Genomic DNA, 66,832 nt, shown 5'->3' with positions numbered 1-66,832 from the left:
AAGTTCCACCAACTTCAGATATTCGCCGACTCTCCCAATCAAGGTCGGGGCGCCTGACTCAGCAATACGCCCCGATCTTCGAGCTCGGGACGCTCTACCGAGCACACCTCGAAACCCGGAGAGCCAAGCTACTCTCAGCACCCGTCATGCCGACCTCGTTAAACACATGATGTGGCCTTCCTACGAGTTTGGCCTTGCCAACAACTGCACCCATGTGCGCGCCTACGCCCACCTACGTGGTCGTACATTACAATACTATCATGCCACGTCTCCATAACCGGCCTTTAACAGTCAGACGGCACCTTAACTACTTCGGCCATACCCTGCTGTGACTGTCAACACCCTACCGTTTTCAAGAACGGGCAGTACTACACTCCACTAACCAGCCTAAGCTGCGCACCATCCGGCTCAGAGCCACGCCCCCTCATGATGAGGGCCGACAGTGCCTCTGCCACCTGGGCCACTCCACCAGGAATATAAATAGCTCGGTCAGGTAACTTCTAGGGGAGCTTTTTTTTTATTGGACCAAATTACTCTAACTTGATCGTCGAAGGGCCCTCACCAGAAACACCGGTGAGGCTTTGTGCATATCCACGGCTGTCGCATAGGAGGTGGCTCTTGTCTTCTCCTTTCAACCAATGGCGGCTTCCTCGACTCCACCGGCGTGGTCACCCTCGGGTCAAATTTGAATCACAACATTTCTGGCGCTAGAGGAAGGGCCTGCGCTGTGACCACAAGGATAATGAGCCAGGGGGCTCCGAATGCGTCAAGCAGCCGGCTGCTCTCTTCAAAGTCCACCTCCTACATCGCACGTGCCGGTAGACCAAACTTCTGAAATCCAGCCAGAGCAGTTTTATTTGCTTGCCCAGCAAGTCCAAACCCTAGCTGTGGTTATTCAAACCCTTCATCCGGCTGGAGTTTCATCAATCGCTGAACTCGATAGAAAAGTTGAGGAAATGGGGCGACAAATCCAGATGCTTTGGAATCAGGTTGCGGAACTCTGTGACGAGCGCTATCGATCGAGGAGCAGGTCCCCTCGGAAGTCCAGAAGACATGTCTCCCACTGAAGTTTTGAGAAGTATACTCCCCTTACGTCCTTCTGGGCCAAGATCCTCACGGAAATTGAGGGTTGCGGCTACCTCCAATCTCCCCCAAAGATGCGACCATTCAAGTCACGAAAGCGTTTAGGCAAATACTGCTGCTTCCATAGGGATCACGGCTACGACACGGAGGATTGTTATCAGCTCCATGATAAGATCAAAGTGATCGTCCGCCAAGGCCTCCTAAGCCGGTTTATTGGCGGATCAACCGACAGAGCGGAGCTCAATGGACAGACTTCGGGACCATCTGACGGATCCGACGACGAACGCCCCGGCGTGGGTATTATCAATACGCCGTCTATGAGTCTTACGCGTTGACGCCGCCTTGGACCCAAGGGGCCGAGGAGAGGCCACACTCACTGGCCTGAAGCTGATGACCCCAGATGTAAATTACTCCCCCAAGAAAGGACCTTAGCCTCCCTCAGGTCAGGACTTTCTTCCTCCAGACTGTAATCAAATGAAGTTATCCTCTGGAATTTTTCCAAGGCGTCTCTGAAGTGTCCTAGGAAGCTCGGCACACGTTTGATGCCCTGGCAGCATGAGTTATATACCGATAACTTTATAAAGTCGCCCCTGGAGCTTGCCCCGAGGCGCCCTGCAGGACTTAGTGAGAGCCCGAGGGTCTCGCAACTGCAGGTTCTATTTATAAAGTCACCCCTGAAGCTTGCCTCGGGGCACCCTGCAGGACTTAGTGAGAGCCCGAGGGCCTTGCAACTATAGGTTCTATTTATAAAGTCGCCCCTGGAGCTTGCCTTAGGGCACCCTGCAAGACTTAGCGAGAGCTCGAGGATCTTGCGACTGCAGATTCCATCTACAAAGTCATCCCTCGAGCTCGGCTCGGAATGCCCTGCGGCGTCAATGGGTAGCCAAGGAAGAGCACCTCGGTCCGCAGGATTCTACAAATACGGCCCTGATCTGAGTGGGAAGCATCTACAAAGTCATCCCTCGAGCTCGGCTCGGGATGCCATGCGGCGTCAACGAGCAAGGAAGAGTACCCTTGTCCGCAGGATTCTACAAATACACCCCTGATTTGAGTAGGGGGCATCTACAAAGTCATCCCTTGAGCTCGGCTCGAATTGCCCTACGGCGTCAACGGGGAACCAAGGAAGAGCACCCCATCCGCGAAATTTCACGAGCACACCTCCTATCTTAATAGGAGGGCAATTGCGGGGTTTGTTTAAACCTCGTCGTTCTCGAGTGGATTTCTGTTCTCGGGTAGATGTTTATCCCCGAGCTCATTAGTATTCTCGAGTTGGCTTCAGCCCTCGAGTGGATTTCTGCTCTCGGATAGATATTTATCCCCGAGCTCATTATTATTCCCGAGTTGGCATTATCCATCGGGTGGATTTCTAATCTCGAGTTGGCTTCGGCCCTCGAGTGTATTTCTATTCTTGGGTAGATATTTATCCCCGAGCTCATTATTATTCTCGAGTTGGCTTCGGCCCTCGAGTGGATTTCTGCTCTCAGGTAGATATTTATCCCCGAGCTCATTATTATTTTCGAGTTGGCATTGTCCCTCGGGTGGATTTATAATCTCGAGTTGGCTTCGGCTCTCGAATGGATTTCTATTCTTCGGTAGATGTTTATTCCCGAGCTCATTATTATTCTCGAGTTGGCTTCGACCCTCAAGTGAATTTCTGCTCTTGGGTAGATGTTCATCCCCGAGCTCATTATTATTCCCGAGTTGGCATTGTCCCTCGGATGGATTTCTAATCTCGAGTTGGCTTCGGCCCTCGGGTGGATTTCTAATCTCGAGTTGGCTTCGGCCCTCGAGTGGATTTCTATTCTCGGGTAGATGCTTATCCCCGAGTTTATTATTATTCCTAAGCTGGCATTGTCCTCACATGGATTTCTAATCTTGAGTCGGCTTTGGCCCTCAAGTGGATTTCTATTCTCGGGTGGATGCTTATCCCCAAGCTCACCTGTGCTCCTGAGCTGACGTTGGCCCTCAAACAGGCTTCTGTCCTTAAACTGGTCTCCGGTTAGTTTCTTCCTTCTCTGATTTTGCTTCCCTGGGTAAGGCTTAAAGCAGCCCGCACTATCAAATAAAGAGCTACGAGCTCGCTCTATATGAGGCTTATTTTCGAATCGGGGGAATGTACCGAGCCCGAAGACTTCAACAAGTGTTAAAGCAGCTCCTGCTATATGAGATGGGCTCGGATCTAGGCTATGCAATTCGAATTTTGATGTCCGAACATGGAGCGGAACAAACTCAAATAGTTATTGATAGTATATTGAAAAAGAAGAAATTTTATTGATGGTAAAGGGCGAAGGCCGAATACAAGGGTGCCCAACCTTGTGGTTGGAAGAATTACAAAGGGCCCAAACGGCCAACTTTACAAAAACAAAAACAAAAATCAATCAACATGGACGACTTCCACATTGATGTCGGTCACGGCCTCTGACTCGGTTGCGACCTCGGGAGTGCCGTCTCCACCTGCTTCAGAAGCGGCCTCAGCTCCAACGCCGGCGTCAGGAATGGCTATTGATTCCATCCCGTCGGCAGCTTCGGGAGCGATCTCCGACCTAGCCTCAACGTTGGCTTCTACAGCATTCCCGTCCGCCTCGGCAGCTCCATCCAGGTCTGGTTCAAGGCCGCTGAGATCAACTTTGGGGCAGAACTGCTGCACTTGGAAATGACAATTGTCGAAACCTTGAACCATAGCAGCAGCGGCCCCTTCTGCCAGTTCAGCGAGGTACTCCTCCGACTAACGGAATTTCTTGACGGCCTCATGGGTGAACGATTCCACCAGGTTCTCGAGTCGCTCGACCTTCAGCTCCCGCTCTTCCGCCTCGCCCTAAAGGCCAACCAGAGCGGCTTCGAGCTCAAAGATACGGCTTGTAGAGGAGGAGCGAGCTTGGGAATGCTCGACCTCCATATCTCGAACCTGAGCAAGCCTATCCTTTATTACGTCTTCCGAAGCATGCACCTTCTTCTTGGTCTTCCGAAGCCACTGTACGGCGGCTGCAGCTTTCTCCTCAGCCTCGCGTCGCTGCTGCTCAACGGTGGCTGCCCGATCTTCGGCCTCCTACTGACGTTGCATAGCAGTTGCTGCTCGGGCTTCGGCCTCTTGCTCTTGGAGCTCGGTGCACTTCGTCCTCAGCCTGAGTGCCCTTAGCTCCTCCCGGTCGGCGAGTATGCTGGACATCAACACGTCAACCATGTGAAGAGACTGGCACGAAAAGACAAGAGTGTCAACAAAAACTGAGCATTCAGAAAGAAAATGAACAAGGAACAGAAGGACGACGTCACTCACCCGTACGCTCGCTGAGTAAACGTGGTGGACGAGGTCGCCAAGGTCCTCCTCCATCAGTGCACGGTCGCGCGAAAGCATGATTCTGCGCACGAGCCTGCAAGGTACATTTTTGAATTTGAGGGCCGAATCGCCCTCAGATGTGCGACATTGACGCCGCGGTTGTTCCCCGCCGGACTCGGAAAATATCGGCTCGACTCTCGCCAAGGCCGGAACCTCGGAAAAGGTCACAGCCTTGGTGCATAATGAGGCCATGTGGGGGACCGAAGTCCCGGGCCTATACACCCCAGCTCAGAATCTAGTCCGGACCACTGGGTTATCACGGCGACCTCCGACTTGACCAGCAGGTGCAATCGCTGCTCGGTCGGGAAGATTCCCCCCCGGTCATCAACCGGGGTACCTCGGTGTTCGTCCTTTCCTGTCCACCTAAAAATATGCTAGACAGATCGTTGTTAGAACCGACGGACAAAGTTTAAATTTAATTTACTCTTACCTGTTCTACTTGAAGAATAGCGGTCGTAAGAGGTCGATCCACAGGAAGGCGATTGGAGTTGCATAAAAATTAAAACGTTCACTCGGATTCAAAATCGACTTTTGAATGATGGAAGAAAAACATTATTTTGAGGATGTTGATGGATTCTCTAGTCTACCGGAGAATGTTTTATTTTATTGAAATTAACTAAAAGATAGGTATTTAAATTCAAAAAGCATTTATTTAATTAATCAAAGAAGAGTTTTGGCATAAATTAAAATGGATAAAACTAAGAGGATTGAAGCAAACATAGATTTCATAAAAGAAGATTTAATGTATTGCATAAAAGAAATTAAAATTTCAGCATAAATAAAATCTCAAAAGAAAAACTCTCCATCAAAATAAAATTCTCTAAATTTAAAACTTAAAACATTGCTCTCAATTAAAATTTAGACTAAAAACAACATATTGCTCTTAATTAAACTTAAAATAAGAACAACATGATACTCAAAACAGAATTACTAAACACAAATTAAAAATATAACCTCTAAAAGAAAAACAACTAAAACAATAAAAAAAAAAAGCAAAAGACATGTAATGCTCTGTTTTCAAATCTGAAAATAGAGCATTACTCTTCCGAATCGTCTTGGACCGAACCCCTGTTTCTTGGCACCAATCCCGCACCAAGCCGAGCTCCTCCCTCCTCTGTTCTTTGGAACAGCCCCAACCGAGCACGTCTTCTCCTCCCTTCTCTCTGTTTCTTGGCCTCCACCCAGCTCTCTTTCTCCTTCGACTCCCCTCCTCTCCTTGCCGACCTCCTTCCTTCTTATAGTTGGACGAAGGCTGGGAGAAGCGGATCCGGGCGCTGAAATCGAGCGCGGGAGGCTAGGGATGCTGCGAGATCGACGGGATGACGACATGGAAGCGGAAGGTGGGCGCAGTCTTGCTTCTTTGGGCCACAGATGCGGGATCGCCGGTGATTGCGGAAGGAAGGGGAGGACGGACGCGGGATGCTGTCGCGGAAGGAAGGAGGCTCGTGTGGATGCTGGGAATCCGTTGCTGTGGCGTTGATGGGAGGCGGATCATCCGGGATCGTACGCGGAAGAGGAAGGATGCTGGGGCTTCCTTCTTTGGGTGCCGGATTGGAAGCTGGATCGACGGGGAGGAGGATCCGTGGATGATGAGCGCGGAGGAGGAGGCTGGGATCTTCCTTGCTTTGAGGGAGATGAATGCGGTGATCACGGCTTGAAATCAGAAGGGAGGAGACGCACGTGGGCGATGCTGGGATTTGCTTCCTATTTCCTTCTTCTGGCGTTGTTGGGATCTCGGCTTGCAAATGGGATTCGCTGGGAGGAGCTTGGACGCGGCTGCTTGCTGGCACGACGCGGATGGAAGGTGGGGACGCAGATCCGGGCTGCACTTGAAACAGGCGGAAGAGATGGGACGGATGCCACGGCTGGGATCACGGAAGAGGAAGGGTGCTGGCTGCGTTCGATCGAGCGCTTGGATCTCGCCATGGGTCATGTGCCGGTTTCTGTAATGGAATTGAATTTTGGAAGAAGATCTGGGCCTTTCTTTGCCCTCCTGAGAGGGAGCTAGGAGACACCAAGTTCCGTCCAATTAGTCATATGGATAATAATAAAAAATAGTATGATATGAAATTTGGCTTGTAGACGGATGGACTTAGTTCGTCACGGGTCTTCTATTCTGACTGGAGGTCAATTTCAAGTCTTTCAAGTCATGGGTCACCTAGCACCTCATAGTTATGATATGGCCAAATTAGATTTTCCCAAAATTCTTTCCCAAAAGCACAGAAAAATTGGACCCGATTCGGACCCGACTCTGACTCGGACCCGACCCGATCTTCAACCGGGTCGGTCTGGGAAGGGATCTTTTTTTAGTCAAATTTGTACTCAATGTGCATTTTATCTCTAATTTATGAAAATCTGTGCCAAACCCAAATATAATATTAATCTAGTGAATTTATCATTATCGGTTAGCAATAATACTAATTTAGGTGACATGTAGGTCGCACTTTTGTGCTCTCATCACACCCCCAACCAGCTTATTGCTAGTCTCTAGCAATTTAGTGCGAAAATGATAAAATGAGAGTGCAAAAGTGTAATTTATTATTTAAAAATAGTAAGATAAATACTCATTTTCATAGAGCATTACGATTGCACTTAGCACATGCAACAAGCCTTTAAACCCCTAGGTTACCCTAGTGGACGAGTGTTGTCTCGTGAGGGTTTGCAGTGAAGTTACCCACAAACTTCAATCCCAAAATAAAATTTGTTTTATGAAATGAAAGTCTAATTTCAAGTACATAACTGATAAGAATTTCAAAGGCACACAAGGTTTTAATTACTAAGTTGCCCAATTTCTAGGTTAGTATGCAATTGAAGTTGAAGTTATTAAGTTTTCCGTTAGGAAGTTGTAAGACTTATTTATACTTGAGTGCTCAGTGAAGTTTGGACCATGCACAAGCTAAGGTTTTGGATCTCCAGAATATCGCTAATATTAGTAGTTTCCAAGAATTGGTCGGACAAGACCTATTTGCTGATTCAAAATCATCTTTTCTGCAGGATTTCGAGAGCTGTGGATGTTTACTTTAATACCTCATGGGCTTTATCTGTAATATTCCAGTTTACTCGAATTTTTACAACGACGGCTTTCACACTATTGTCTTTCTTAAGGTCAATATACATTTTTTTTTTCATTTTTACACTAATTTTTTTGTTTTTTTTTATTTTGAATTTTTTTTTTTTGCATTAAAGAGAAATGATAATGTATATATTGTGCACTTTTACTCTTGTGATGATTCCTCCATGTAGCGAGCAATTAGTCGACAATTCTCACACCAGTTGGCATGAGGTGTCGGGCATCAAGACTCCCCTACGGACCTATGCTCGGGTTTCTTATCACAAGCCCGCTGACCTTTGACAATAGGTAGCCCTTTTCGATGTACCTGACTAAATCCACCATCTTTTTTTTTTTTTTGGATCAGAAAAAGATGGTTCATCAGGATTCGAGGTTGCTACCATATTCTCAACACAATGTCGAACCTATACCTTAGAAAATGCAGGCCAGATGTGTTGTGCAATTCAAAGCACTAATTAGCTTACAACTCACTAAAAGGAACTTAATAAAAAGAACTCACTTTGCACTACTTCCAACTAGTCATTGGGCTTTTAGATTTTATATACCTTGTGTGTTGTGTATATATATATATATATATATATATATATATATATATATATATTTCAAAAATTTTAACTAAAACTTTTTTTTTATAAAATTTCAAATTCAAATGCGTAAAAATACCCCCAAACCTAAATCTAACATTGTCCTCAATGTTAAAGAAAATTTAATGCAGTAAGAGGACAGAGGAGAGGTTACCTGATATGGGTGGGTAAATTGAAAGTTGGGGCAAAATCTCCCAAACCTGCATGTTAGTAATTTATTGATTTTTTTTTTATAATATTTATGTGTTGGGTTGCCTCCCAAAGAGCGCTAAGTTTTATGTCTTCAGCCAGACAAAATGTAAATCTCCTTTTTTTTTCAACCATTATCTAAGAATGGTTTTGGAAGAGTCCGATGAAGAACAGTCGGCTGATGACGATCTATGCTCATAAGGGGAACAGAACTAAGAGGCGCATGCTTGACCCCTTCCTCGGAATGGGCAAGGTAAGCTTCTAAAGGGTCCTTATTATAAGTTTGTAAGAAAGTCTCCTGAACCAGACTTTCAATCATGTCAACTTCATTGATTTCTTTGTCATCTGGTGGTTGTTTACTTATGTTGAAGACATTAAGCTCGACTTTCATGTTGCCAAAAGATAACTTCAGCATCCCATTTCGACAGTTGATCACAGCATTTGCTGTGGCTAAGAAAGGTCTACCTAAAATTATAGGTGTGTGACTGTCTGGATGTATTGCAGGTTCAGTCTCAAGGATAACGAAGTCCACAGGATAGTAAAACTCATTTACTTTCACTATTACATCCTCTACAATCCCCTTGGGGTACTTCACTGTCCTATCTGCTAAGGAAAGGGTAATATTTGTAGGCTTTAATTCTCCCAAACCTAATTTTTGGTACACATAGTAGGAAAGTAGGTTTACGCTGGCTCCTAAATCTAATAGAGCTCTTTGGATGATCGTCTCTCCTATTTTTATTTCAATAGTTGGGCAACCAGGGTCTTTGAATTTTGGGGCAATCTGTTGTTGAATGAGAGATGAGGCTTGTGCAGCCATAACAGCTTGCCTAGGAATACTTGTTTTTCTTTTGACCGTGGTGAGGTCTTTCAAGAATTTTGTATAGGAGGAAATTTGTCTTATGGCATCGAGAAAAGGTATATTTATTTGAACAGTTTTAAAGACTTCCATGATTTCATCAAAGTTAGATTGTTTCTTGGAGTCCTGAAGTCTACTGGGAAAGGGAACATTGGGTTTGTGTGTTTCTATGGGTTCTTCCCTTTTTTCCGGTTTGTCCTGTTCTTGACCCCTCTTCTGAATAGGGTTCTTATCGGATTCAGTTTTATTTTCTTTTTCATTTTCAGAAAGTTGGACTTTATTGTCCACTTGCTTGCCAGACCTTAAAGTGGTAATTGCCTGGACTTCATAGTTCGGATTTCCATTAGAATTGATTTGATACTGACCTATCTGACCTTGATTTTGTTGTCTACTAGGGTTAGGCACTGGTTGACTAGGTAGTTCACCTTTCTTCCTATCCCCTAGAGAGTTAGCTATTTGGCTCAGACTAACCTCAAGTTTTGCAATTGCTTGCGCATGGAATTGGTTAGTCTGGGCTTGGGCTGTATTGGTCTGTTGTTGTTGCTTGATAAAATCTTGTTGTTGTTTCATCATATTAGCCATCATGGTTTCTAATTGTGAAGGTTGCTGTGGGATAGGGGCATTATAAGGCGGTACAGATGGAACCAAAGGTTGGTTCATTTGTGGTGGACCTATCCTGGGGAAGTTGTTCTGATAACCTGGTGGACCACCTTGATGCTGAATAGGTTCATTTTGCTTGTATGAGAAATTTGGGTGGGCCCTATTATCAGGGTGGTAAACTGGGCTGAACGAGTTGGGAGTGGGCTTCTTAAAGGCACTATATGAATTTAAAGTATTTGCTTGCTCGGCCTTTATGTTAGGCAGACTAGGGCAGCACTCCACTAGATGCTCAGGACTGTTACACAAAACACACAAACTATATGATTCGTGATCCACTTTCATGACGGAATTTGACTCTTTGTATGAACTCGAACTAGTGGAAACAGTGAAAGCATCAAACTTTTTACTCAAGTTGTTCATTCCAGCCACCAGATTGGACATGACATTTTTGAGTTCTGGGTCTGCTTTCATTTCATAATTACCTGGTTTTCTAGACCCAAACTCATCTCTAATTACTTCCTCACCATAGCTACTCCAATTTTGGGCGTTTTCAGCTAAGTCAACAAGAAATTCATAGGCTTGATCCGGGGTTTGGTTCATGAACCTACCCTTGTGCATGGACTCAATCATGTTTCTATGTGCTGGAGGTAGTCCTTTATAAAAGAAGTGGACCAGATCAGCCTTATCAAGCCCATGGTGTGGGCATTTGACCAACAAGTCATGGAATCTTTCTCAAAGTTGGAAAAATTCCTCCTCAGATTTTCCTCTAAAAGTTCTTATGGCATCCTTAATTTTTTCAGTCTTTACCATAGGATAGAACTTAGCCATGAACTTCTTAGATAGTTGTTCCCATGATGTGATGGAATTTGAAGCAAGGGAATATAGCCATGCAGCGGCACGATCCTCTAAAGTCATGGGAAACAATCTTAATTTAATATCCTCTTCATCTAAGTTTTGATTTCTAAACGTTTGACAGATTGTCAAAAATTTGTTTAGATGAATGTAGGGTTGTTCACTCTCGAACCCATGAAACTTGGGTAACATGTTTATTGTTGCAGCCCGAATTTCGAATTGGGCTGCGTTATTAATTGGTAATACTATGCAAGTAGGGGGACTAGCGGATGCGGGTGCAAACAATTCATTCAGGGTTCTAATATGTTCACCCATTGTAGAGATCGACGGTTGGTTTACAGTTCGCAGGTTGTGATGAAAAGTTCTATCAATCTCAGGATCAAATGGAGTTAACTTATCCCTTAATGACCTTCTACCATGCATACATTATCACAACTTAATTAGACTCGACTCCTAAAATTAACGAAATCCTAAGAGAAGAGAAGGGCTAGACACAGATGACCACAATCAACACCACACAACAATTTGACCCTATTAGTCTTAGAACTAAGAGAGGTTTAGTAGCTTCTTAAATCTAGTTGCACAGAGACTTTTCAGGTTAAAAAAATTTCTGAAATTCTCTCTAGATTAGACAGCTCCTAATCTCCCTTTCAGATTAAGCTTGAGCTTACCAGTTAAGTGATCCAGTAACCAGTGACCAGGAAAGTCCCGGGGTGTGCGGTGGTGCCAGAAGGGATACACCGATACCACAATACCCATAACAGTTCTCACTGTTGTAAAACTTTCCTAGACATCACCAATTGCTAAATCCTCACTGGAGTGGCTTTCAGCCGCTTCTTTCCAAGAGCCTAATTGAGCTCGAAAACCCTAAGGCCAACGTCTAATTTGATTTTAATTTAATTTGGCTTAGGATAAATATGCAAGGTGGTGATTTTTGGGCTAAGGACAGGTAATGACTTTCCGACCTTATTTTTTTAATGGGTTTTGCCCTTAATTACTTTATGCAAATGCTTAATACTAAATGCAGCAAATAATCAATATTTTTTTAAAGTTTATGCAATGTCATTAGGTTGTACTGATTAAATGAGCAAGCAATTTTTTTTTATTTTTTTTATTTTTCTTATTTTTTTTAATTTTATGTTGTTTTTTTTTAATTTTTAATATAGGAATAACTTGAATGTAAACTAAAACTAATCCTTATGCATCAGTCAATCTCCGAATGCCCGTTGAATAAGCTCTGGAGATTACTCCGTGAGGAGCCCCAATAAAGGTATGATAACCTCGGAAAGTTGCACCTTATCAATTACTAGCAAAAATAATCTAGATATTTTTTTAGTTTTTTTTATTTATTATTTTTTTGATTTTTTTTAATTTTTTAATTTTTTATTTTTTAAATTTCAAATTTTGAATTTCAGAATTCAAATTTGAATTTAAATTTTTGAATTTTTGAATTTTGAAATATTTTTTTTTCAATTTTTTTTGATTTTTTTTTTATTTTTCCGAATTTCAAATTTCAGAATTTAATAACTACGAAATTATTAACTAAAAATAATCAAAATAATAAAAATAAAAACTTACTACCGGAGTGCGTTCACTCCGGGTATCCAAAATCCGATTTGATCTTCGTGATCGTTCTTGCTTCTCGATTTGCCTCCCCGGCAACGGCGCCAAAATTCTGTTCGTCCTTTCCTGTCCACCTAAAAATATGCTAGACATATCGTTGTTAGAACCGACGGACAAAGTTTAAATTTAATTTACTCTTACCTGTTCTACTTGAAGAATAGCGGTCGTAAGAGGTCGATCCACAGGAAGGCGATTGGAGTTGCATAAAAATTAAAACGTTCACTCGAATTCAAAATCGACTTTTGAATGATGGAAGAAAAACATTATTTTGAGGATGTTGATGGATTCTCTAGTCTACCGGAGAATGTTTTATTTTATTGAAATTTACTAAAAGATAGGTATTTAAATTCAAAAAGCATTTATTTAATTAATCAAAGAAGAGTTTGGCATAAATTAAAATGGATAAAACTAAGAGGATTGAAGCAAACATAGATTTCATAAAAGAAGATTTAATGTATTGCATAAAAGAAATTAAAATTTCAGCATAAATAAAATCTCAAAAGAAAAACTCTCCATCAAAATAAAATTCTCTAAATTTAAAACTTAAAACATTGCTCTCAATTAAAATTTAGACTAAAAACAACACATTGCTCTTAATTAAACTTAAAATAAGAACAACATGATACTCAAAACAGAATTACTAAACACAAATTAAAAATATAACCTCTAAAAGAAAAACAACTAAAATAATAAAAAAAAAAAAACAAAAGAAATGTAATGCTCTGTTTTCAATTCTGAAAACAGAGCATTACTCTTCCGAATCGTCTTGGACCGAACCCCTGTTTCTTGGCACCAATCCCGCACCAAGCCGAGCTCCTCCCTCCTCTGTTCTTTGGAACAGCCCCAACCGAGCACGTCTTCTCCTCCCTTCTCTCTGTTTCTTGGCCTCCACCCAGCTCTCTTTCTCCTTCGACTCCCCTCCTCTCCTTGCCGACCTCCTTCCTTCTTATAGTTGGACGAAGGCTGGGAGAAGCGGATCCGGGCGCTGAAATCGAGCGCGGGAGGCTAGGGATGCTGCGAGATCGACGGGATGACGGCATGGAAGCGGAAGGTGGGCGCGGTCTTGCTTCTTTGGGCCACGGATGCGGGATCGCCGGTGATTGCGGAAGGAAGGGGAGGACGGACGCGGGATGCTGTCGCGGAAGGAAGGAGGCTCGCGTGGATGCTGGGAATCCGTTGCTGTGGCGTTGATGGGAGGCGGATCATCCAGGATCGTACGCGGAAGAGGAAGGATGCTGGGGCTTCCTTCTTTGGGTGCCGGATTGGAAGCTGGATCAACGAGGAGGAGGATCCGTGGATGATGAGCGCGGAGGAGGAGGCTGGGATCTTCCTTGCTTTGAGGGAGATGAATGCGGTGATCACGGCTTGAAATCAGAAGGGAGGAGACGCACGTGGGCGATGCTGGGATTTGCTTCCTATTTCCTTCTTCTGGCGTTGCTGGGATCTCGGCTTGCAAATGGGATTCGCTGGGAGGAGCTTGGACGCGGCTGCTTGCTGGCACGACGCGGATGGAAGGTGGGGACGCAGATCCGGGCTGCACTTGAAACGGGCGAAAGAGATGGGACGGATGCCACGGCTGGAATCACGGAAGAGGAAGGGTGCTGGCTGCGTTCGATCGAGCGCTTGGATCTCGCCATGGGTCATGTGCCGGTTTCTGTAATGGAATTGAATTTTGGAAGAAGATCTGGGCCTTTCTTTGCCCTCCTGAGAGGGAGCTGGGAGACACCAAGTTCCGTCCAATTAGTCATATGGATAATAATAAAAAATAGTATGATATGAAATTTGGCTTGTAGACGGATGGACTTAGTTCGTCACGGGTCTTCTATTCTGACTGGAGGTCAATTTCAAGTCTTTCAAGTCATGGGTCACCTAGCACCTCATAGTTATGATATGGCCAAATTAGATTTTCCCAAAATTCTTTCCCAAAAGCACAGAAAAATTGGACCCGATTCGGACCCGACTCTGACTCGGACCCGACCCGATCTTCAACCGGGTCGGATCTGGGAAGGGATCCTTTTTTAGTCAAATTTGTACTCAATGTGCATTTTATCTCTAATTTATGAAAATCTGTGCCAAACCCAAATATAATATTAATCTAGTGAATTTATCATTATCGGTTAGCAATAATACTAATTTAGGTGACATGTAGGTCGCACTTTTGTGCTCTCATCACTCGGCCTCTTCTGCAGGCCCCCGACTAGGTTCAACCAAAACAGGGGCGGCAACCTCGGGCTCTCTCTGCTCGGTCTCGAGGCCGGGGGCAACTCTTGCTTTCTTTGGCCTCCCCTCAAACCGGACACCTTCGGGGGCGGCCCTCTTCTTCCTATACACGGCCATCAGTGTCTTGGTATTAAAAATCATCCCTGCAATGTCTGGAGACAAAAAGCCTTATCAAAATCCCAACATAAAAAGAAAAATAGGAAAAACCAAATTACTCTTTCCCTCGAGACGAGCCGGGCTCAGGCCAAGATTTACTAAGGGCTCCTCACTAAGCAGGTCAGGAAGCCAAGGAGTTTCTTTCAGTCCGAGCAAAATATCTAAGGTCTTTTGCTCGGACTACGACAATTGTAGGAGCTTATTATTCACCGAAGCTAGCGGAAAAACCCAGGTCGGATTAAATCCCCATGACCGCTCGGAGGAGATAAAGAAAAAATTATTCTTCCATCCATGGATGGAAGTGGGAAGTTTTGAAACTTCCAAATGAAATTTGAAATAATTCTTTTAAAACTTTGTAGGTTACAAATCTTTTTATTAACCCCTCTTTAAAACTTTAAAAACCCATTCAAATTCCAACAGTATCTTACGAAGGTATACATGCAAATATCTCGTGTATCCTCGATTGATGCAGCCTCGGATGCTTCAATTGTTAATTTGAGTATTGAGCAAAAGGTTACGATTTTGGAAAGATATTTATGCAAAATTTGATATTTTGAAAGGTATTCATACAAAAAAAAATTATTTAATATATTATGTAGTTATTGAACTTCCAATGGGAACAAGAAATTAACAACTAATCTTGTCGTACTATAAGATGGTGGCTGATTACTTGTGTTTGGAAGCACTCATCCCATCCCATTGCGTCCTTCTCTTCTTTTCAATATCTTCTTTACAGCAATTGCTTTATTTAGTCATGTTTTTGTTCTTTAAGAAAAATAAATTTTCTGGAAAGATATACATTTGTTTGCTGATTGTAATAGATAAAATCCAAACATGTAAGAAATGATGTTGTTTGTATATCAAATATTTCTGCTTTCGTTTGCATGGTTAATTGGCATTGTTAGAGAAACAATACCTACATAACAACTAATAAGCAGAACAGAACACATATCAGACTTTTCATTTTATTTGCCTAATATAATTGGAATTACATGCTTTAAAGAAGGGGAATAGTCTTATGAAGAGAAAGAAGAAAAGCAGAATTTAAAATGCCTTATAGAGCCTTCCATTGGAAGTGGAAGCTAATAGGACAAAGTAGATAAACATATTGTGAGGAAGGCAGTATTAATTATTTCCCACCAGTCTCATAAAAATTACTTTGCCAACTCATTGCACCCTATTGTAGCTCAAATTTACGTGGCCACTGCATGACCCAGCTGAAGAAAACGAATGTTAAAAAAAAATTTGCAAGGTAAACCTATTTTGAACCAAATCCTAGGATGTGGTACCATCGTGGGATGAGCCGCCGCCACATCATCTATCTTGGAGACGGGCAGCTCTCATTCATCTCTGCAATGCATTGTGTATCTTGCTGACAAATACCTGGACATGTTGCTGGAATAAATTAGAGCCATATATCCCCGAGATGGATGATATGACAACTATATATCGCCGGTGGTGCCGGTGGTGCAAGACTCTATGGTACAAAAGTCGTACCTCAAAGGATTCGAACTCAATGCATTTAAAGTAGCAAATTCACTAGCTAACTTCAAGACCCAACTGAAGGAAACGAATGTCAAAAAAAGATTTGCCAGGTAAACCTATTTTGAATCGAATCCTCTAGTGTGACTTTTGCACCGTAGGGTATGTGGTACCATCATGGGATAGCCACCACATCATCTATCTCGGAGATAGACAGTCCTCATTCATCTCCGAGATGCATTGTGTGTCGTGCTGAAAAATATCGGCACATGTTGCTGGAATAAATTAGAGCTGCCTATCTCCGAGATGGATGATATGGCAACTATATATCACCGGTGGTACACGACTCTATGGTGCAAAAGTCGCACCTCAAAAGGATTCGAACTCAATGCATTTAAAGCAACAAATTCACTGGCTAACTTGAAGTCTCATATCATAGGTTTTTCTAACTCTGTTTATAATCAAATGTAAGTCCAGTCTACATGCTTTCAGCTTCCAGGCCCATCACAGGGATGGTAAAATTGTCCTTGCATTCACAGCTGCTTCAGCTGTAAGCTCCTCCTCCTCCCCCTTATGCGGAGGATGATGCGATGCCATTGTAGGATCTGCCTCTGAGCAACATCACACACCTATATATTCATTCGCCATGACATTTTATAAGCCACCATAGCTAGAACAAGGCAGTTGCCATCTTTTCTTTTCTTTCTTTCTTTTTTTTTTCACGGTTCAGTTGAGTTTCTGTGCTAGAATAATCCACGGTTTCAAGAAATTGGTCCCTGCACATAGCCCATAGACATTCTTAATTAGGATGCCATTTATGGCTAATTTCATTATCACAATGCCACATATATGAATTCATGAATACACAACTTCACCTTCAGGAAACTTTATTAGCACTTCTGCATGGCATTTCTATATTAATCTATGCTGGAAGATGGATAATGGCTATGTCTCATATGAAATTCGATGAGCTAATGTTACATGGATCCTCCATGAATGAAGCCTATTAATTCAAACAGACTATTATGTTTCGTCATCAAATTGATGATCAGTCATTTCATTCAAGAATTACTTTTTATATTTCAAATGAAGGTCCCAAAACATATAAATCCTCATAATAAATGATATTGCTTGGTTTTTTTTTAATTACAATATGACATTAAAAATTGTACATCTGAAAATTAATATCGTGCAACCAATTAAATTTTCACAGCTCGGATCTAAAATTAGATGGGATTTTTTTGCATAAATACCCTTCTAAAAATTCAAATTTTGCATGAATACCTTTTTAAAATTTATCTCTATTTCTGTAACCTCATAAAACATTATTTTTACACAAATGCCCCTAATATAATGGTTCTTCTAACATCGTTAATAAAAAACTATATTTATTTTAATTAAAAATAAAATAAAATTTTAAAATTACTTTTTTGTTCTCCATCGTAATCATCTTATAAATGTTTCTTTTTGCACGTCTACTCATTAAGGGTATTTTAGTTATTTTAATTTGAAACTATGAATTTTGTAATGGTATTAGATAGCGTAGGTGCATATACAAAAATAAGAATAAAAAAAAAGTAGAATAGCAAAATAAGTATTTTACGAGGGTATATATGTAAATATCAATTTTAAGAAAGTATTCACATAAAATTGGATATTTAAAATGGTATTTATGCAAAAAAAACTTAAATATGTTTGAAACATACCAATAACTGAACCTATAAAATATATATAAGCCTTGCTGAGCTTGAAATATAAGAAAGTGAATTTCATATACAATTTGCAATCTTGTACTGTTGATTGTTGTACCTCTATATTTAGTAGTCGCATCAAGTCAACCTTTTAGCTGATAGAGTTGTAGGTATAGAACATGTTCAAATTAACTACAAGTACCTAAGCCCAAACACTCTGAAATCAAAGAATGCCAATATTGAGACTGCTGTCTGAATAGTAATGCTGCATTCTTCCACTAAAATATGCACATATTATCGCCAGTATAAATAAAAATAGAAATGATAATGAAAGCTCGGAAGTAAAGCACTCCTCTTGTGAAGAATATATTTGAGCGGTTTATGCAAACTTACACAAAAGAAGAGCAAAAACATTCTGAAAACAAATTTAAGGAACAAAGAAGAAACAAAAACACATACACAAAAAAAAGGGTTTGGATTTGATTGCATAGGCTGCAATAAGGTTTAAACAAAAAAATTTGCAAATGTAATAGAAGAGCTATTACTTTTATCTTCTGAAAACAAGAGTCGCTCATAATATGCATTTTAAAAACCTAAGTTATTCCCTACTTCAGTTGGCAATGCTTCCTCTCATGAAAACATCACCACTAGAAACTACATATGGTGTCATTAATTTGCAACACATAAAAAATTTCTTAATTAATCATGAATAATTCATAAATAAATCTAAGGATATTGTATAATTCAAGATTAATCGAACGAATCGGGACAGATTCATCTTTGGAAAATGATTCAGAGAATTATCTGATAAAAAAAAAAATGAGAATACTGCAAGAATTTTTTTATTTATAATTCAGAGAATATTATAACCTGTGCTTCCAAGTCAGGCTGCACCACTGGTTCGTGCTAAACCGGCCAATGAATCGAACTGACCGCTGCCGGTCCGGTTCAACCATCTGTCCCGGAGTAGCTTCAATCTCCAAACCGCCATTTGCCCCCCTTCAAATAATGCCCGTCTCCGCGTAATTGCCCGTTGAATCACCGACTCTGCTCCTCTCCCTTTCTTGGCGTTCTCGGGGGGGGACGAAGGCGTCCTCTCTTTTCGTTCGGGCGGCTTTGATGGGCGAAGGCGTCGTCTCTTGTTCGTTCTGGTAGCTTTGATAGATGAAGGCGTCGTCTCTTCTTCGGCCGCTTTGATCGCCGCCGGGAACTCCGTTCTTGGCCAGCCGCGCTCTCTTTTTCTTCCTCGAGAGCTCCAGCCGCAGGGAATCTGATAAGGTATCTAGGGTTTTATTCGTTCTAGCGGAATTTCTCTATTCCTTGATTTGAGATTTTCTTTCAAGAATTCCAAAGGGATAAGATTCCTCCTTGAGAAGGATTTCGTTAAGATTTAACCTTCTTTGTCATCCTGCACTGGAATTTAGTTTTCTTGTGCTTTCTTTTTCTTTTCTTCGTTTGATGACTTATTGATCCTCGAACTGAGGTCAATGAATTTCTACTGACGTGTTGGTATCTCGAATTGGTTTAATGCTGCTGACTGACGATATTGTAATCTTATAGCTAGTATCTTTCTAATTATTTCTTTTGGGGTTTCTTGAAATTTTTCATGATTTCCAATCTTCGGACACGTGTCTTCAGTTACTTCAGTCCTACAAGGCATTGTCATTGTCATCTTAAAGTAAGTATCTTTCTGGGGATTTCTTTTGGGTTTTCTTGAAATTCCGACGATTTCCTAACTTTAATAGAAATGTGAGCAATTACTTGAGTCCTACAAGCCTTTGATCTTCCACATTAAAGCTAATATTTTTCTGATGGTTTCTTTTTTGTAAATTTTTTTTTATATGATTTCCTAATGTTAGCACAGATATTTGCACTTCTGCAGCTACACATTGTTATTGTCATCTTAAAGGAAGTATATTTCTGGGGATTTCGTTTGGGTTTTCTTGAAATTCCTACGATTTCCTAATTTTAACAGAAATGTTAGCAATTACTTGAGCCCTATAAGTCATCGATCTTGCCATCTTCAAGCTAATATTTTTCTGATATTTTTTTAAGAATTTGTACGACTTCCTAACTTTAATACGGATATTTGCACTTACTGCAGTCCTATAAGTAATTGATGTTGCCATCATAAAGCCAGTACCTTTCTGACAATGTCTTTTCTGGAAATTTCTATGAAATCTATGTCGTCAAGGATCCAAAAGAAATTCTAATGTTTCTCAATTAAAATCTCACAATTCCTGTTTCATTCTTGGTGCTTGTATGGTTGAAAAGTTGGCATATCATCAACTCATTTCTCAACTTGTAAATAGCCTTTAGACATTAAATATTCCATATCCAATTCAAATGATCCTTTCTGATCAGGATTATCAGGTGGGTATGTAGATAACCTAATTTGGCCAATAATTGTAGCATGTTCATCGCTTCATGATCAAGTGCTTGCTCGACAGTTGCTATGTGCTGATAAGAGGTTTTTCATAGGGTTTAAAGTTCAAGTTCAGTGAGTGAATCTGTGATTAAATCATTTTCGTATCATGTTTACATTGTTTTTTTTTTTTTAGAGTTAATCTGTTATTAAATCATTTTCTTATCATGTGTGCATTGTGTTGTCTTCTATCCTGTTTTTACCCCCAATACCTTCCATTTTCACTTTGTTGGATATTACGTTGGTTAATGCTTCAAAAATGCTTCACGATTCTTCAATAACAGATTGTTGTACTTTGGGTCCTGATTCATAGCAATATATTTTCTAAACAAACAAATAAATCTATAAATGCAATTAATGGAAAATCTTAAGAGGAATAATATATATATATATATCATTCGGCATCCAAATAATTCTATTTTAATGTAAAATAAATATATTCTAGCACAAAATAAATCTATGCATTTAATAAATTTATATCATAGAATTTCAAATCCTACAGATCTACTAATATTAAATTAAAAATAAAGATAGAAGAAAGTAGCCTGATTGAAGGCACGTCGAAGCGCGTAAACGCTGTCCCAAAGAAGTATTTGCCCCCACATACAGGTCTCCCGATAATCCTCCTCTGAGATACGGCGACCCTACAACTTCTTCTTCAGCACATCTCGGAAGAAGTCAAAGCGAATCCGATCGGACTTGCAGATCCAGTGAGAACGAAAGAAAAGGCTAAAATAAAATATAAAAGAGCAAGAATAAAAATCATAAGTGGCTAAGAGGAGGAAGAACTTTTCTCCAGAAATTTTTCAATATTTTTCTCTAATTTTTCGTGTTTCGAAAGAGATGAAATTGAGGGGTATATATAGGGGTATGTGATCAGGGGCAAAATGGTAATTTTGCGGACGCGTTCGCGACTTCAGCGGATGCATTCGTGGTAATCATGCTGCCAGCGAAACACCAACAGGCGTATCGCTAATTTTAAACGCGCAAACCCGCAGACGTTTTCTTGTTCTCAAACGCGCACGTGCATGACCGGCCAATTAGAGCTACAAGGCGCGTGCTCCCCAGCTCAAATCCAAATAACCCGATTTTAAACGCGTAAACCCGCTGGCGTTTTCTTTTTCTCAAACCGAAAGGTACCTACACCTATTACATAATATAAGATATCCAGCATTTAAGTTTTTCCCAATAATCCCCCACAAAACTTAAATAATTTTAAAATCAAAATAAAATACTGGATATCTTATATTATGTAATAGGTGTAGGTACCTTTCGGTTTGAACCTTCACTTAGTGACAATTGATTACATCTGTGGAGCCAAGGTGGACTTAACTTTGAACCTCGGTCCATGGTTCAAAATAAATCAATAGCACACATAATATAGCCCGATCTGGGCCATGCGCAGGTATCTATCATGTGCTTTTTAGGAAATTGCCCATTTTCCATAATCGCGGCCTCACGACTGCACATATAGGTGAGTCCTAAAAAGGAAGCTAGCAAGGAAGCTCGTGCCTCTTGGGTCTCGGACTCATTAAGAGTTATACAAACAAACTCATCCTACCGCTTGCTTTTATGAGCACTAGCGCCATATGGATGAGGAAAACATGAAATAGTGCTCCTCTTAGTCACACTCCGATTTGTTTCTACCTATTGAACTTTTTAAGATTGGGTTCCCACTGTGGTGATCTATCTTTATGGGCTAAGCTCCATCCCTCTCGACGACTCTAGAACCACTGTTTTAGATAAACCTTTTGTAAGCTGATCAACCAAATTATTTTCTGATTTTACAAAATTCATAGCAATAACGTTATTTTTCAATTTATATCTTAATGATTTATGACGCACTTTTAAGTGCCTATTCATTTTTACATTGGCATTTTCTTGGTTGCACTTATCTATTGCAGATTTACAGTCACAATGTAAGGAGACAGGTGGTAAAGGTGACTCATATATAAGAAGGTCTATTAGTAGATCTCTGAGTCACTCAGCCTCAGTGCTAGTGGTGTCTAAAGCTATCAGTTCAGACTTCATGAGACTCCTAGATATTAAGATTTGTTTGGTGGATTTCCAAAACACAGCAGCACCTCCTAGAAGAAAGACATATCCTGTGGTGGATTTAACATTTAGGGTATCGTTGATCCAGTTGGTATCATTATAGCCTTCTAGAACAGCAGAAAACCCGCTAAAGTATAAACTATAGGACTTGGTACCCTTAAGATGTCTAAGGATCATCTCTAATGCTGTCCAGTGATCTCTATTTGGATTAACATTATATACTAAGTCTATTTATAGCATATGCTATGTCTGGCCTGGTATAGTTTGCTAGGAATCCTAGTGAGCCTATGATTTGAGCATATAGGCTTTGAAGGATAGGAATTCCTAAGTTCTTCTTAAGATGTGTAGAGGGATCAAAGGGAGTAGAAACAGGCTGACAATCGGAATAATTAAATTTATTATCTTGTCAACATAATGACTTTGGGATAACTCAATTCTATTTGCACTTCTAATTATTTTGGTATTTAAAGTTAAGTCAGCTTGTCCCAAGTCTTTTATATCAAACTTATGACTTAAGAATTGTTTTACTTCATCAATTATCTGAAGATCTGTTCCAAAGATCAGTATATCATCTACATAGAGGCACAAGATCACAAATTTGTATCCAACTCTCTTATGATATACACATTCGCCTGTGCTATTGATTTCAAATCCAAATTTCAAGTGTCATTGCTTGGGTGCTTGTTTAAGATCATAAAGAGATCTGACTAATTTACAAACTTTATTTTCTTGGCCTGGGATTACAAATCCCTCTGGCTGGTCCATATAGATTTCTTCATTTAAGTCTCCATTTAGAAAAGCTGTCTTGACATCCATCTGATGAATTACTAATCTATGGATGGAGGCTAATGCTATAAGGATCATAATAGTTGTAATTCTAGCTACAGGTGCATAGACATTAAAAAAATCTACCCCAAATCTCGAGTAAAACCCTTGGCAACTAATCTAGCCTTAAATTTATCTACAGAGCCAACAGACTTAAGTTTTTTCTCAAAGATCCATTTGCAACCTTTAGTTTTACAGCCAGAAGGAAGATTAGTCAATTCCCAAATATGATTTTGGATGATTGACTGCATCTTATTGTCCACAGCTTCTCTCCAAAAAGGTGAATCCAAGAATTTCATTGCATCTTCAAAGGTAGTTGGAGAGTCTTCTATAAAAAAGGTATAGAAGTCATCTCCAAATATTTTTTCTACCCTGGATCTTTTACTCCTCCTAAGTTCTGCTTCTACTTCTATTTCACTTGTTCTTATTCTACTAGAGCTAGAAGCTATACCGCTATCTACTCTAGTCCTAAGTGGAAAGGTGTCTTCAAAATAAGTTGCATCTTTGGCTTCTATGATGGTGTTGTTACTAATATCACTTTCTTCTGAATTAATCACCAGAAATTTATTGGCATTATTATTGGCTGCATATCCTATGAATATAGCATCCACTGTTTTAGGTCCTATTTTCTTTCTTTTAAAATCAGGTATTTTCACTTTTGCCAAGCACCCCCACACTTTCAAATAGCTAAGATTAGGTCCCCCACACTTTCAAATAGCTAAGATTAGGTTTTCTATGTTTCCAAACTTCATATGGGGTTAGATCATTATTTTTAGAGAAAATCCTATTGAGGATATAACAGGCTGAAACTAGAGCCTCCCCCCATAAATTCTCTGGTACTCCTGAGCTTATAAGCATGGAGTTAACCATATCTATTAAAGTCCTATTCTTCCTTTCTGCTACTCCATTTGATTGGGGAGAATAGGGTGCTGTCACTTCATGAATGATTGCATGATTTTCACAAAATTGAGTTATATCATTAGATGTATATTCACCTCCCCGATCTGATCTAAGAATTTTAATTTTCTTTTCCTGTTGGTTCTCAGCTTCGATCTTAAAAATCTTAAATTTGCTGAGCACCTCATCCTTGGTTTTAATTAGGTAGATGTAATAAAATTTGGATAGATCATCTATGAAGGTCACAAAGTATCTGTTACCTCCCCTAGAAGTTCTACCCGAGTCACAAACATCACTATGGATCAACTCTAATAGATCCGAATCCCTATTAACAGGTTTACAAGGCTTCCTAGGGAGTTTTGCTTCTACACAAATTTGACATTTCTCATGGTTCTTAAGATCACTTTTTGGTATTAGATTTAGGTTCATAAGTTGCTTAATTGAATTATAATTTACATGACCTAATCTACCATGCCAAATAGAAGGAGGTTCTATATTCATAATCAAAAGATTTTCATTCATTGAGGGAGATATTACATTCAACTTAAACAATCCTTCACTTAGAAACCTTTTTCCAATAAACATTACACAATGAGAAATTACAACCTTATTGGACTCAAGAACAAGACGAAAGCCTTGCTGGACTAGCAGGGAACCACTAATGAGGTTTCTCCTAACAACTGGAACATGTTGGACGCCGTGCAGGAACAGAACTTTTCCAGAGGTAAGCTTCAAGTCCACACGTCCTACTCCTAGCACACGCGCCTCCGAGCTGTTTGCCATGATCACAGCTCCTCCACTTGAGATCTGGTAAGAAGAAAACCGGGAGCGATCCGAACAAATATGAATACCAGCTCCGGTATTAATCCACCAATCAAGTGCTTGTAAAGTCATGTTAACTTCAGGAGTGAAGAAAACAGATCTGAAAGCTATCTCAGAGGAGCCAGCGCCGGAAGTCACCATGTTGACTTGAGCACTGGTTGTGTGTAGACCCTTCTTCTTAGATTGAAGAGGTGCAGTCTTCTTATAGAAGTACTGGGGAGACAAATGGTTGGTCCGACCACACACATAACAGAAACGAGCACCACCTTCCTCTTTCTTCTTCTCCTGCTCCTGAGATTGAATAGGTTTTCCATTGTAGTGGTGGTTAGGGTTTCTAGGGTAGTAAGATTTCTTTTTGAAGTTCTTACGGAAGGGTCGGTTCTGATTTTTCTTAGGAGGGGCCTCTACATTATATGCATTATTCTTGGGTCCAGTAGAGGTATTACTCCTTAGCCTGTGCTGCTTCTCAATCCTAATGGAGTTCATGACTTGGGTTAGGGTGAGAACTCCTTGGGTATGGCTCAGGGTCTTAGCAAAATCAGACGAGGAAGTAGGTAGTTTTCAAAATCATGGATTTGGTCATTCATAGGCTTTGAGTCCATCATCCTAAAATTATTGAAGTCGGAGGCCTTGAACCTTTTTACCCAGCATCATCAAGACCATATTTGCTATTTAGGGTGTCTCAGAGTTCTTTGACACTCTTGGCTGTATAATAGATATCATACAGCCTCTCAGAAAGAGCACCTAGGATTCTATGGATACAATGATAATCTATCTCATCAGGTGTTCTAGAGGATGTGCTAGTGGAGATAGAAGATTCAGTGTTGGAAGAGGTTGAGTTTTGGTGAGTAGCATATCGTGAAGTAGTTGGGTTAGACTCGTTATCAACTTCAGTAGTACTTTCACCTATGGCTGAGATCAACCTCAATGTGGTGAGCCAGAACCGCACTTGGTTCTGCCACCTCCTAAAGTTATGGCCATCAAATTTTTCAGGTTTGGCACTAAGGTGGTCACTAGTATTTGAGGCCATAGGATCAGGGTTACAGAATAGAGACAAAAATCTGAATGAAGGCAAAAAGTCTATGTCAAAAGATTGCACTAATATTTATATTAAACTTTAGATGTCTAATTGATATATTCAAAAAACTAATAGCCAGATCAGCTCCAGATCGGTGGTGGAGTATTAGGCTCACTTAAGTACCAGCCTTTCTTAGGCACGTATGCCTTTTTGACAAGTTTTTTTTTGACACTATTAGTTAGTGGATATAGTCACTAGAAATCACACAAATTCAATTTTTAGAAAAACCTAAGTGCAAACTTAAATTTGTTATTATGGATTAACTAAGTTTTGAATTTTCTATTTGAATTTTCCGAATTAGTAACAATTAATTATTAAATTTAATGCTAGCAAAACAATTATTGTAATTGAAACGTAATTTATCAATTCAATGAATTGTATATATTAGAATTGATTTATTTTCTTATTAGAATAATTGATTACTAATTTAGTACCAGCAAATCAATTTATTGTAATTGAGATCTAAAATATCAATTCAATGAATTATAAAATTTATTACCTTATTAAAATAATTGATTGATATCTAATAAGTCAATTCAATGAATTAAATTATTATGTATTAACCAATTTTCGAATTTTTCATTTGAATGGGATCTGTGAGGAGCCCAAATGGAGCTATAATAAACCTCTTGGAGGTTAAGCAAATTATTACCTTTTTAGAATAATTGATTATTAATTTTTATGATAACGAAATAATTATTTTAATTAAAATCTAATATGTCACAATTGTAATAAATGATTTAATGAATTATATATTACTAACAAAAAAAAAACAAATACTTCTTTGGAATGTTAGCAATATATTATCTAAATAAACAAATAAATCTATAAATGCAATTAATGGAAAATCTTAAAAGGAATAATATATATCATTCGGCATCCAAATAATTCTATTTTAATGTAAAATAAATCTATTCTAGCACATAATAAATCTATGCATTTAATAAATTTATATCATAAAATTTCAAATCCTACAAATCTACTAATATTAAATTAAAAATAAAGGTAGAAGAAAGTAGCTTGATTGAAGGCAGATCGAAGCGCGTAAACGCTGTCTCAAAGAAGTATTTGCCCCCATGTACGGATTTTTCGGCAATCTTCCTCTGAGATACGACGATCCTACAACTTCTTCTTCGGCACGTCTCGGAAGAAGTCAAAGCGAATCCGATCGGACTTGCAGATCCAGCAAAGAACGAAAGAAAAGGCTAAAATAAAATATAAAAGAGTAAGAATAAAAATCACAAGTGGCTAAGAGGAGGAAGAACTTTTCTCCAGAATTTTTTTCAATATTTTTCTCTAATTTTTCGTGTTTCGAAAAAGATAAAATTGAGGGGTATATATAGGGGTATGTGATCAAGGGCAAAATGGTAATTCAGCGGATGCATCCGCGACTTCAGCGGACGCGTCCGTGGTAATCATGCTGCCAGCGCTGATTTTAAACGCCCAAACCCGCTGGCGTTTCCTTGTTCTCAAACGTGCACGCGCATGACCGGCCAATTAGAACCACGAGGCGCGTGGTCCCCAACTCAAATCCAAATAACCTGATTTTAAATGTGTAAACCCGCTGACGTTTCCTTTTTCTCAAACGCGCACACGGCCCGAGATTTGGCCGCATGCGCATTTAAGTTTGTCCCAACAATACATACACTGTTTTATGTTGGGCTCATGAGAGATGTCCTTTATTTGAGATAAAAGGGGCTAAAAAAAAAAAACTATGTTCTAAGGTGCTCTAATGGTGCACCATAGCTCAAAGGTGGAGTAGCTCACTATAAGACAAGAGGAGCAAGAGATTTTCTTCTTAACCTTTTATCAATGGAAAGCTATGGTTGCTTGATAACATGGTCAGAAAGCATGTAGTAAGATAAAGTTTTTATCTCGGTAGAGTGCCGGTTCGTAACGGTATCATGCACCAATATGATATTTTTAAAAATTCTCATCTTTGTTGTTCAGGTAATATAAATTGATATTTCAAGGTATTGGCTAAGATGAGATATTTCTATTTAGTACTGTAAGTGGATTGGTTTGACCCATTTCTAAACTAAACCCAATCCAAAAACAGCTTGATCCTACCAAAATGGGGATACTTGGATTTAAAAATGACCTGTTTTGTATATAAACTGAATTTGGATTGCTGAGTATCCAAAAACATACTGAATCTAGTAATTTTATTCACTATTAATAAGAACTTTTATATAGTTAATTATCACTTCATATTGTTGACTATAATTTATATATGGTTGCCACTCAAATCATATGTGCAGTGGGTTGTTAGTAATTTATAAATATTATTTGATTATTTTTTATCAAGTTTATGATATAATCAAGCAATATACTACTGATTTATTCTTAAACTGATTTGATTTGAAATATCTGATGGATTGAAAAAATAAATCCTTCATCTGAGCCGATCCAACCCAAGTGTGGATGGATCAAGCTTTGGTACAATTTCTTAACCCAAGTCAAATATAGATTGCATTTGGATTTGAGCGGATGACAATTTTTTATCTAACCTGGCAGATCAGGGGTATCAATGTTCTTCATTCATTAGAATTGAGAATACGTACAAAACCCTCCTAGCATATATTAGGGGGATTTTTTGTATTATATGGCTTGTGCTCTTGGATTCCCATGGCATACCAAATAGGTTACTCGTGGATACCTACAGATTTTTAAACACCGACATACCAAATGCGGTTATCTTATATCACTGGGGATCAAATTACCCCAGGATGAGGATCACCGGTGATCTTAATCATCGTGGTAATCCCATTTGGGTCACCAAACATGCCCATAGGGAAATCTTTCACATTATATAAAAACATGTTTATATAGAAATTGGTGGTGGAAAAATAGGTCCCATAGGAGATCAGTGAAAGGTTATTTGTTGACAAATATGGATATTCATTTGCTTGAAAGAGGTTAGTGTGAGTTAGACAAATGATATATTTGGTTAAGGAGCAATTTGTTAAGTAGCCTAAGAATTCTAAGATTGGAAAAGAGATTAATAATAAAACTCATAATTAAATGAATGACAAAATATTTTGAAAATTAAAGTGCCTGATGAGTTAATGGCTTACTTGGACTTGACAATGGATAGGGCATAGGTGCAATCAATCGATGCCTATAATGCATGGAGGAGGGCATTGACATTTGGTCTACTACAATAGGTAAATGCATAGGGGACCATGACCACACATGAGCTGAAGTGGTACCTTGCCTCAATGCATGAGAAATTGAGTTTAAGATGATCTATTTATATAAGTTTGATGGACAACAATTGTTTATTAAGATGGGTCTGTAGGAAAGAGATTTGGTTTCTTGTCAATCTCATGTTCTGAAGCTGGTCCAGCTAAACTATTTGATGTACTACATTACTTGTTTCTCTAGGAATGATAGTGCAAGGACAAAATCAATCTGCCTCTTCATGTATCTCCTTTTCCCGAAAATCACTGGGAGTAGGCCTTCCAACATTTGAGAAGAAATTGATGTGTCTAAGTGTGTTTGGTGGACCTTCAAGTCCTGACCCATCCCACAAAAACCTAGAGGATTCTAACGTTTGTTTATTCTCAGCATATGACATAACAAATGTAAAATTCAAGTGTATGCAATCAACGACATCTCTATTTTCCTTCATTTTCTTGCAGCTAGCTTGATAACACAATCTAACCTTTCCTTTCTTCTCTCTCAACTTGAAACATGAAATAGAGCCATCCCATGAAAATCTAATATATAGTATATTTTCTTCAGGGGTTCATCAAAGTTCTTTTATTAGAGACTAGTGGAAGGTTGCTAAACACTTTCTTATCCTTCTAACACTAAGTGAGACCATAAGATCGTGTTGTTCCAGCAGATGCAAATTTGGTATGTGTATTCAGATTCGACATTGAAGACCAACATGTAGCTTTGAAGTCTAAGTTGCTGCATATTTGCAAGTTATTGATTGGATAGAAAAGATCCACTTTGAAAAGGATTCATATTTGCAAGTTATTGATTTGTGGCTTCTATCAATTTTTTCCATGACAGTCGCCATCCTAACCTGTTATTCCAGTAGGTTCCATGGTTTTTCACATACAATTTTCATATGAGCATGACTTAGTCATTGTTGCTAGATGACATAGGGCACAATGTTGGATGTGATGGAAGATATTGTGTATCCCTTAAGTTATGTTTGATGTCTCATGGAGAATGGCCTGATCTTTTAGAAAGCGGGTAATTTTGACTTAGTTACAAATTTGTTGGTTGTAGGGTTCATTTGAGTTTGAATTTTTGTTTTGCAGTTATGGTTTCAAGGTAAGGGACACAACAGAAGTATTTGGTGTCACAATGGAAGCATGACATGAGGTGTATTTCAGTAGCAAGGCATATTAAATCAGTGAAGAGGCATGATATGAGGTATTTCACTAGTTTAATAGCCAAAAGAGCATAACTCGAAGCTTTTTTATGATACTTTGAACCAAGGTCCGCCGTGCCGGTCCGGATCGGCGTACCGGTGGCCGGCCGGACCGGTACGGTACCGGTCCGGACCGGTACGGTACCGGTCCGGACCACTTTCTTTCCCATCAAAAAAAAAAAAAAAAACCCACAGCGAGGCGCTGTGGTCCCCCCCCCAAAAAAAAACACCGTACCGGTGCGAACCGGCCGGTTCGCACCGGTACGAGGCCGGTCCCAAGCGGTACCGGCCGGTACCGACCGGTACGGTCTCCGTACCGGCCGGTTCACAAAAGAAAACCGGAAATACCGGTTTTCATCCCTGTCCGGTACCGGTCAGGGACCGGACCGGTACGTACCGGCCCGTACCGGCCGGTACGGGCCGGTACGGCATTCCTTGCTTTGAACGCCTTTCCATCTCAAGTGGTTTTAATAAGCTTGCTGATGCAAATAGCTATTTTTGAGTCAATAGTAATGCAATACTAGCTCTGATAGGTCCCACCATTATTGTATATGGATGGAAGGGTTATATTTGTTTCATGGAAGCAGATAGAGAAGTTAAGCGAGCCATGTGCTTCATTTACTATGCAGTATTTTGAAGCAACTTACAAAAACTGATTTACGTAACTACATCTTACTTTATAGTAACATAGTTCATAATATGTATTTGTAGATTCACTCTCCAAAAATGATGAAGCACATCAGTCAGTTTCTACTGAATAACCATTAATTTTTAAATACAATTGCTTTTGTTTTTGTCTTTTGAATGAGTAAAGCACCCTTTTTTTTATGCTTAGTGATAGTTGCTCATATAACTTGTATCTGAATCAAGCAGCTGGTTTGGAACATTAATCTTGGAGCTAGTTCTAAGAATTCTTTTTTTTTATAAAAGTTTTGAATGATTTTTATAATCTTCCGACATGATACAATATGTTTTTCTGGATAATTAGTATGGTTGTGTGCTCTTGCCTCAAGGTAACCCAATATCTGAGTTGCATCTTCAATGTTGGTAAATGATTATAATCGCTTTTCCATTTTCCCAACATCCATGATCATTTTTCTTTTATCATTCTGAAATGGTGCCCAGCCAATTCTGAAATGGTTATTGGACTGATTGTAAAATCATGGTTTCACAATATTCTATTCTAGGGTAACAAAATCTACCATCAACAACATCTGATACATGTTGTTCTTTGAATATGATGCCAACCATGGCGTGTCTTGCCAGTTAAAGTGATGGGGGTTCACGGTCCAAAGCCCCTCACCATGCCCCTTTCCTCGCGCTCCTTGCGTGCGCCTTCAAAAATCGCTGATGATGGACCAATTGTAGGCAATGCCGGTGGAATAACTCAATACAAAGATCAATAATGAAAGCACACTGAATTCTATTCTACTCAATTGAAGAACAAATAAAAAGAACAATGAAAACAAAAAAAATCTAGCAAGGGATTGAAGAGATCCTTTCCTAACCCAATCTAGTGGAGATTGTTACATCTACCACTAGCCCAAGTCCTAGAACACAAGATCTAAGGACCGAAATCGGCACAAGCGCCACCCAAGCCTTATGGCTGACTCTCTAACAAGAGAACACAACTTTGGAATAACTCTGGGATGCCTCTCAATGGCCCTTTATAACTCTATTTATAGGCTAAGACCCTAGACAAAACTAAGTAATCATCCTTAAGATAAACATGGCAAATTGTCTTTCCATGGATCCAAGGCTTTTCCACCATCGATTGGCATAAGATCAATGGCTGAAAATCACGAAGAGGTCCTCCCGCAACTGATGTTGACTTGGTCCTTGGCTGTTGAAGGGTGGAGAATGGAGGGTTGAGATTGCTTGGGTTGCGAGGGCTGGGCGCACGGGACGCGTGTCCCGGTTAACCGGGTCGCGCATGAAAGAGTAGATGCCCTATAAGCCAATCATTTGATGGGTTTCTCTTTGTAATCCTCCAAATCATGTACTTTGACACTCGATATATATCAATAAAGGCATTGTGTTTCATCATTTGCTGCTTATCTATTTTATTATTGGATGATGAACCCTATAAATTAGGATATTGGTTTTAGGGTTATGATGAGATCATACCAGTGAGACCTAAAATCCTAAAATCCTAATTTAGAATATTTCCGGTCAAATTGGTATATTGAGTCGGGGATCAATATTACCGGAAAGACTGGCACATCTTATGTATGCTCGATGTAGAGGGTGATTGATCTCACAATCACTTGTGTGAGACACTAATACAAAGATGTGGGTGCTCATTAGAGGAATGAGTTCACTGAAATGACCAGCCATGAGAACATCTTATGGATTCTTACTTAATTATCAAAAGATGGTTCTCATAGTGGGAGTTGTGCAAGTGATCCTTAGACCTGAGATCACCATGATACCTTGTGCACTTGAAGCTATGTTTTGGTTTACCTTCATTCACGACATTGCGTAGTGTACGGGGTATTCTGGATATGGTGGATTTTGTACGAAGGTTGTGAGTAGGTCAACAAGGAATCAGTCACTTCTAGTCAGGGGCGGCCCAATGCATTTAGGGGCCTAAGGCGAACTAACCAAAAGAGGCCTTTTTTTTAAATAATAAAAATAATTAATAAGTGCAAAATTTTAAGGAAGTATTTCAATTACTCCATAACATCTACTCATTGTCATAGAGCTAGCTAAAATGGTGTATTTGTTTTTGCGTTTCCTACCATTATAGTGTATTTTTTTCCTCAATTTACACTCACGTCTTTCAGTCAGCCTACCTCCTTATATTTTAGTTTAAGAACACAACAGCTGAACCTTTAACCTTAAAGGCTGACTTGCAACCGACTTAATTTAATTCAACAGCCTGAGAATTCTATATATGAGTGGCACTGAAGCGCCAAAAACCAAAGACTTCTCTTTGGAATAAAAGCAAACATATCATGTACAATACAAGTCCAGACAACTAAAAATTAGAATACTCAAACCCCAAAACTAAAAAATGTACACCATCTCAACACAGTGCATTTATTAAAAAGAAAAAGGAACAAAAAATTTTTTTTGAGAGAAAGCGAGCTCACCAAACGGTCCAAACCTACTGTTGATGACATAGATCTCATGAAGGGTGACGTAGTGCATGACCTCCTTCCTCTTCTGCAGCTCCACTTCAGCCCTTTGGGCACCTCACAAATTTCGTATGGGGTCCAACGGCATCATGCAACCTCCCTTTTGCTTTCAAGAAGCACAGTGTTTCTTTCTTTCTTTCTTTCTCCTTTTGCTCTGCTCTTTGGCTTTAGTGGGGAGAGTTTGGAATGGGTTTTGCTCACACAGAAGAAGCCTTTCTTGACTGCAAGTGGAGGGGGGAGGGGCCCGCGGTCAGTGGTACTCCTTGTAAGTTGTAACCCCAGTGGCCGGCCGGAGACGACCTCGCCCGCTCGCCCTTGTTGGTCACGACGAAGGCGAAGACGGTGAAGCAGAACTGCAGAAAAGGATGACGATAAGGAGCAGAGGAAGAAGATGCAGAAGAGCTGAAGAGTATGTTTATATCCAGAGAATAACTGAGGTAGAGGCATAGTGCTAGAGCCCAGAGGAGCCAGGCTGCCAGAGGCGTAGCGTAGGTTTATAGCTTTTCGCTGTGGGTGATGGGATTGGGACGGGCGGACGGCGACTCTAGACACCCTCATCTTCCCACGTCTTGTCGACGTAGCTGCTGCTCTGGCTCAGTGATTGCAATTTACTGTAGATACAGACTCTAGGTGGGGGCCTTCCTTTGGGCCGGGGCCTTAGGCGACCGCCTAGGTCGCCTAAGGCTTGGGCCGGCCCTACTTCTAGTAAGAGAAGGTAACATCCTACTTACTCTAATCTTATGATGATTCAAGAAGCTTTTGATCAAAGCAAAATGAATATTAGAAAGAGTTTCTAATGTTTCATTGTTTGAATTATCATATAAAAGATTGAGAGAGACATGAATAAGTGATTGAGTTTGATATTGATCCATACTCATGCACTTATTCAGGATGTAGTATGACTGAGGGATTGAATTACTCGGTAACTTGCCACTGAAGGGTATGTTTGGATTTGTCCAATACATTCCTCATCTTTCGGGTAGACATGATACGTTGCTAGACGTCAATCATGTCTTGTGGGTTGATCGGATCAAAGAGTTTGATTAGATCAAAGCATCAGAAAGGTTCTGATTGCTAAGTCAGGTTTAGCACTAAATTGAACCTAAATTGGATTAGAGGTATTCTAATCAGGTTAGGTCAACTTGCACCTGCACCTACTGCTGGCTAAGATAAGGAACCCAATGGGTCACACACAAGGGAATTGATCAAGGGTCTAATTGGATTAGATCATGTTTGCAAGATGAACATGCTAGCACGTGTTGCAAACCCTGGCTCCTGATTCAAATTAAATTCGAATCTGATTCTTAGGTTAGGTTGATCTAATATGATTAGATCATGACCTAATATGGGTTAGCCAAGAGTTGGAACCCATTTGGCTTTAATTAGACCTGATTTGATTAGGTTTAATGTTTTTTTTTAAGTTGGTTAAACCCAATTGGATTGGGTTTGATAGGGCCTTCACTTCTGGACCATTGGATCACTCCCTGGATGAAGGATCTGGTCCACTGGTTGGCGCCTTCATCTGGACCATTGGATGGTTTCCTGGATGAAGGATCTGGTCCACTGGTTGGCGCCTTCATCTGGACCATTGGATGGATTTCTGGATGAAGGATCTGGACCATTGGTCAGCGCCTGAATCTGGACCACTGGATGTCTCTCTGGATGAAAGATCCGGACCGTTGCTCAGCGCCTGAATCTGGACCATCGGTGATGGCATCTTGCTTCTGGACCATTGGATGGCACCCTGGATGATGATGCCTTGATCTGGACCATTAGATGGTGCCTAGATCTGGACCATTGGCTTTGGTTCACTGCATTTGGGCCCTTGGATCATCAGGATTTAAGAGGGAGACATAAGAAAGAAGTTGATACACCCTTCTCCTTAGCACCCCATCATGATGGGATGCCTCTCTTGGCACATGCCTCATCATGATGAGGTGTGTGGATGGGATGCATCCCTTTATGATGCATCCCTCCATCTCTTATAAATAAGGAGGTGCCTTGGGGTTCTAAAGATCATCAAAGAAAAAGTCTCTCCTTCTCTCTCCCTTATCCCTTCTTTCTTACAAGCCTCTCTCTTTTGTCCTAACCCAAGACAAGAGGGTCTTCTTTAGGACAAAAAGGCTAGTGAATGTTTTAGAGGTAGAAAGGAAGAAGGAAGTGAAGGAAAATTAGCCAATTAAATCCTTTGGAAGGATTGAACAATTAGAATCAAGTTTTGGTGGAGCTAGAGTCTTGAACCCATTCCTGTGTGGATCAACATCGGAGGGTGAACATTTGGGCACCTTAGGACATCTTCAGACATATTGGATATAGCGTGATAGGTATTCTTCTATACCAAGATTATATTTTCTACATTATTTGGTTATACTATTAAGGCGATCTTGGCTTATTAGGGTTTCATATAATGGGTTTTATAAGAAAATTTTATAATTCCGTATCTTCCGCTGCGCCCTAGGGCACTGGGAAACCCAACAGTGGTATTAGAGCCACCCTTAATCAGTTTAACCAAATGATAATACATTTTATTATCTTGATGCTATGAGATAGCTAGGTTGTTTGTACGCATGATTAGTTTATGCCATGTGATAGTGCTATATTCATGTTGTAGCATAGTATAATTGCTAGTGCTAAATTATAGAATGTGCAATGAGACCAATATAGTAGTATGAAAACTTTGGGCTGACCCATTCTGGAACAATCGACTCAGTTGGTGTCTAGGAAGGAAGCCACAGGTGGTTACTTAATTAGGACCTCACTCTCTGAGTGAGGGGTGCCTCCCACCTGCTTTTCTGGCCAATTATTTGATTGTCCTTTATGGTTGAGCTTAATGTTAGTAAGATACTACTATTTGAAAGCCCTCACTAAATTCATAATTAAGTCGTAGTGTTAATTGCTTTAAGCTGAGCCATTCTGAATCAATTGACTAAGTTGGTGTCTAGGAAAGAGGCTACAGGTGGTTATTTAATTAGGACCTTACTAAGTAAGGAGAGCTTCCCATCTGCTTACCTGGCCAACTATTTGATTGACCTCCATGGAAAAACTAATTGCTGATATAACACTATAAAGGTCCTTCCTTCATGCTTAGATATTATTATGTCAATATCTACGCTAGCTTGTTGTGATTCCCACAAGGCTAGTATTAGGGATTGATATTGTAATATCTTGGTGCATATGATGCATATGGCATATTTTAATATGTTGCCTTGTTGTGATTCCCACAAGGGCAGCATTATTCAAATATGACTGTATAAAAATGAAGGGTTTGACTTAACTAGACACAATAGTTTGTTGTGATTCCCACAAGACTATATGTGTGCTAGAGGACAGAATAAAGTTGGAAATTGCATGGGATGCAATTGGAAAGAGTTTCCTACCTTTGAACTTATAAGGGCTTGTTGTGATTCCCACAAGGTCTTTTATAAGGAATTTGGATCTCAACCCCACTAAGAAAATTAGTATTTTCTCGTTCATCATACTTGAGGGTTATGATATTCGATAAAAATAGTGGGAGTAACAATTAGATAAAAGTCCTTGTCTGATTGAATACATGTCATCATGATTGGTCTACTTATATTAGTGTTCTTTGTAATTATAGATTAATTATACAAAAATGGCATCTTCACTCTCACTTAGAGGTATCTTAGATACAAACAAATTGACTGGTCCCAACTATGTGGACTGGTTGAGGAATTTAAAGATTGTTTTCACACAAGAAAAACTTTCCTACATTCTTGAAACCCCTGACCTAGGGTCAGCAGGGGAAGATGCAACTGAGGAGGAATTGGCCACATATCGTATGTGGAAAAATGACAGTTTGACTGTCAAATGTATCATGCTTGCTTCTATGAATAATGAATTGCAGAGGCAGCATGATAGCATGGATACTCACTCCATACTCCTTAACTTGAAGGAGTTATATGGTGAGCAGAGCAGAACTGCTAGATATGAGATATCTAAGCAGTTGTTCCGTGCTAGAATGATCGAGGGATCGTCTGTGCAAGACCACTGTTTAAAGGTTATAGACTTGATCACTCGATTGAGTCAACTTGGCTTTGCTATGGACAGTGAGCTCAGTCAGGATTTGATCCTGCAATCACTACCCGACTTATTCTCGCAGTTTGTTGTGAATTATCACATGAACAAACTGAATTCCTCCCTGCCTGAGCTTCTAAATATGCTGAAAACAGCAGAGTCTCACATCAAGAAGGACAAGGGTCCGATCCTTCTTGTTGGTGAGAGCTCAAAGAAGAAAACGGGCAACAAGGGTTCAAAAAAAAAATTAAACCCTAAGAGTCGCATCAAAAAGAAGAAGGAAAAGAAAATCTCTGGACCCGGTACCTGTTTCCATTGCGGCAAGACGGGGCATTGGAAAAGGAACTGCAAGAGCTTTCTTGCAAGTGTGAAGCCTGATGCAAGTGTTGCATCAAAAGGTATGTTTTTATTACATGCCAATATGACATTAAGTTCTTCTGATTCTAATTCATGGGTATTGGATACCGGTTGTGGTTCTCACATATGCAAATCTTTGCATGGACTGCAGAAAATTAGAAGTCTGAAGAAAGGTGACTTCGAGCTATATGGCGCTGGAGGAGAATCCTTCCAGGCTGAAGCTGTTGGCACCTACATACTAGAGCTACCCTCCGGAAAGTTCTTGAAGCTAGAAGACTGTTATTTTATGCCAAAAATCATTAGAAATGTAATTTCAATTCCTTTGTTGCTTAAGAAAGGATTCGAAATAAATGGAAAGAGCAATGGTTGCTCTATTTCTTTATCTAATGAGTATTATTGTCATGGCACTATGGAAAATGGTCTTTTAGTATTATGTCTTAATAATGTTATGTTTCATATTGGCAAAGATAATAAAAAAAAAGAGAGAATATTAATAATACCCTCCTCTGGCATTACCGATTAGGTCATATTAGTGAGACAAGGTTACACAAGTTGTATAAAGATAAATTCTTTGACCCTTATGATTTTGAATCATTAGGAACTTGTGAATCTTGTCTTATGGGTAAAATGACCAAGTCTCTATTCTCGGGACATGGAGAAAGGGCAAGTGAGTTGTTAGAACTCATACACACTGATGTGTGCGGTCCTATATCAACTCCAGCTAGAGGTGGATACTCTTACTTCATCACATTTACTGATGACTTATCAAGGTTCGGTTTTGTGTATCTAATGAAACATAAATCCGAAGCCTTTGATAAATTTAAAGAGTATCAAAGTATGGTTGAAAAACAAACTGGGAAGTGTATTAAAATTCTTCGATCTGATCGAGGAGGAGAATACCTTTCTAGTGAATTTTTAGATTATCTTAAATTAAAGGGTATACTCTCTGAATGGACACCTCCATATACGCCACAATTAAATGGTGTAGCTGAAAGGAGGAATCGTACCTTATTAGATATGGTACGGTCCATGATGTGTTTCACAAATCTTCCAATTTCCTTCTGGGGACATGCCCTAGAAACTGCTGCATTAGTATTAAATAGAGTACCATCTAAGTCTGTATCTAGCACTCCATATGAGATATGGAAAGGAAAGAAACCTAATCTTAAGTATCTTAAGATATGGGGTTGTAATGCTTATGTCAAAAGAAATTTTGGACATAAGCTAAGTGCTAGATCGGACAAGTGTACATTTGTAGGTTATCCTAAAGACAGTTTAGGATATATCTTCTATGATCCTACCGAACAAAAGGTATTTGTTGCTAGGCATGCCACTTTCTTGGAAAAATAGTTTTTCTTAGAAAAGGGCAAGGATAGAAGAATTGAACTTGATGAAGTTCAAGACCTACAAGGTGAGACACATAATAATCCTCAACCAGATGTATCCATGGAAGAGATACAGCCATTACACACTACTCCTCTCCGAAGGTCAGAAAGAGTACGAAATGCACCTGAGAGGTATGGATTTATCATTGAGAATGATGAAGCCCACATCATTGATAACGATGACCCTCTGACCTATTCGGAAGCTGTCAAGAGTAGGGACTCTGACAGATAGCTGGACGCCATGAAATCCGAGATAGATTCTATGTATACAAACCAAGTGTGGACTTTGGTTGATGCACCTGAGGGAGTGATTCCAATAGGGTGCAAATGGGTATACAAGAAGAAGATAGGAGCTGATGGCCAAGTAGAAACCTACAAGGCCAAGCTAGTGGCAAAAGGTTTCAGGCAAAAACAAGGTATTGATTATGATGAAATTTTTTCGCCAGTAGCTATGCTCAAATCTATTCGGTTTATGCTTGCTATAGCTGCATACTATGATTATGAGATCTGGCAGATGGATGTCAAAACCGCCTTTTTTAATGGTCACCTTGAGGAAGAGGTTTATATGACACAGCCAGAGGGATTTGTCTTAAGAGGGAGAGCAAATCAAGTATGTAGGCTTAAGAAATCTATTTATGGATTAAAGCAGGCATCTAGGAGTTGGAACATCCATTTTGACATGATAGTCAAAGAGTTTGGCTTCATTAAAAATATAGATGAACCTTGTGTGTACAAGAAGACTAGTGAGAGTGCTATTGTCTTCTTGATATTATATGTGGACGATATATTGGTTATTGGAAATGATGTTCCAATGATGCAATCGGTCAAGACTTGGTTATCAAAGAAATTTTTCATGAAAGACTTGGGTGAAGCATCCTATATACTTGGTATAAGGATCTATAGAGATAGATCTAAAAGGATGCTAGGTTTGTCCCAGTCTAGGTACATTGATAATGTGCTGAAGAGGTTCAGCATGGATGGAAGTAAGAAAGGTTTCTTACCCATAGGACATGGCATACAACTCTTTAGGAAGATGTCTCCTAAGACATCTGAAGAGAGGAATAGAATGAGTTCTATTCCCTATGCTTCGGCAGTAGGGTCGATCATGTATGATATGTTATGTACCAGGCCTGATGTAGCTTATGCCTTGAGTATGGTAAGTAGATTTCTGGCAGATCCCGGGGAGGATCATTGGAAAATTGTGAAAAACATTCTCAAATACTTGAGAAGGACTAGAGATGTTTTTTTGATTTATGGAGGATCAGAATTCAAACTAGAAGGCTATTCAGATTCTAGCTTTCAATCTGATCCAGATGATAGCAAGTCAATCTCTGGATATATCTTCACTTTGAATGGTGGAGCTGCGAGTTGGAAAAGTTCCAAACAGCAAACTGTAGCTGACTCAACTACTGAGGCAGAATACATAGCTGTTAGTGAAGCTGCTAAGGAAGCAGTCTGGATGAAGTTCATCACAGAGCTGGGTGTAGTTCCTGAGATTGCCGGACCAGTCCCAGTTTATTGCGATAACATTGGAGCTATTGCACAGGCTAAGAAACCAAGGTCTCATCATAGATCCAAGCACATTTTGATACGCTTCTACCTTGTTCGAGAGATAATCGAAAGACAAGACGTCAAGATTGAACGAGTAGACACAAAGAACAATATAACAGACCCATTTACTAAAGCTCTACCACAGCAGCAATTCAATCGTCACCTTGATTGTATGGGGTTAAAATATAAGGGCGATTGGCTTTAGTGCAAGTGGGAGATTGAAAGAGTAGATGCCCTATAAGCCAATCATTTGATGGGTTTCTCTTTGTAATCCTCCAAATCATGTACTTTGACCCTCGATATATATCAATAAAGGCATTGTGTTTCATCATTTGCTGCTTATTAATTTTATTATTGGATGATGAACCCCATAAATTAGGACATTGGTTTTAGGGTTATGATGAGATCATACCAGTGAGACCTAAAATCCTAAAATCCTAATTTAGAATATTTCCAGTCAAATTGGTATATTGAGTCGGGGATCAATATTACCGGAAAGACTGGCACATCTTATGTATGCTCGATGTAGAGGGTGATTGATCTCACAATCACCTGTGTGAGACACTAATACAAAGATGTGGGTGCTCATTAGAGGAATGAGTTCATTGAAATGACCAGCCATGAGAACATCTTATGGATTCTTACTTAATTATCAAAAGATGGTTCTCATAGTGGGAGTTGTGCAAGTGATCCTTAGACCTGAGATCACCATGGTACCTTGTGCACTTGAAGCTATGTTTTGGTTTACCCTCATTCACGACATTGCGTTGTGTACGCGGTATTCTGGATATGGTGGATTTTGTACGAAGGTTGTGAGTAGGTCAATAAGGAATCAGTCACTTCTAGTAAGAGAAGGTAACATCCTACTTACTCTAATCTTATGATGATTCAAGAAGCCTTTGATCAAAGCAAAATAAATATTAGAAAGAGTTTCTAATGTTTCATTGTTTGAATTATCATATAAAAGATTGAGAGAGACATGAATAAGTGATTGAGTTTGATATTGATCCATACTCATGCACTTATTCAGGATGTAGTATGACTGAGGGATTGAATTACACGGTAACTTGCCACTGAAGGGTATGTTTGGATTTGTCCAATACATTCCTCATCTTCCATGATGAGGTGTGTGGATGGGATGCATCCCTTTATGATGCATCCCTCCATCTCTTATAAATAAGGAGGTGCCTTGGGGTTCTAAAGATCATCAAAGAAAAAGTCTCTCCTTCTCTCTCCCTTATCCCTTCTTTCTTACAAGCCTCTCTCTTTTGTCCTAACCCAAGACAAGAGAGTCTTCTTTAGGACAAAAAGGCTAGTGAATGTTTTAGAGGTAGAAAGGAAGAAGGAAGTGAAGGAAAATCAGCCAATTAAATCCTTTGGAAGGATTGAACAATTAGAATCAAGTTTTGGTGGAGCTAGAGTCTTGAACCCATTCCTGTGTGGATCAACATCGGAGGGTGAACATTTCGGCACCTTAGGACATCTTCAGACATATTGGATATAGCGTGATAGGTATTCTTCTATACCAAGATTATATTTTCTACATTATTTGGTTATACTATTAAGGCGATCTTGGCTTATTAGGATTTCATATAATGGGTTTTATAAGAAAATTTTATAATCCCGTATCTTCCGCTGCGCCCTAGGGCACTGGGAAACCCAACAGCGCATCCCGATTGGGAGAGTCCCAGTCTAGGAGGGACTGGGACTTGGGCGTGCGGCTCGCCAGCTGGTGCGTGCGGGTGCGCAGTCACTGTAGCGGACGAGGTTCGGCAAGCCGAGCCTCATCGCACTGTAGCAGGCAGGCGGGCTAGCGAGTTGGCTGGCGGGCTGGCTGGCGCGCAGTCACTGTAGCAGGCGAGGTTCTTGCGGCCGAAGCTCGCCTGGCTTGTGCCCAGCCCCTGGGCACGCCTGGCCTGCTGCTGGCGCGGCTAAACCATGCCAGGCCAGTAGTAGGCATGCGCAGGGGCTTGGCCGTGTTGTCCATGGTGCGTGCTTGGTGTGGCCGCCGCGCATACGTCTTTATGGCCATGCCGTGCATGCCGTCCTGCGCGCACGGCCATCCGTGTGGCTTGCTCCTCTCGGCCGAGTGCCTGTTGGGTTGATGGGGCGAGGTCTGGCGCACGGGCAGATCCCATGCGGTGCCGAAGTGGTGGATGAACCTCGTGGTTGGCCAAGGGTCGGCCGGCCGCAATACCCCTTATTTGGCCACTTTGGCCTTCGGTTGACACATGGTCCTCTCTCGGCTTGGCGCTACCTCGGCGTTGCTTGCGTGGGTCCTCAACATAAAGCCAATTGAAATAGTTTACTTACCACTAAACCCCAAAAGCTTAAGCAAGCTTTTAAGAAAGACATCGATAATTTATATCAAGGCTTACCCTCCTCCCCACCCCCCCAAAAAATGGCAACCAAGACCATGCAGATACAAGGAGTCAAGAATGACTCAATATAAGGACAAGTCAAGAACATCTCAACTGAATGTGTCAAGAAAAGAGAAGACTCGGGAAAATAAACAAATAAAATTAGTCTGAATGTGGATTTGAATCCATGACCTATGGTTCTGATACCAGGCCTTAGCAGAAATATACATAAACAAATATTGAGCCCCAAAAGCTTAAACTATTAAGAAAGGGGTCAACAATGTATATCAGGCCTTAGTAGAAATATACATAAACAAATATGCTTTGCAGGGTGATAGGCAGCATACTCAGAGAGATTCAGGCGGGCCAAATTATAGGAGGGAATATGCAAATACAATGCTGAGATGAAGTATTGTAAGTAAACCTACCATATCCTAGTCTAAATGTGACCAACACTTTGAATCAAGGATCGCCGCACCAGTACCGATAGGCGTACCCGTCGGCCACTAGACCGGTTCAGACCGGTACCGAGCCGGTCGCCTTAACACAGCGCGCCGAATGCCCCAGCGCATGTGCTGTGGCACCGGAGTTGGTGCGAACCAGTTTGCACTAGCGCAGTGAATCGCGCCCGGGCGCGGTTCTCCGCTCGCGCACACACGGTACGCAGCGGGTACCGCTGCATACCGGTATGGGCCAGTTCTGCAGCTGAACCGTATGGGTTGGTGCCGGTACCGGTATGGGATGTGTTGGACCGGCTGGTACGGGCCAGTTCAGTAGACCATGGTAGGACAACAAATAGGTAGGCAGTTGCAAGTATAGCTTATACTTGTATTTCTAATCCATATATTGTCCTTGGTGAGGTCTCATATGCATTTTTAGGCTGCACTTAGCTGGAAAATATTTGGCTTGAGCCCAGCTTTATTGAACGAGATACTTAATACGTTACCGATATTGAAATTATTATTCTCAGGTTTGATGCATTCAGATATGCTAACGGTTTGCAGAAATTTACTGTTAGGTTTTCGTTATTGTTATCACCATCAAATTTCAGATATGATACAGTAAAATTTTCTACATTGTCAATCCCATATTACATCAGCAAAGGTCATCAAGTTGCCTAGTTTATGCTAAAAGGTACATTGCCCTAGTAACAGCACATCACCACTGTGGATGGGATAGCATCTCTTCTCAGCGCACCACATGCTTTTATAATTTGTTTCCAACCACATCATTCCTATTCAATTGAAATATGTTCAATCAAGCACTTTTGCAGGGGATAACTGTGCAGCAAATTCATAAGGGTTTGGTCAAGTCGTTGTAAGGGGTAATGTGCTGCTATGGTTCCAATATTAATAGGAACAAACTTGCATGGCCTAGTTTAGATGGAACTTATGATTTTAGCCAAGATTTTAAGTTTCGGTGGGATAGAAAGTGCCCTGGCCATCCCATCCTATTTCTGTGAGAAAATGGGACTAGGAAGGACGAGGTCGGGACTCCAAAACCCATTCATTCTGGGAGAGAAGAAGAAAGATGAAAGAAAGGAAGGTAAAATGAAGACAAGAAAAAAGTGAAAGAAAAAAGGAAGAAAAAGTAAAGAAAGGAAGGGGGAAGAAAAAGAAAGAAAGGAAATAAGGAAGAAAGGGAAGCGAAAGAAGAAGAAAAATAAAAAAAAATAAAGGAAGGGATAAGAAAAGAAAGAAAAAGGAAAGGAAACAAAGGAAGGTAGAAGAAAAAAAAGGAACAAAAGAAAGGATGGAAGGAAAGAAGAAGGGGAGAGAGATGGAGGATATCTACTAGAATGCATGACCAAGACCGTCGCGAGACAGGGCGGGGTAGCGGGGCGTCCCATTCCATGGAGAAACAAGAGCACCCCCATCTCACGGGATTTAAAACCTTGATTTTAACACTGATTTTTTGTGTATACGTGCTTCAGTTGCCTACTTGATTCTTTTTAGGTATTTATTTTAATAATGACCCCAGATTTGTCACAAGATGTGGTTTTCTGGAAAAGAATGTTGCATATCATTGGGTTTGGTCAGGTCATTATGGGGGGTAATGTGCTGCTATAGTTCCAATATTAATAGAAACAAACCTGCATGGCTTAGTTTAGATGGAACTTCTGATTTTAACCAAGATTTTAAGTTTCGGTGGGACAGAAATGTCCTGGCCGTCCAATCCCATTTTTGTGAGAAAATGGGACTAGGAAGGATGAGGTCGGGACTCCAAAACTCATTCATTCCGGAAGAGAAGAAGAAAGATGAAAGAAAGGAAGGTACAATGAAGAAAAGGAAAAAGTGAAAGGAAAGAGGAAGAAAAAGTAAAGAAAGGAGGGGGGGAAGAAAAAGAAAGAAAGGAAATAAGGAAGAGAGGGAAGGGAAAGAAGAAGAAAAATAAAAAAAAAAATAAAGGAAGGGATAAGAAAAGAAGGAAAAAGGAAAGGAAACAAAGAAAGGTCGAAGAAAAGAAAGAACAAAAGAAAGGAAGGAAGGAAGGAAAGGAGGGGAGAGAGATGGAGGATATCCACTAAGATGCATGACCAAGACTGCCGCGAGACAGGGAGGGGCGTCCCATTCCATGGAGAAACGAGATCACCCCCATCTCACGGGATTTAAAATCTTAATTTTAACACTGATTTTTTGTGTATATGTGGTTCTGTATCCTACTTGATTCTTTTCAGGTATTTATTTTAATAATGACCCTAGATTTGTCACAGTATGTGGTTTTCTGGAGAAGAATGTTGCATATCATTGGATTTGGTCAGGTCATTGTAGGGGGTAATGTGCTGCTATGGTTCCAATATTAATAGAAACAAACCTGCATGGCCTAGTTTATATGGAACTTATGATTTTAGCCAAGATTTTAAGTTTCAGTGGGACAGAGGGTGTCCTGGCCGTCCCATCCCATTTCTGTGAGAAAATGGGACTAGGAAGGATGAGGTCGGGACTCCAAAACCTATTCATTCCAGAAAAGAAGAAGAAAGATGAAATAAAGGAAGGTAAAATGAAGAAGATAAAAAAGTGATAGGAAAGAGGAAGAAAAAGTAAAGAAAGGAAGGGGGAGGAAAAAGAAAGAAAAGAAATAAGGAAGAAAGGGAAGCAAAAGAAGAAGAAAAATTAAAAAAAAATGGGAAAGGATAAGAAAAGAAAGAAAAAGGAAAGAAAACAAAGGAAGGTAGAAAAAAAAGAACAAAAGAAAGGAAGGAAGGAAGGAAGGAAGAAGGGGAGAGAGATGGAGGATATCTACTAGGATGCATGACCAAGGCTGCTGCGGGACAGGGCGGGGCAGCGGGGCGTCCCATTTCATGGAGAAACGAGAGCACCCCTATCTCACGGGATTTAAAACCTTGATTTTAACACTAATTTTTTGTGTATACCTGCTTCAGTTGCCTACTTAATTCTTTTCAAGTATTTATTTTAATAATGACCCTAGATTTGTCACAGGATATGGTTTTCAGGAGAAGAATGTTGCATATCATTGGGTTTGGTCAGGTCATTGTAGGGGGTAATGTGCTCCTATGGTTCCAATATTAATAGAAACAAACCTGCATGGCCTAGTTTAGTTGGAACTTATGATTTCAGCCAAGATTTTAAGTTTCGGTGGGATAGAGGGTGCCCTGGACGTGCCATCCTGTTTCTGTGAGAAATGGGACTAGGAAGGATGAGGTCGGGACTCCAAAACCCATTCATTCCGGGAGAGAAGAAGAAAGATGAAAGAAAAGAAGGTAAAATAAAGACAAGGAAAAAGTGAAAGGAAAGAGGAAGAAAAAGTAATGAAAGGAAGGGGCAAGAAAAAGAAAGAAAGAAAATAAGGAAGAAAGGGAAGCAAAAGAAGAAGAAAAATAAAAAAAATAAAGGAAGGGATAAGAAAAGAAAGAAAAAGGAAAGAAAGCAAAGGAAGGTAGAAGAAAAAAAAGGAACAAAAGAAAGGAAGGATGGATGGAAGGAAAGAAGGGGAGAGAGATGGAGGATATCTACTAGGATGCATGACCAAGACCGCCGCGGGATAGGGCGGGGCAGCGAGGCGTCCCATTCCATGGAGAAACGAGAGCACCCCCATCTCACGGGATTTAAAACCTTGATTTTAACACTGATTTTTTGTCTATGCATGCTTCAGTTGCCTACCTGATTCTTTTCAGGTATTTATTTTAATAATGACCCCAGATTTGTCACAGGATGTGGTTTTTTGGAGAAGAATGTGTTGGAAACCCTGGTGGTCGCATGCACATATTTTTAAAAATTTTACAGCGGAAGCATGAATTAAACTATTTAATTTCTATGCATGCTAGAGATCATATCTCTACAACAAAAATAGATCCAGAACTTTAAACATTTATCCTAAACAAGTAGGCATGATTCTATGTCTAACATATAGTCATGCAGAATTTTAGCAATCTAGTTGATTTCTAATTTTAATTTTTAATGAGATTAGATCTCATACCTTTTTGTTTCGAGAACTTTGATGATGCCTTGATCACCTTGTATAGCCGCACACGTGTCCGGCTTCTACGGATAGTCCACGCGAAGCTCTAGGAAGATCCACAACTGCAGGAGTGTTAGCTTGTGCAGAGGTGCTGCAGTGGCTGAACTTTTCTCCCTCGAAGCACTCAACTTTTGATTCTTCTTCGAGAGAATGAAGGATGGAGATGAAGGAGAAGAAGGAGGAGAGAAGGTGGCTGGCTCTCAGAATTTTTTCAGAATTTAGAACCCTTTCTAAAGATCATCTCTACAAACCCAAAGTATAGGGGGTCCTTTTATAGCCAAAAGACCCCCCACGCCTCACACCTCTTTTGGCCAACGAATTTGGCGGATAAAATTCCCAAAAAATTCTGGTGAATCGGCAACTAAGAGATGAACAAATTCTCTTTTAATCTTGTGCCAAGAATCCCTAAAAATCAGGGGGTTTTTGTGCCCCAAACTTCAGCTGCACACCACCCTACTTGATGCGTCATGCAGTCCCTACAAATTAGGGATTTGATTCCTATCTTTTTAGGAAGATTTGAGGCACCATATTTTTCTGGAAAATAGCCCCACGCCTCCTCTTTCCTCACGCCAAAAATTGGCCAAAAATAAAGAGGATAGGCACTACTGCTTTTAGGGATAAGGATGAGGTATATTTCTTCTCCAAGAAAGAAAGCTAGGGTCTTAAATTTTAGGAATTCTTCTCCATAATAAATTCTGATTATTTGGACTCTTAATCCTCATCAAATAAGGACTCTTAATTGACTTGAGTCAATTCCAATCCAATTGGGTCAAGTCCGATCAATTAGGTTATGCACAATCGGCTCGGATCGAACCCGATCGAATTAGGTCAAACCCCAATTTAGCCCAAATTGAATCTAATTCAATTTGGCTTAATTAAAGTCCAATAATTCAATCAAATTGAATTTATAGAAATCCAATTATTAATTAACCCTCCAATAATTCAATAATTATTTTAATGCAACTTTTGCTTAGGATAATTTGTCAATCGTATTGACCAAATTATCCCTGAATGATTCTTAATCATCAATCAGCCATTTGATCAACCTAGAAACTTCTATGCGTGTGACCCCATAGGTTCGAACCTAAGCCGGTAGCACAAGAACAACTTCTTATACTAATCGAAATGACCATCTAGCAATGGTACCCGACGTCCGAATAGGCCGAATGATTGTAAAGCAACATTCAAGAACCCTTGGACTATGGTTACCGTATAATTTATCTCTATGACTCCTAAATACCAGGATGACTTCAGAGTTCTATCAACTCTGTAATAAGTGCATCCATGATATGATTTAACTTTAGAAATTCTGTGACTCCTCACAAGGATTACCCTGGCCAAGATTTTGCTAAATTGAACACAAGGCATTATCTCCTACTTTCAGGAGGGGTCAATTCCATCTTGACTCACAACTGACTACGCAAGTACTTGACTGTACCCAGTGACCTTCCGTCACTGAATTAGAAATTCAGGTAGTCCGGTACCAAAGTACAGTGAGTTGTTTGCTAGTCACAGGTTGCGGTCTCAGGTCAGAGGGCCAAACTTATACCCATATCCACTCAGAACATCTCTTGATAGTAGAGCGTTCCGGAATTGGTCACGTTCAGTGAAATGTACTCCTACACTTCACCTGTGTGACATATCAATGTCTCCACACTTTTTGGTTAAGAGGACAACCAACGTATATGTCACACAACGACCTAATCTCGATAATGCTGTCGTCCTAGTAACAGCATATCATTTGATCGCGAACAGTTTTAAGGACTTGAAGATAAATCCTCCTTTATCATAAAACAAGTCCTAAGAACTTCATCATATAAAAGTTCATTTGAAGATGTACAATGAAAAAATGAATAATGCCAAATAACACTTTATTAATTTGTCAATTCATTTACAAAATTCAATCATCAACATGCTGACGATTGACATTTGGAATATAATTCCCAACAGAATGTTGCATGTCATTGGGTTTGGTCAGGTCATTGTAGGGGGTAATGTGCTGTTACGGTTCCAATATTAATAGAAACAAACCTGCATGGCCTAGTTTAGATGGAACTTATAATTTTAGCCAAGATTTTAAGTTTCGGTGGGACAGAGGGTGTCTTGGCTGTCCAATCCTGTTTCTGTGAGAAAATGGGACTAGGAAGGACGAGGTCGGGACTCCAAAACCCATTCAATCCAGGAGAGAAGAAGAAAGATGAAAGAAAGGAAGGTAAAATGAAGAAAAGAAAAAAGTGAAAGGAAAGAGGAAGAAAAAGTAAAGAAAGGAGGGGGGGAAGAAAAAGAAAGAAAGGAAATAAGGAAGAAAGGGAAGGGAAAGAAGAAGAAAAATAAAAAAAATAAAGGAAGGGATAAGAAAAGTAAGAAAAAGGAAAGGAAACAAATGAAGGTAGAAGAAAAAAAAGGAACAAAAGAAAGGAAGGAAGGAAGGAAGGAAAAAAGGAGGGGAGAGAGATGGAGGATATCTACTAGGATGCATGACCAAGACAGCCGCGGGATAGGGCGGGGCATCCCATTCCATGGAGAAACAAGATCACCCCCATCTCATGGGATTTAAAACCTTGATTTTAACACTGATTTTTTGTGTAACTTTTGTTTCCTGCTTGATTCTTTTCAGGTATTTATTTTAATAATGACCCCAGATTTGTCACAGAATGTGGTTTTCTGGTGAAGAATGTTGCATATCGTTGGGTTTGGTCAGATCATTGTAGGGGGTAATGTGCTGCTATGGTTTGATTTTAGCCAAGATTTTTAGTTTCAGTGGAACAGAGGGTGTCCTGGCCGGCCGTCCCATCCTATTTCTGTGAGAAAATGGGACTAGAAAGGACGAGGCCGGGACTCCAAAACCTATTCATTCCGGGAGAGAAGAAGAAAGATGAAATAAAGGAAGGTAAAATGAAGAAAATAAAAAAGTGAAAGGAAAGAGGAAGAAAAAGTAAAGAAAGAAAGGGGGAGGAAAAAGAAAGAAAGGAAATAAGGAAGAAAGGGAAGTGAAAGAAGAAGAAAAATAAAAAAAAAATATAGGAAAGGATAAGAAAAGAAAGAAAAAGGAAAGGGGAAACAAAGGAAGGTAGAAGAAAGAAAAAGAACAAAAGAAAGGAAGGAAAGAAGGAAGGAAGAAGGGAAGAGAGATGGAGGATATCTACTAGGATGCATGACCAAGGCCGCCGCGGGACAGGGCAGGGTAGCGGGGCATCCCATTTCATGGAGAAACAACACCACCCCTATCTCACGGGATTTAAAACCTTGATTTTAACATGAGCTTTTTGTGTATACGTGCTTCAGTTGCCTACTTGATTCTTTTCAGGTATTTATTTTAATAATGACCCCAGATTTGTCACAGGATGTGGTTTTCTGGAGAAGAATATTGCATATCATTGGGTTCGGTGAGGTCATTGTAGGAGGTAATGTGCTGTTATGGTTTCAATATTAATAGAAACAAACTTGCATGGCCTAGTTTAGATGGAACTTATGATTTTAGCCAAGATTTTAAGTTTCGGTGGGACAGAGGGTGTCCTAGCCGTCCAATCCCGTTTCTGTGAGAAAATGGGACTAGGAAGGACAAGGTCGGGACTCCAAAACCCATTCATTCCGAGAGAGAAGAAGAAAGATGAAAGAAAGGAAGGTAAAATGAAGAAAAGGAAAAAGTGAAAGAAAAGAGGAAGAAAAAGTAAAGAAAGGAAGGGGAAGAAAGGGAAGCGAAAGAAGAAGAAAAATTAAAAAAAAATAAAGGGAGGGATAAGAAAAGAAAGAAAAAGGAAAGGAAACAAGGGAAGGTAGAAGAAAAAAAGGAACAAAAGAAAGGAAGGAAGGAAGGAAAGAAGAAGGGGAGAGAGATGGAGGATATCTACTAGGATGCATGATCAAGACTACCACGAGACAGGGCGGGGCATCCCATTCCATGGAGAAACGAGATCACCCCCATCTCACGGGATTGAAAACCTTGATTTTAACACTGATTTTTTGTGTATACGTGCTTCAGTTGCCTACTTGATTTTTTTCAGGTATTTATTTTTATAATGACCCCAGAATTGTCACAGGATATGATTTTCTGGAGAAAAATGTTGCATATCATTGAGTTTGGTCAGGTCATTGTAGGGGGTAATGTGCTGCTATAGTTCCAATACTAATAGAAACAAACCTGCATGGCCTAGTTTAGATAGAACTTATGATTTTAGCCAAGATTTTAAATTTTGGTGGGACAGAGGGTGTCCTGGCCATTCCATCCCATTTCTGTGAGAAAATGGGACTAGGAAGGACGAAGTCGGGACTCCAAAACCTATTCATTCCGGGGGAGAAGAAGAAAGATGAAATAAAGGAAGGTAAAATGAAGAAAAGAAAAAAGTGAAAGGAAAGAGGAAGAAAAAGTAAAGAAAGGAAGGGGGAAGAAAAAGAAAGAAAGGAAATAAGGAAGAAAGGGAAGCGAAAGAAGAAGAAAAATAAAAAAAAATAAAGGAAGGGATAAGAAAAGAAAGAAAAAGGAAAGGAAACAAAGGAAGGTTGAAGAGAAAAAGGAACAAAAGAAAGGAAGGAGGGAAGGAAGGAAAGAAGAAGGGGAGATAGATGGAGGATATTTACTAGGATGCATGACCAAGACTGCCGTGGGACAGGGCGGGGCAGCGGGGCGTCCCATTCCATGGAGAAACGAGAGCACCCCCTTCTCACGGGATTTAAAACCTTGATTTTAACACTTATTTTTTGTGTATACGTGCTTCAGTTGCCTACTTGATTCTTTTCAGGTATTTATTTTAATAATGACCCCAGATTTGTCATAGGATATGGTTTCCTGGAGAAGAATGTTGCATATCAACTTGTATATCATGTATATGCAAGATTACTTGATATGTATCCTACTATTAAGGGCCATTGCAGCGGAAAGGGATTGCCAAGGGAATCAACAGGGTACTTCTCCCTGTCGTATACTGTCTTTTAGAGGTACTCGTGTTTAGCAAATCAAATGCCTTTTGCATGCCTCTTGCTGGGATATATTTTTTATTATGGAAACTATAAGAAAGAAGAACATTAGAAATAAGCAAGAGAAATGCAACTATAGTTTACCCATGTGCAAAGTAAACCACATACTGGTCTAGGAAGGTCTCGAATATATGCTGAAGGACCAAATAAGAGGAATTTGACAATAATAGAAAGTTTTGGGAAAGAGTATCAAGCTATAATTAGGAGGGACTTTTTATTTTGGAGGGGTGAGCCTTAAAAGTAGATATCACATACCACCCATTAATTGTATTATCTAGGATAATTTATTAATCTTTTGTATTTACGTTTACATTGCAGTCCATGTATAGTTTGTGCTTCAAAAGAAAAAGTTGACTAATGGAAACTATTAGAGGTGCATTGGGATATTTTTAACACAACGCTTGGAAAGCTGAAAAAGATGGAACTGTTCATAGGGATCAAGCTTGTGATCTTGAGAAAACCTAATCAATCTCGAGAAAATCCAATCCTTGGTGTCCAGAATGTTTCCTATAGAGAGGTTGTAGTATGCAAATTTTTTCTTGTTCTGCTTGAATTCAATGAGTAATTGCAGAGGAGGGTTAGCCAATGGAAGTGCCACGAGGCGAAAGACGATGCAATGAGAGATCTTGATATTGCAACAAGAGATCTTGATAGTAGCAACTAATTGGGAGGTGTAGAAGATAGGCATAACAAGACTTTCAGTTTAAAGTGAAAAGGAATGTCATTCGATGAGATGTTCCATAAAATGGTACCATTACTTTTAAGAAATTATTGTTCGAGATTGTGTACCTTTGGTTTCCCTTCACTGATATGCACGGGACTCTGCTCTACAAGGAGCAACCGAAGTGTTTTTTATGACTGGGTCATCATTGTTGTATTTGTGCCGATTTATTTATTTATTTGCTTTCTTACCCTGCCTGTTTTTTCTATCTTCAGATAAGAATCAACATGGTATTTAAGGCTTTCTTGTCACAAACCTTGGCGAGCTCCCAGATGCGACTTTAGGCTGCACGTTGCGAGAAAATGTTTGCCCCAAACTCTGACTCTATTAACGAGATATAATTAGTATCATATATGTTAATGATACAGAAATTATTAATCTCAGAAATGATACTGTATTCAAATGTGCTAATGGTTTACAGAACTTCTCCTGCAAAGTTTGCATTATAATTATTATTCAGAAATGCTATAATAGACTTTTCTTCATGGTCGGTCTTTCATATCACCAAAGGTCACCAATGTTTCGAGTTGCTTAGTTTATACAATCTCCAATCTACTAACATTTTTCCACTTTCCAACTACAATTCTACTTATCCATGTTAAAAGTTAATTTTGGCCCTGGCAACATCACATCACTCCAGTGTTTGTGATAGCATCTCTTCTCAGTACATGATTTCCTTGAGGTAATGTGGTCCACTGCCACAGACATTTTAATCAGGTTCTTCTATAATTTGTCTCCAACCATATTGTTTCCTTTCAAATTGAGATATGTTCAAATAAGTAACTTTTGCAAGGGAAAACTGGACAACAAATTCACTGGACTTGGTCAGATCAAATTGTAGGAGATGATATGCTGCTACACTTCCAAGACTACTCCTGTAAGCAAACCTGTCATGGCATAGTTTAAATGGGATCCTTACTATTTTATTCAGGCATTTCATTTACTAACGACCCTGGAGGGTGATTGCCAGAGAATGGACATGGTATTTCTCATAGTCTTCTAATGTCTTTTGAGTTTGATGTAACCATGCTTAGCAAATCACAGATACCTTTTGCATGCCTCCTGCCAGGATGTATTTTTTATTATGGAAATGGTAAGAATTTAGAAAATAATGTGATGTTTTAGGTTCTATACCACATTAGAAATAAGTGAGGGAATTGCAACTACTGTTTATCCATGTGCATTGTAAGCCACCTACTAGTCATAGTAGGGTCAGATATATATTGAAGGATATAGGAATTTGGCAATGAAAGAAAGACCTGGCTATGATCAGAACAGACTTTTTTTTTTATTTTGGAGGTCTTAGCCTTAAAAGTAAATCTCATATACCGGCCATTAATTGCCTAAGCTAAGACAATTTATATGTTTTCTTTGTAGTCCGTATGTAATTGGTGTTCTGAAGAAAAAGTTATCAGCTATTGGAGATGCATTGCGATCTTTTTTAACACATTTTTTAGTCCACGTGTTCAATGTGGCGTGCGTCCATGGCGCCACTTTCAACAGCCACACGCTACTGCATACCGTGATGGCAAGGAGATAGCAGAGATCTCAACGCATTAACAAATTTAGCATCCTTTGATATTAATTTATTGGTTAGCTTGGCTAACTTCTGTTGAAAAAGATATTCTTAAAATATCTGATTACATGAAGAGAGCGAGCGAGAAGCATGTCTTTTGGTTTGTGGTGCTTCTTTACTCGTCTCTGTTCTACTGCAGGTCTGTGCCATCTTGGCACAGCTTCAGCAGTAACGGGGCCAATATTTGTTTAATTTGGGGAGTGTTTTCCTTAGTCTCAGAAAAATCAACTTGGATCCATCCTCTATTTGGGTTTTGTTAATTCAGGAGAGTCTTCTATTAAGCTTACCTTCTATCTGAGCAGAACTAAATAAATAAATAACAGATAGACTTAGTAAGTGCCAAGTCATAGCTGTAGTAACTCCCAGTGGAAAACTGAACTATCGAATCTTGAATCATCAATCACTCATCTTTAAGCAAAAAGTGGCCTTTAAACTAGAATTATTGGATCCAGGGATTAGCGGCGAGGAAAATAATGTCAGTTAAGTCGATAAGGTCATAGGGCATCTGAGGTATTTTGTAAAAATCAAATCAGTAAAACAGGTCAAGCTCCTAGTCTCCTACAGAAACAAAGCACAGATAACAACTAGTAAGTGGGACAATAGACCACAAATCACGGATTTCATCTTTTAATATTTGTATATTTGTTCAGGAAGGAACTATATGCAGAGTAAGGGAAAAAGTATTAAGAAGGATAACAAGAACAAAAGCAAAATGAGATGAACCTCACAGAGCCTCACACTCGGAGATAGAAGGAAATACAACAAAGTAGATAAACACACTGTCTTGAGGGTAGTACAGAATACTTCCCACCACCATTTCTTTACCTACAGTAGCTCATATTTACATTGCCAGGACTCAGCCAAGCTGAAGAAAAAAGAAACTCCAAGATTATGGCCACCTGGATTAGAATTATATACCCGAGGTTGAAAAGATTCTATAACAAATACATGGTACAGCCCTTAGAGCCCAAAAGAAGAAAAAAAACAGATGGGCCAGTTCAGTTATTTAAGGCAGTAATTTTCTGGCTAGATTTAGATCCCATATTATGTGGTTCTCTGACCCAGTTGATCAAATGAAGTCTAGCCTACCCAGTTAGGTTTTGGTCTTGAACTTCCTCTGTGCTTTCAGGTCCACCACAATGACGGTGATGTTGTCTTTGCTTCCCTTCTGGAGAGCATGCTTTGACAGGCAGTCCGCAGCTGCTTGAGCTGCAGGATCGGCTTTTTCCCCTCTTTGTGTGGGAGATGACGTGACACCGTTCCTTTTGTGCCAGTGTAGGATCCGCTTGCGGGCTACCTCACAAACCTCTTCATTTGACATGACATCCCATAAGCCATCGCTAGCTAGAATAAGGCAATCATCTTCTTTTGTTCGTGGAACGATTGTGACTTCTGGTACAGGAATAATCCATGGCTTCAAGTATTGGTCCCCTGCACATGAGCATGCATATTTATGGCCAAGTGTCATGAATGCTAGTTCTATGTATTCATCACACTACATTTCAACTTGATCAGAAAAGATGAAAAGTATTATAATTCCTGAGTGCATATAAAACAAGTTAGATTCAATTAGCAAAATTTTTAGTTTAGCCACGTATCAGCACAGAGTAGATATAGAATGCGTTTCAAACAATTAATGCTTAATGACTTCCAATCCAGCAGTGAGATGGAAAACAACAAGAAGGAGGTGCAATGTATGTCAAGAAAAGTTGTATAAAGGTTTGAGGTATATAAACTAATGAATCATTCTGTCTAGAGAACACTCAATTCCAGATGTATATTTTATAAGTCAATAAACAACAATAGAAAACTATTTGATGAAAACAGCAATAAATAGTTGGTATATAGTGTACAGTTCATATAGTTCTGCAGCACATCATGCAGATAAGATTAAGTAGGCTATCAGACTTCCATAACAGATATAATTGTATTGGCTTTTATTTTAGCCATGTTATGAATGTAATCCATTTTTTTTTAATTGATGTTTGCTATAATTTGATGAGGTAGAACAAAAGACAGCATGTGGTTAGGACGGGAGAAAAAAGTGAAACTAAGTCAGCATAAAACTTCTGTTCAATTTGATAGTAAATGCATACATGCAACACACATAAGAAATAAATGATATATCTCATGGCTATCTGACTGTACAAATAACGAGCTACATTTGACATTAAGAAACATAAAATCCTGAAAGAAAATTATCTTAAAATGCAAAGAATAGAAGAAATGATGGGAGAAAGGGAATAGGCTTTCTAGCTAGGAATAAAATAGAATTTAAATTGTTTGATTAAATTATAAAGCATAACTTCTTTAGTGAGTCACCAAAGAGCTAAACTTGGTAAAGAAAGTGACCAGCTAAGATCTCAGGTAGAAATGCATTAATGTGGTTAACTATGGAAGCCAGGTTATAGTGGTCCTTAAATGTTTGCCGGGTCGAGATGTGATCATTCTCATATTATCAATAGAAATTTGCATCATATTTAAATGGACGAGATTTAGCAAGTTCATGAAAACTTACACAGAAGACGTTGAGAGGGAGAGGATGTTTGTTTTTTATACAGCAAGTAGGGATTGATGGGGTGATTGTGGGCTACATACAAGGAGAAATTGTGGCAAAAACAAGTCCTAAATCTAAATGATATTTGTGATTTAAATAAATGATGGAGACTTGGATGATGATATTTAAGCAAGTAAATATAGTTATCTTTATCATTTTACTGAATAACTGAAGAAGAGTAACATGGCAAGTAATAAGATTATTTTTGTGTTGAAGTCAGACACCAATAACTCACATATGGTGCTTTGGTATGACAAGAAAATATAAAGAGATCATCATCCTTTGATTGGTAGAAGAGTCACTAAGAAACATCTTGAGCTTTCCAACTACCACTTGCAACCAGCGAAGGTAGAAAATAACAGATATCATAAATTTCTCATATACACCTAAAGCTTTTTATATTCCAACTGCAGACCAAAAAATGATAACTGGCAATAAAGATGAGCGAGATCATATGATACACCAATTGGAAGCATCTAATCTTCACCATTTGTTCTGTTTGCTGTGAACTGCAAAGATGGGTGTTAGAATTTCTAAAAGAAACTATTTTCCAAGTAAATAAGATCCAAGATAGGATATAGTAAGAGAGCCAATTCAGTTCCACACCCCGGAGAGGCGATGGAGAGGATCGATGTTGCCAGCAATTGTCATAGGAAGAATATGAATAACATCATTATGAAACCACAAAGTTGAGAAGGTTAAGGATGAAGCTCTGTAAAATTTCTTTGGCTGGTTTAAGAAACGGAAAAGCCCAACGGCATGAAATAATATGCACTAATCTAACTGCCTAAAAACTTTAAATCTATGGAAATCTCTTGGTTGAATTCCCCAACTTTTTAGTATTTGTTTGCAGATGGTTATAATCTCCTTTGAGAGTGGAGGAGTCTGTGTGTGTGTGAGTGAAAAAGAAGGGAAATTTAGGAGCACATATGATTTTAAACCTCTTTTTTCCTAGATTTTTCAGATCCAAAATTCCTAATATGAGAAGTTAGAAGACCTCTTACTTCTGACTAGTGAGCATAAATTCATGATGCTCCTTGAATAACACCCCCCCCCCCCCCCTCTCTCTCTCTCTCTCTCTCTCTTGATGTACAAGAATTTATTTCAATTATGTAACTATGTTTTTAAACATGGGTGCACCTTGGTCAATATCAATGTATTTGGAAGGCCAGCTTGCGCAACAAAAAATGTATTAGCAGGGCAGCTGATGGGAGCTTTGGTAGGATATACTCCATAAACAAAGCACAAATGGGAATGTATGCACTTTTTTGGTACCTTACAATTGCATTCTTTGTTATGTAAAATTTTTAAACATGATTTCTTTACAGTAAAGCCAACAGAAACCCCAGCAGATCTACTTTTTTTTAATTATTTTTAATTCACTGGAGTATGCAGAATATTGCCCTTATCATTTTCATCTTTGATAGAATCCCTGGATAACTTACAAGTAAAAAGAATGGAGTTTTACAGCCAGTTGGCATAAAGATTTTCGCATAGCCAAGACTGAAGGATGCAGATATTGAACAAGAGTAGCTACTTTAGAACCTACCGATTGTTCAGAAAAACATCCATCATTTTGACAATTTAAAATTTGTAAATTTAAATGCAAAGTTCATCTTCAAGGTCTAGATACTTTTTGAGTAAGCTAAACAAATTTAAAGAACTGGAAAGAAGCTTAGAGGATATATCTTTATCTCATGATATCAGTGTATAACCTTTTTTTCTTTTATTTTCCAGTGAAAAATGACTATTTAAAACCTCTGGTCATAGAGGGTCCTAAAAAAATTATAGAAGCAGTATTACAATGAGGCCTTGGTACAGAAAAGTGGCCAGATTTCCTACTGGCTAATATGTCACATTTGTGATATTTCAGAAAGTTGTTTGTTATTGTTAATATTGCATAAAAGCTTCCAACAAACGCGACAGGTGCCGCACAGGGGTCCCTAAAAAAATCCAAGAAAAATGCCAGAAACTCCTGTTTCTTGATCACAGCTGATATTTTATCATACTCTGAAAAGCACCCGGAATGGCAGCTAATAGAAACAATAACATGGCACCCGGAACTTCCTATGAACAGTGTAATACTGACAAGCTTTACAGAGCAATAGATCTTCAGACCAACAATCTCCCTAGTTATAATTTTGCTATATCATTTAAGATGCTGATCTAATTTAATTAAGCTAGGTGTAGACACCAAATATCTAAGTCTCCATAAGTCTTCTGATTTCTTCTTATTTGGTATTGGAGATTGTATAACTAGTTGCCTATCATTTTCATCAGAATCAACAAACATATTATTTCAGCACCAAAAAACAGAACATAGTTTGGAAATAGATGGTGCACCTCATTAAATGGCTGTTTTCATGCTACAAACCCTTTCTCACCATCCAAAATCCAATTATATATGTACACTACATACTTGATTAAGCATAATTAAGGATTCCATGTTAAAAAAAAAAAAATTAATTTTCGTCATGTTCCTTCATCATATCTCGTGTTGTTCTCCTAAGTACAAATTATACATACCAATTGAGCGTGACATAGCAAGAACACCAAACACACGGTATCCATTCCATTGTATGACCTTGCCTCCCTCTGCTTCAATCCTTTTGTACTCGTCTTCTCTGTTTGGCTGAAGCATTATTTTTTTTTTTTAACAAAAAAAAAAAATCAATTTCTTGTTTCTGAAATAAACTAGAAAAATATGCACCACCAAGATAACAAACACATGCCTTACTTTATGATCCACCGATAGTGGCACAGGCTGTTTAGCACGACAAAGGACAGCCCTTGAATCCCCACAGTTTGCAATGATGATGTGCGAAGAACAGATAACAGCAACCACAGCTGTTGATCCGACGGTTTCCAGGGCAGTAGATTCTGATGGCGCACCTGCACCAGCCCCACCTCCGACATTCCCTCTACTCACTTTGCCTCCTACCTCATCGTCAACTTTCTGAAAGCAATCAATGAACACTCCCTCCCACTGCTTCTTCCAAGCATCTCCGCTTGCTCCTCCCAAACCTTCAGCTACATTTCTCAGCTCCTCTACCAAGGCCAGATGAACTCGATCACGACAGTAGTTAGCAACCTAAAATCAGAGAAAAGCTTCAAATCAATATGACATCACAAAACAAAGAAACAAATAAATAAACTATGAACTGAGTGAAAGAAAAAATGGATCACCTGGGCACCACCATGACCATCGTAAACTCCGAAGAAATGGGCAGTCAAGCTAACCAAACATGGATCCAGCCCATCCACAACACCATCAGCAGTCAGCATTCGGAGCGGGATGTCAAAGAACCGAGGCGCCGCCGCCACGGCGTCTTCCATCTCCGGCCTCCGGCCGCAGATGGATACGCAGCCCCAGAGCGGCACGTAATTTGTCAAGAACACACTCCGCCCACCACCACTTCCCCGACGCGCTGCTGGTTCAGCAGCCGCCGGCGGCACCCCCGCAGCGAAAGTAGGCACTGCCGCGATATGCACACATGGGGCAGGGCTCTCGAAAGACGGGTCCAGAGTCGACAACTCATCGGTGGCACTGGCGATGCTGCTGCTGCCGCTGATCGAGCTTCCAACGGATGGCTCCGGCCCAACAGACACCGAATCCTCTTCATCACTCCCAACAGATCGGATCGTCCCAACCTCAGGCTCCTCCTCCATCTCCTCCACTTGCTTGGCCGCGGGCGCATGGTCAGCATCGGTAGCCATCGGATCGGAGAGCAGCAGGGTCGCAGCGTCTGATATCAGCCGAAGGCGCGCGACGTCCATCGGGTTTTCCCGGAGCGAATTGCCCGTCCTAAATGGCAGAGCAGCCGCCGGAGGCATCTCCTCCATCGATCGGCTCCTCCCCCGTCGAACTATCGCTGCGATAAAAGGCAACGGCGGCGGCGGCGGCGGCACAACCGGCACCAGTCCTCGTGGACCTCAGAAGTCACACATCTCGTTATTGCTCCGCAACGCCCCCCTCCGCCTCCTCTTCATCGCTCTCCAAGGTTCACCGGCCGCAGGTTCACGGGTTTCGCCACCCTTTTGACAGCCGACCCCGATAGAGAAACTATTCAAGGATGAGAAGAATCCCAGAGTAGCCTAGAAAACGCCCCAGGCTTCACCTCCCTTTGGAATTATGTTCGCACTGTCTTTGAGGCAGGGAATTTGTTGGGTGGAAAAAATGAGGGGAAATGGTGGGGGGATTTGGAGGCCTTTTGCTGCCCGGGTTCCCTGGATCTCAAGGAACTCGTAATAGCCTCTCCAAATATATAGGCGGCAGTTCCCCAAGCTCCCTTTTATGCCATGACCTGTCGCAAAAATACAACGAAATAAATTGGTTCAGACGGACGAAGAAAGGAGATGAAACGAAACTTCACTCATTACATATCCTCTGCATGGACAATAGTCAGAAAAGAATTGTTTGTTTATGAGTTCATGTCCGCGTTTCAAGAACTCTACAAAAAGATGAAAGAAGAAGGAGGAAGAAAGCAACTTCCACTCCAAAGAAACAGCCACAGAAAAAGAGAGAGAGAGAGAGAGAGCTGGGGGGAAATGAGAAAGGCGATGACCGGAAGCACCGAAGCTGGAGAGGGGAAGGAGAAAAAGAGAGACAGGTGTCGGATGATGACGCCATCACCGAAGACATCGACCAGCCGTTTTTTCGCCAAACGGCTTCCTTGCAAGATGTGGACACGTTTCGTGTTCGTATTGGCGGATAAGGCATGGTCGGTCCGGCCGGACAAGAAATTAGTGGCTGAGAGGGAAGAGCAGGGGCGGCCGCGGGGACGGGAACGAGGCGATTCGCGGTGTTTCATGCGGAAATCACGAGAATACCCTGGGTCTGACCCAGGTTAGGACCTGGGTGCGGACCGGAAGCCTAGATCGCCGCCTTGACGTCATCGCGAGCATCCGATGATTGAACCTTGATGTCTCCTTGTTCGCGGATCATGTCTCGTGCCGGTGTAAATGCCGGACACGTGGTCGGCTCATGGGCGCGGGATTCGATGCGTTCTTTAATACCCGGAGGAATCGGATCCGACCCTTCGCCGTTACTGTGCCTCGTCTGACCGTCCGTCGATTAGGACCGTTATTTGAGTTTGAGACGTCTTTAAGCTGAAAATTGCGTCAACCAAGTGGCTTAAATCTAAACGGCATGATTAATTTTACCAGTAATCGGATGCCATCGTTTGATCTCGTGTTCCTCTTTGGGCGGATGACGTACCTACCAGTTGACCTGATGACTTGAGGTTGGTATATTAATTTAAACATCTATAAGGTGACGTAACAAGTCTGCAACAAGTTTGCATCATAGTAAATATCCCCTACTCTTCCTTGACTCGTCTGACCGTCCGTCGATTAGGACCATTATTTGAGTTTGAGACGTCTTTAAGCTGAAATTTGCATCAACCAATTGGCTTAAATCTCAACGGCATTTGATTGTTTGATCTCAACATATAAAAAAATTTTGAAAAACAATGTACCCCTGCAGACTCTAGACACGTATTTCCCAAAAGTCCAAAATATTTTATTGGAGCAATCAATCAGAAAAAAAAAAAGATCATTCAGTTTGCAGCTTCATTTATCTTCCGGTAAAAATGCTTCATTATAAAAAAGATATATTCTTTTGCGGGGCGCAAAATATTTGGCACAAAGGGATGCAGCATCGTCACCGAATGATCCTCCATCAAGATGGCATCGTTCCTCAAAAGATGCTGTATTTGAGAGACCGAATCAGGTGGCCCTCAGTTCTGCCCCAAATACTGGGCCGGTGAAGATCTCCGGTCTGAATCCGGGCCTCTAATACTCACTGAGCGTGTTTTTCCATGGAATCCGGTGGACTAGCAACGGCCGAAGAGAGAGAAGAACATGCGACGGCATGTGTTTCCGTGGCCAGAGCGAAAAGGACGGCGGATTCGGACCACCTACCGAAGGCCACGCGTCCCCCCGACAGGCTGTCCCAGCCGACGCGTCGCGTCCCCCACCTTACGCTCAAATAAAACCGGTGCTACGTGTCGCGTTAATATACATGACTCGTGAGACACGGGCATCTCTTTAGATGTAGGACGCCTCAAAAATATCCAACAACCGGGCTTGATATTTTAACAGAAAGAATTGTTTCGTCATTGATTCGTTTTGGCCCGGTGTCAAGTTCTCTTTTGTGTTTCTTTTCTGTGAACTGTGGAATGGAGATGTTGTTGGTGCACAATAAGTGTGTGGGGTCTCAAATTTGATGATGAAAAGGGAAGAAGACAGGAAAGAGAGAGGTGCATGACAACTAATATTGAGGCTGATGCAGAGGAGGAGGGAGGGGTGGACTCATATCAAGGATATGGGAAGAGAATCAGAAAAAGACAGGGGAAAAGATTGATTTGATACCATGAGAATGAGTTATGAAAAAAAGGTGGATGATCTGAATGTAGCTTAGTGTAAGACTTTTGGGGGACGAATGATTGATCTTAGGAAGATGAGCAATTGGTGATGAGACCGTGATTTTGGTTTTGTTGCACTCAACGACTTTGTCCGCCATATTCAACATCTTCGTGCAGGAACAGACAATAAAAAAATTGACTTCAGAAAAGATGCAACAAGCAAGATAAAGTAATTTAAACAGAATCAGAAAAGATGCATGAGGAGCCATGCGAATTAATAAGAAATGGCTTCCGAAGCTTTTTTTTTTTTTTTTGGCCATTGGTTTTTCAATCTCTGGAAAACTGAGAATTTTTTGGTACTTACTCCTGTATGTAGTTCCATTCACCTTCTTCCAGTTTCAGAGAGACCAAGTCAGATTTGTTTCACAAAAATATACAAGTAAAAAAATGTGCTTCACCATGTTGGAGATCACAAGAGATTAAACATTGCAGGATCAGGTTCGCAACATACTAATCTTGGGTTATTATGGTACCTGGCTGTAAGAATTGGACAGACAATAGATTCAAATTAGGCCGAGTTCAGTAGAATTCTAGTTCATTGGACAGGACACTAATTAATCTTGATTGGCCATGTAGGAGCTCAAGAGCACAGAAGTGCTTCTAATATAGATGGCTGGGAACGCCCAATTAAAATACCCAACCAAATTAGATACTAGATGATCATGTGTTGAAGAAGTCTGTATAGTTTGATATTTAGACCTGTTCATGGATCTCCAATCCATAGCAGTAGAGCACCAAGTGATGAAGGAAAGAATATAAATAGGATCTTGCATCATATGGTATTCCATTCCATTCAAGATATAGAAAGTCCTTGAACCAAAATAATAGAGTACATTTCTTTTTAATTTGATGTAAAGGGGAGGCAGAAAGGAGCCACTCGGCTTTTATTGAAGATTAATCATATTTACAACACGGATGAGGGGCAGAAATGAGTTACATTGTCAAGAGAGGAGAGAACAGATGCGAGAAAAGGAATCTAAATGGTTCTAAACCAAGTATCTCATAATCAGTGGAGGAAAGAACCTCATCCAGACCAATACGCAGGAACATTTATTACCTAAAAGTTTCAAGCAATTTCACAAAGATTTTAAGGAAAAAATACCAAAATCTAGAATGGCCACAAGCTCCAAATTTCAAAGAAGCTTGAGAAAGTTTTTGACATAAGGAATAACCGATTTTCCACCACCAATTTTCATACCATGTTTGGTACCTCCTCTGGAGCATAATATAATACAATCTGCTGGAAAGCATAAGATGACGAACAGGAGCTGTAGCTAAAGGAGACAAAGTTGCAATCCTTCAATCATTAAAGAGGCTGATTGCGTTCCAGGACTGCATGATAGTTGAAGAGTAAGCATGACATAATATGCTCCAATCATATTTGACGTCCAAGAGAATATCTCAGAGAAGATGTAGCTAGCTGAAATCTCCATCATATGCAACCAATGACAGAACCATACTGCAAAGGAAGAACATGATCCTCTGCTAGAGCAATCTAAGAGCATTCCCTGACAATAAAAAATAAAAAATCCAACTGATATAGTTCAAACTGCATTAGACATCCACAAGCTTACAAACAACATTCTGCACTTTGGACCAATTTCTTTCCAACTCCATCTGCGTAATAGGATCGCATAGCACCACTCAGTCATTAAAAATTCTAAGTCCCTCTGCAGTAATTGAGGCAATTAAAGATCTTTTATCTAAAAAAATTCTACAGTTCCGCTCCTTCCAATAGGTCCAACATATAGCAGCAATCAACATGAGAATAACAGGCTGAGCATATTTTGTAAAATGATTCAACCTCTAATCAATGCATAGATTTTTAAAGTTTAGTTGAGGATGAAACACGAGGTACATTTCACACGAGTCATACTAGCAAATGCCACTAATATGCCAGGGAAGATTAGATTGGTGATTTCATAACATGGTCTGTTGGCTTCCTTTATCTTTGTACTTCACAGTTGCCATAAAATGAAAAGCTAATACGATGTAACCTTCACTGGCTTACATGTTTTCTACTCATTCTCCCCAGGCCCTACAATGGAAGAGAACCATATAATTCAGTACAATGCAACCAAGCTCTAATTATCCAACGAAGAACTGATGTTTATTGCCATGCTAATAAAAGCAAAACAAGAGTAAAACCTTGTGAATCAGCTTGAGACGTTAAATTCAGCGAGTACCATCCACCTGCGAACCCATCTCATGATTTACATAACATGCTCTGCCTAACTATCCAAATGGAATCCAAATAACCAATGCAACTATATTTCTAGCATGCCCTAGATGACGGAGTCATGCAAATTCCCACTATGTTTTCTCTTGAAAGCTATAGCTAATACAATTGCCAGTCTGCCATACAAAATGGTGTATGCAAGGGGGAAGAACGATAGTTGCTTACAGGGAAAGATGTTCGATGCTACAAATAAAACTAAAATGTAGTACATTTGTAACAACATAGAACCTCACTCAAAAAGGTTAGTTAGAAGATATTATTTGGATTTTTCAGCTCTATATAAGTACCTAAGATCTATTTAGCAAATAGCAGATGTGGGACTAAACACACGCTTGCCCGGATCCCCACATACTTTTTCTATTTAAGTCATGGCGTCCTCACCAGACTAAGGGTTCAAATTTAATCACAAGCACTATGATCAGCTTGTGCTATAGTATCTTCTAGTTCACATAGACCATAGGCTGGATCTACTTTGCTATCATTTATAACAACATAGTACTTTACTTAAAAAGACTAATCAGAAAGTATTATTTGGATTCTTTGATTCTGTATAAGCGTTCAAGAGCTACTCAGTGCATAGCTGATGTGGGACTAAATACACACCTATACGAATCCTCACAACATCCCAAAGCATGGAATCTTCAATGCTTCAGCTGCAACCAAAACAAACAAGTCATTCAACAATCATGCAGTGTCTCTAGATGCATCTGTTATATATCTAATTAGTCACGTGCATATGATTCATCCTATTTTGTTCGCAAAGCGCATGAGCACAACCATAGGATTTGGATCTCTATGTCG

The 66,832-nt window shown here is 40.0% G+C and overlaps 1 protein-coding gene and 1 long non-coding RNA gene across 6 annotated transcripts; one reads left to right on the top strand and one right to left on the bottom strand.

The window, feature by feature from the left end:
• Window positions 1-18,785: 18,785 nt before the first annotated feature.
• LOC148715510 (uncharacterized) lies at window positions 18,786-56,168 on the top strand. Its single transcript, XR_015973125.2, has 3 exons — window positions 18,786-19,018; window positions 30,120-30,234; window positions 53,450-56,168. It is a non-coding gene; the product is annotated as an uncharacterized LOC148715510 (long non-coding RNA).
• On the bottom strand, window positions 55,524-61,993 carry LOC103721042 (putative protein phosphatase 2C 6). Of its 5 annotated transcripts, none has more exons than XR_015973123.2 (6): window positions 61,933-61,993; window positions 60,554-61,671; window positions 60,105-60,458; window positions 59,894-59,999; window positions 57,603-57,876; window positions 55,524-56,241 (listed from the first exon to the last, which is right to left on the bottom strand). XR_015973123.2 is itself a non-coding variant. In XM_088710719.2 (5 exons), the coding sequence occupies exons 2-5, from the start codon at window positions 61,208-61,210 to the stop codon at window positions 55,904-55,906; spliced, it is 1,455 nt and encodes a 484-aa protein (XP_088566845.2). In that variant the 5' UTR covers window positions 61,211-61,671; window positions 61,933-61,993; the 3' UTR covers window positions 55,524-55,903. The 5 variants fall into 5 exon arrangements, 2 of the variants coding, with proteins under 2 accessions (XP_088566845.2, XP_008809296.4); XR_015973122.2 differs by having other exon boundaries at window positions 61,748-61,974; XR_016398179.1 differs by having other exon boundaries at window positions 60,554-61,991.
• Window positions 61,994-66,832: the final 4,839 nt, after the last annotated feature.

This window comes from Phoenix dactylifera, chromosome 1 (assembly GCF_051530095.1).
Source record: "Phoenix dactylifera cultivar Ajwa chromosome 1, Ajwa_hap1_PhDact_Kaust_v1.1, whole genome shotgun sequence".
NCBI lineage: Eukaryota > Viridiplantae > Streptophyta > Magnoliopsida > Arecales > Arecaceae > Phoenix > Phoenix dactylifera.
The sequence above is the reverse complement of the archived record's forward strand: the minus strand, read 5'-3'. Positions and strand labels throughout refer to the sequence as shown.

Excerpts from the sequence above, each read along its gene's own strand:
- LOC103721042 (XM_088710719.2), bottom strand. The coding sequence starts at position 61,210 with ATGGAGGAGATGCCTCCGGCGGCTGCTCTGCCATTTAGGACGGGCAAT. Across the intron at positions 60,000-60,104 it reads CACTATCGGTGGATCATAAA|CCAAACAGAGAAGACGAGTA; the intron begins GTAAGGCATGTG and ends ATAATGCTTCAG. Across the intron at positions 56,242-59,893 it reads TGCTATGTCACGCTCAATTG|GGGACCAATACTTGAAGCCA; the intron begins GTATGTATAATT and ends GCTCATGTGCAG.